Raw genomic sequence first — 72,089 nt, 5'->3', positions numbered from 1 at the left:
TGTTTTAACACATGATTTAACATCATTATACATTGATCTAATTATAGTTAATAGTTTTCCTGTGACACCGTATCCGATTAGTTTATACCAAAGACTATTTCTATTAATACTATCAAAGGCCTTTTTGTAATCAATGAAACAACAATATAAACGTTTTTTATGCGCTAAAGTGGATGATAGCAGACTATGTATGGAAAAAATTGCATCACAAGTTCCATAGCCAGGCTTAAATCCGAACTGGGCATCAGATATAATATTGTGATTACTGCTCCATTGTAGAAGTCTATTGTTAATAAGAGAAGTAAATATTTTGGATATAACACTTAATAAAGTTATACCTCTATAGTTGCCTACATCGTTAGGGTCGTTCTTTTTGTATAAGGGTAGGATGATCCCGTTTGACCAAGAATTGGGGAAATAACCACAATCAATAATGCTATTGAATAGCTTGCTTAAAACGGGTAATAAAATGTCTTTAAATTCTATGAAATATTCAGTTAAAAGAAGATCATGGCCAGGGGTTTTGTCTCGTTTAAGATTTGAAATAACATGTTCAATCTCAGCAGGTGTTATTATTTTATCCAATTCTTCAAAAACACTTTCATTATGGGTATTAACTGAGGTATCGTCAAATTCATCTATCATTTGGGTAATATTAACCTGTTCAACATGATCGGTGTTTGTTAAATTTTTAAAATGTATAAAAAAATCGTTGATTGTTAATGACGTATTAACTTGCTTACGTTTGTTCTTAAAACGCTTGAAGAATTGCTTTGGGTTATGTTTTTTCAAATAATGCAACAGGTTACCTTCCTGATATAAATACATTCGTTTTGCTTTACCTATATGCTGTTTATATGTTTTCTTTTTTACAGCTAAATTATACCTGTTCTCGAATGAAGAATGCTTGTTAAACAAACATAGAGCCTCCTTGTAACTGCGATATAACTCACGGCACTTATCATCAAACCATGGTTTGTCACGGACTGATTTTAGACAATGACCTCCAACAGTTTTACATTTAACAGTGTGGGAACAGTATTGTTTGGTCGAGTCATTTATCAGATGAGTTAAATCAGTAACTGATTTATCAATACTTTCTTTGGTGGGACAAATATTTTGAAAGAGAATCTGTAATTGTTCGGACTTTCCGCTTAAACTGTTTAAAATATCAACCTTGCATTCCTCATTCCAGATAGTTAAAGTCATATATAAAGGATTACCTTTATTAACTACAACTTTGTTAAAAAATTTCAATGAGCAAACAACCTCGATCAAACAGGGCGCGTGGTCAGAAAACATATTAAAATCGCACACTGTAAAGTCGCTAACGATATGAAGTATGTCGTTGGAGCATATAGCGTAGTCAATACAGCTTGATCCATTTCTATGATAAAAAGTAAAACGACCAATATTATCACCAGGTGATCTGCCATTCACAATACGGATACCAGTAGCTTTACACAAGCGTAACAAGTTACGACCCAAGTTATTTACAGTTTTGTCTTGAGACACTCTACAATTGTCTGTACTAGAAAGATAATTACCGATAGGTGCTAAATAAACAACATGATAAGCCGGCATATGATCTAGGCTTTATTCGTTCCACTTCCGAATTTATAATAACTTACTCTGTGACTGACGTGAAAGGGTCGATGAAAAATTTGTACATAAATAATTTTTAGTATTTCTTCGGACAGACTTAGTCGTTCGAGCTAAATATGTTTAATTTTACAGTTCGGACCAATAAACTGGTTCGAGAGAAAGCTTCTGTTCGACCCAAGGGGTATTCGACCAATCAGCACCAAAATAAAAGGGTTTAATAGAACAAAAAATCGGGACATTGTTCTCGGTTCGAGAATACCGGCAGGTTCGACCGTTGGGCGTTCAAGCCAATGAGATTCTACTGTATATATATATATATATATATATATATATATATATATATATATATATATATATATATATATATATATACACAGTCAAACGTCGGTATCTCGACCTCGGTAACCTCGAGTACCCAACATATCTCGAGGTCCATTGACGGTCCCGGCATTTTCCCTATGTAATGTTACCAAATCGAGCACTGTTATCTCTAGCACGCTAACCTCGAGTACCAGGCTTATGTCGAGCACATTTTGATGTCCCCAGGTACACTTTGTTGGTTTTTTCCTCGAAGTATAACAAAAATTACCTGCTTTGAGTATCGCTTTTATTTGCCATTTTTGTTCTTCCCTAAATTCTTCCCAAGTAATAAAGAGCACTGTATACATTGCATTAAACTGGAGCGGGTCCAGGCGTTTATGAAAGGGAGATGCCAGTTTGAAGGCGAACTATAAAGACTTAATTAAGTTACTGACGGTGCAGACAATAAAACAGGTAATGAAGTGTCATACAGGTATTGTCAACAACTGTTTTAACATGCCGCTGCAATTCATGTAGTGTTTACTTATCTACTACAGATAAATTAATCGCACATATAACAAAAAATATGCACCATTTATAAACGCAGTGCAAAGTTTAGCATTACTAAACAGCCGATGAATAAAGGTATTATTCACAATCTCAAAGTTCTTTACCGCAAGCTGGTAATTATGCGTCAACTGAAAGCCTATGATGAAAAACAAGACCTGAAGATAAGTGTGCTCGATGATTTACGCTTGGTCAATCAGACATGGGGAAATGTAACGCCGACCACAATTAAGAACTCTTTCCGACACGCAGAGTTTGCAAAACCCGATGGCCAGCCAGAATCAGACCGTAAAAATTACTCAGACGACGACATTCCATTAAGCAGACTGTATGTACCAATTGCCACTTACACCAGCTTGGACGACTATTTGGACACGTGTAAGACCGCGACCGATGACAACATTATTGACACAATAATCAGTGCAAGAAACACAACACCTGATGATGACGATGATGATGTTAGTGATAACGACGACACCACTACCCCTCCAAAACGACCTACTACGACGGAGACGTTATATGCACTTGATGTTGTGAGAAACAGGATTGAAACAACAGAAAAAACTGACCATCTACTAGCCGGGTTAGCCCAGATCACAAGTCAGGTTATGACAGAGGACTTTCTTTGAGTATTGATATTAAAACAAACCATAATGTGTTCTTTATAAAATCATGATTTTGTGTTGAATAAATGTAACAAATAACATTATTTTAGTTTTATTTTGTTTTAATATGCTAGGTATTGTTAAATATATAAAGGAATAACGTGTGCGACTCTCGTCCAACACAACCCTGTAATAACCGTTAAACTGATTACCTCTGATGTCCGGATTTATATTCCGATTCGACATTATTTGACAGGATATTGAACTTGGCTAGCTAGTATTGTCTACAAGCTTGGCAAAGTGATTGTTTGATGTTTGTATATTAGTATCTTTGGTATACTCATGGACATAGACTGGGGATGGGGATGGGGATGGGGATGGGAGGGGTGGGGGGGTGGGAGGGGGGGGGGGTCGAACGAAAAATGCAATATCAGGCTATTCACAAAAATGTCCAGAGAAAATATAGACAAAACAGTTCATATTCGAATCACCCCTGACTATATAGTTACTGTTGTTAAGTTTGCAAACACGCTTGGCATAATTTGTATCATCGACTATTATGTTTATCTCGAGCCACGAATATCTCGAGCTTGGTGGTTCGGTCCCTTCAACATCGAGATACCGAAGTTTGACTATATATATATATATATATATATATATAATTGATATATACTTTATTCTTGCATTTTGTCAACCAAGACATAATGTATAATCGTGTGACGCCAACATTTCTCACAATAACGTGGCAATTACTAGTATACTAGTATGCTTCAGCTATACATGGAAATGATCGGCCATCATCAAATGAACTTAGTGGCTAATTATTAACAGGATTAAAAGGATTGCAGCAGTTGTTGTAGCATTTGTCCCATGACAGCTACATTTTTCATTCAAAATGTATTGTTTTATTAAACGCTACACCGAATTAATTTCAGAGATGCTTCTTCTGATTTCTGTCCAAATGATAGAGCTACTAGCAAGAACTGCAATGGCCAACGGGGAAACAGCAATGAAAAAGGTTGCTTCTCATTTGATGACCCATGCCCTTCCAGGCTGTAACACTGCTGCTATAATATAAAAGGTTACAAAAGCAAGAGTTGTCAAAATTCTGCCTGAAACATTTAAACCTATTAAACCTGAGGACGTAGATGCTGATATGAAATAGTCACCAGAGAGGCTACATTTATATGGTACAGACGTTGATTGGTAAAAATAAGAAGCTTTAGATCACTTCCACCAGTAACTATTCCACATGGAGTATAACCATGCACCCTCTGAAATGGTCCGATTCAATGCAGCTCTTTAACCAAATGTCGCCAACTGGGTAATGTTGGTGTTCAAGGTGATGTATTTTATGTTTGTGCATTGTTATGCCACCTAAGATTGGGTGATGTATGTTCAAAATCAACCATTTTTGCTAGGCAGCAACCGTTTTGTTGATATTTGATATGGCAACTGCTTTTGGTAATATTATACGTATAACGGAATAACCGGATACATATACTAGAAAGTACAATGTTACGGCGAGAAACTTGATGTCGGACGAGTTTGTCGAAACAAATTGTCATGGTCAATGAAATGTAGTGATGAAGTACGTGTAATTACATATGTATGTATCCATTATCAAGAGACAGAAAATGGGAATGATAAAAAACTGATTCCACAGTCTTTACCAAAACATCAGTTAATGACTACGACTTGCCCATTTATCACAGCCAAATTGGCTTTATACACTTAGTCTATATGATTGTAACTTTTCTTCTAGATAGTCCAAACGTAGTTTGGCGCATAGAGGTCAGCAAAAGAATTATTATGTTAGATGACATTTTAGATAACTTTACTTGTAGATATACATGTATTTTTAATGGATTAAACACTCTCAAAATTTAGCAATTGGTTTCAAAAAGATTGTTTCAGGTGACACACCCTTTTTTCAGCGATTTTGTTAACCATCTTGAATTCTGGAAACGATAAAATTTCTCAGTAGAAAGTTAATGCAAGAATTGAATTTCTTGCCTCTATAAAACCCTGTATTTGAAGTAAAAATTATTGTTTAGGGTAAAATAGAATGCAAGATATAGCCAGTTTCTATTCCTAACAACCATTTTCGGGGCCATCTTGGATTTAAATGATGATGCAATATGTCAGTTAGCATATGTTGTAAATATATTCCTTGGTGAATAAAAAAACCTCAGTTCCTAACTTCACAAGCTTGCTATAGTTGATGTAAAATGAAATAAATGTCAATTTTCTTGTTCTGACTACTATTATGGTAGCCATCTTGAATGTAGATAATGTTGTAATGTCTTGATTAGCTGGGAGTAGTTCAATATGAATCATCTTATTACCTAAAACACCGTCATGAACATCAACAATTTCGAAATTATTGATAACGAATTGGAGATATTTTCAGTTCTATTTTGACAGCCAGCTTGGACGCCATCTTGAATATTAAAAAATTCTCAAGGATACTACATTACACCTCTCGGGTCCTTAATCAACACTTACGAAAGATACAAAAACCACAAAGAACATTGTGGGTACCGATCTACAAGGTTTATAAGTGCTTTAGTAAACTCTAAAACACGGATTTCTCAGATTGTTCGACAACCTGAATGATAAATGTTAAAAAGTGTGATAACTAGGTCAAGCTACGCTGTTGAAAAGTCCATCATCCATTTTTGTTTTGTCGTTCCCAGGGTGTACTAAAACAATTATAACAGTTTTGTTTGCTGCCCTCAGATGGTACCAATTTTCGGTCTGGCTCATGGACTAATAGCCTGTAATTAATAAATCAATGTGCTCTGGTGATGTCGTTAAACAAAACAAACTTTAACGTTAGCTTTAAAGGAAACAAACTTTAGAAGATGGAATGACTGCTACAAACGAGAACACGCCAGCGATTCGTCTGTAACACATCAGAACCAGCTACTCGCTGAGCTATAGGTTTCTTCCCGGATTCTCACCTGAGCTGACGAGGAAGAAAGATGGCGACCGACAGCTGGTTAGAAGTTTAACGAGTTCACTGGAGCGAGAATATCTCGCTGAGTAATATTTCAGAAGGTAAGCAGGTAAGAAACATGTTGTGTATGAAAGAGAGGAAAAAACATTGAAAGCAGGCGATATTGTGAAAAACAATTAAGGTTTGCTTTGGACGAAATCTATTTCCAGACGAGCTAAAAACAAAAAAAATTCCTGTTTGTAAAAATAGTGATTTTGTTAAAGGGAGAGTAAACTAAAACATACTAACACTTTAACAAATGAAAAACGCGTAATTTTAGTGTATATAAAAACACCGTGATTATTCCTGCTAACTGGGAGCAGACATTTTCTTTTCTTTTCGAGGCGTCCAATACTCTAGCTTGGGGCTGAAGAGAGTTCCGTGTCAAAGTTCGAGGTACATCAAATATTTACGGATTAAAAGCAGCTGTGGGTGTGATTGGTAGTAATATGTGACATTGATTATTTGTGCAAATACTATTATCCATTTATTTGTTATATAGTTGTTATGCAGTTTATACCAGAGGTTAAAACTGAAACGGAGTACCCCGAAAAATGGAACTGCAATTTTCAGCAAAAATGGCGGTTGCTATTAAAAACATTAATTAAATCTCTTAAATGGTATGTGACCACCCCCCCCCCCCCCCCCCCCCCACCAATTTTCTTGCAAGTAGATTAGATGTGAAGTGGCACACTTTTCATTGCTGTACTTCCTGGGTGTGTTGATACGCTGATTATATCAGTTTTACTAGTAAACGTTAACATTATCGGCAATAGAAATTGATTTGGTCTATTAGAACCTATATTGTCGATCTTGGCTAAACCACTCAAGCACGAATTGCTACGTCGTTTTGTAGGGTGAGAGCAACTGGTCGGGTAACAGTGCCGGAAACTAATTGAAACCGAAACTGAAAATACTTAGTTCGTATTCTCGACTAATATATCCGTCTAGATTTCAGTTATATTTCACGTTTCCCACACACCCAACAGCACCGAAAAAGGTACGTTTTCAGTGAATTGTAACAGAGTGTACAAAGTTCATTTTGTATCATGGTCATTTCGTACCAATCAATTAGAGTCCCTCCCACAAGAAACGCCTTTTTTCATACTATGAAATTTACTACAAGTTATTTATTTCTGAGCCGAAGGTAGTATTGTTTGGTTATTTTCAAGACACTTACTTTTCTTCTTACGTTAAACCAATCTGAAATTATTTACAAAAACAATTTTTATAGAATGATTGGACACTTACAATTATAATACTATCGTGAAAAGTCATTTCGTACCAAAGTCATTTCGCACCATAGTCATTTCGTACCATAATAATAATAATATATATTATAATTTATATATAAAGAAAAGTCCAACTTAAAAAACAAAACAAAAAAAACAAAAAAAAACAACAACAAAAGCCCCCAAACGAACAACAAAACCCCCCCCCCCCCCCCCCCCCCCCCCCCCCCCAAGAAACTTTATGATATAGATAATATAGATATACCAGGTTACACTGTATATACAAAGAACAGAAAACTAAGACCCGGTTTTAACTAGAAACTAATATACTGAACCGCTTTAAATACGCAAAGTTTTTGGGTTGCTATATTTTGTTCATAATTCATGTCTTAATGCTGTACTGCACATATACGTTGTGAATGATCAGTAGGCCTAAACGTGACCACTAATGTTCACCTGATTATCCAGTTGAGTGCACGGAATGCAGTTAGCCATAATAAGGCCCGTGCAAATGAAACGTGCACGGAATTTTATGATATGTTTTGGTGCTAAAGTGTTACCACACCAAAAACACACCAAACTTTTATGAAATTGTTTCAAAGAAAAAGCCTAGACTCAATGAAAATGAACGAAATCAAGCTCTTGGGATGTGTGCCAACATGTTCATGCGTCAGATAGCTAGACGCTTTCGGTGTCACGCATCTCCCGACCTGAATCCTACCGTGCACCTCTGGGATAAACTGGGACGTTGGGTCTATACAAGGAATCCCCAACAAGCTAACCTGCAACAACTGGAGCAGACCCTTATCCAAGAGTTGCAGCGCATACCCCAAGGAACGATCCGACGTGCTATTCAATCGAGGCGTAGATGTAACGTGTGCATCCAATCGCGTGGCGGCCACAACAATGTTTCACTCATGCATAAATCCTGAGACTTACCTTAAATCAACTTCAAAGTAAAAAGCACTAATGTGTGGTCTGTCATAAAATGTATATTGATTTAAAAAAAATTATTAAATGAAATATGACATGACTGATACAATAAATGTTGCGTTTTTAAAGCGGTTCAGTATATTATCATAGAAGTTGTATATATACAACAATAGTACCAGGGCCTATTTGGGTATCATGTATGCAAATGAGCTAGGTCACGTGACCTATCCTGCGCTCTGATTGGTTGACGGGTGCGTGGTCTAATGACGTGGCTGACCTCCCCAGATAGCTTAACTGCGTGTGTCCAGGATAGCGTGCTTAAACCTCAATGGATTATTGGATTAGTGTTAGACCGGAGAATCTCTCAAGCCTCCACTATCCCAACTGTCCTAAATAACCCCAGATAGCTTAACTGCGTGTGCTCAGGATAACGTGCTTAAACCTTAATGGATTATTGGACTAGTGTCATTATGTATATATATATATAACACATTAATAAAACGTGTGTTACGTAACGCTGTTCAATACACCAACCCATCCCTTGTAACGCTAGATCAGGCACGGCGGAAGCAAGTAGACATTGGGGTGGGTACTATTGGGGTGGGGAGCTAGCGTCTGACCGCATGCGGTTTTTGCAGACACGCATGACACCATCCAGTCTAGACGCTCCCACAGAAATTAAAGTATTTAGATTTTTTTTATTTTGCCACAAAATACTCACCATATCTGTATTTGAATATTTTACCAATGTCATTGCAGAAAATACAAATGGCCAACTTAAAACGCAAGATGACTGTTGAAATTGACCAGGAGTATCTCAGCTGCACCATCTGTCTGAGTATTTTCAAGAAGCCAAGAATTCTGCCCTGCCTCCACACGTTCTGTGGCAAGTGTCTTCAAGATTACATTGATCAACAACCCGATGCTTACGAGAAGAAAGGATTCAGCTGCCCAGTCTGTAGAGAGTTTGTGTCCATACCAAACCCAACTGGAGGTTGGGCAACTCAGATGAAAGTTGATTTCCGACTAGACGCCATGACCGATAGCATGAAACAAAATAAAAAGAAAGTTGGTGAGTAGTACTCATAGCAACATGTTTTGAATTCATCATGTTTGAATAATTTAAAACATTCAACATCAAGGCTGGAAATTTGACAGACAGGAATACATGTGCTCAGAATGTCTTCTGACAATCAATTTTACAAGCTACATTTGCTTTCCACATTATTTTCAGAATTCCTAATTTTCACGATTGATAATACAAATCATATATATATATATATATATATATATATATATATATATATATATATATATATATATATATATATATATATATATATATATACATATACTGAACAAAATAAGAAACTTCCGCTAACTTTGCTTGAACATAACTTGATGAAAACAAACCGGGGGAATAATTGTTATATATGCGTTTAAAGAGTGTTCCATGATGCATCGTTTGGTGCAAAAATCATGGCCATAGGTTAACAGAAACTGGGAGAAATTTTGACCAAGTGTGGTAGGGGTTAAAAATAAAAACACCCACTTAATAACGGGTATGACCACCTCTTGAATTGACCACTGCAGTGCATCGCAGGCGCATAGAATTGACTAAAGTGTTGATTTCTGTCTGTGGAATATTGTTCCATTCCTGAATGAGCGCTTGACGAAGTTCGTTGACGTTAACGGGTGGGTTGGGACGACGCCTCAATCGTCTGTCCAGACTATCCCAGACATGTTCGATGGGGTTGAGATCAGGACTTTTAGCGGGCCAGTCATCAATGAAATCAATGTTATTTGTCCTAAGAAAATCTACAGTCTCTCTAGCTGTATGAGAGGTGGCATTATCATGCTGAAAAATCGAGATGTTGGCGTTGTTATGGAACAGAGGAATGACTTGCTGAGCGAGAATGTCATCGCGGTAACGTTGAGCATTTAAATTGCCATCAATGACGACTAGTGGTGAACGATAACCATGGGCAATGGCTGCCCAGACCATGACACAACCCCCACCCCCGAAACGATCTCGTTCAAGAACACAACAATCAGCATAGCGTTCATTTCTCCTACGGTAGACGTGCACCCTGCCATCACCACGTTGTAAAGAAAATCTGGATTCATCCGAAAAAAGAACGGTATTCCAGCGTCGCCGTATCCAACGAGTGTGTACACGTGCCCAATTAAGACGATGACGTTGCGTTAAAACGCATCCGACGTAAGGACGTCGTGCATGTAAACCGTTCTCCCGCAGACGATTACGAACAGTTTGCCCACAGATTCGGTTATTATGAAGCCCAGGTGTGTTAGCAGCAGTAGCAGTGGCAGTTTGGAATCGATTGCGCAAATACGTGTTCATGATATAGCGGTCTTGACCACGCGTTGTAACACGCGGACGTCCACGACGTGGCAAGTCGTTGGTGCTTCCTGTCGTTCGAAATCTTACGCGAAGATTTCGTATCGCTCGACTAGAACTCCCAACATGCCTTGCAACATCTTCTGTCGACATGCCAGCATCAAGCATGCCAATCGCCCGTTCGCGTAAATTATTGGGTATTCTTGGCATACTAAAAATGCTACAATGTAAAAAACGTTAATTTTTTTACAAATTTTGAAGCGTTTTCGTTCACTTGACAACAATGTCAGTAAGACAAGTAAAACAAATTGACCGAATACTACACGGGACATGTCGAACCATGCATGCACGTGCAAATTGAATTTCACGTTGTCGACGATTAACAGTGCAAAAATAATCGATAAAATTCATGAATCCTGATAATACAGCTCAAGGCTAATACTACCTATATAATTTCATTACACAATGTATTCTTTAACACAACAAATACTATATGTACAAATCAGAAGTTTCTGGGTTTTTTTGTTCAGTATATATGTGTGTTTGTCTCACGTTCTACGCTTTTCTTTTGAAAGGATCCAGGTGCCCATCCTAAATTTTGCGAACGTTATTGTCCCTCACCCACCCAAATGGATTTTATGAATCCGCCACTGCTATATGTTTCATAATTTCCAAACTACTTTCAACAACTGCTTCTCTCAAATTAAAGTTTGAGAAGCGAACATTGTTTCCCCCTCCACAAAACACATTTAGATCCTTGCTACAGGCATTATTAATGGGTTACCGACCTCGGTGGCGTCGTGGTTAGGCCATCGGTCTACAGGCTGGTAGGTACTGGGTTCGGATCCCAGTCGAGGCATGGGATTTTTAATCCAGATACCGACTCCAAACCCTGAGTGAGTGCTCCGCAAGGCTCAATGGGTAGGTGTAAACCACTTGCACCGACCAGTGATCCATAACTGGTTCAACAAAGGCCATGGTTTGTGCTATCCTGCCTGTGGGAAGCGCAAATAAAAGATCCCTTGCTGCTAATTGGAAAGAGTAGCCCATGTAGTGGCGACAGCGGGTTTCCTCTCAAAATCTGTGTGGTCCTTAACCATATGTCTGACGCCATATAACCGTAAATAAAATGTGTTGAGTGCGTCGTTAAATAAAACATTTCTTTCATTCTTTTATTAATGGGTTGTTCAGAATTATCAACATTTTGTGATTTTACTAAATGTACACTAACACAACAACAAAAAACAACGTAATGGTGGTGGGTAGGGATGGGACGATTAATCGATGTTCATGAAAATCACGGTTTTAGGCCCATGGTTCGGTGCACCGTTTTCCTATTTCCCCTGCGCGAGCTGTAACCTCACCGTGGTGCAGGGGTGTAACATTCTCTTTGAGAATGGCCAATACAGCACAAAATTAAAATTGTTACTAAAAGTCCGTATCTATCTATGATATTTGTATTTTTGTACAGTTCTTTACACTGTTTTTGTTTAAATCTTTAATTTTTATATTGATGTTGATCATCACTTTGTTTCTTTGCATTACCATAGTTTGACACCCAATAGCCGATGTATTTTTCGTGCTGGGGTGTCGTTAAACATTCATTCATTCGTTTTCCGATTTGTGAAAATTTTTATAAATATTCCCGCACCTTGCTGGTCATACCAATGGCCAGTAAAGTATTTCAACCAATCACAGCAGTCGATTCCCTTAAGCTGGAATTCTATATAACTGACACCGACATGACCCCAAATTATGCATTCATGAAACGAAACGGCACGGCGGTATTCTGCCTTTTTTCCTGCTGTGTTTTGCAATGGCACCTAACCACTCAAAACCTATAGCGTATCAGCAGAGGTCATTGTTGTTGATTGTGCTGTTGATTAGATATCGAAAAAAGCAAAACAAATAATTAAGACATAGGTTTTGGGTACATCCGATATTAAAAGAGCGCCAAAGACAAGGCGCTTATCATACCTAGTGAGAGAGCTTCTGTTTGACGAGATGAAGTTTCAACAGTACTTTCGCCTAACAAGAGGACAATTTGCTCAGGTATTTTCAAAGGAGATCCGACAAAGCACCGCAGGAGTCGCGAAGTGATATGTCCACATCAGACACTTTCCAGATGCTTACTAGCTTAATAATATGCTTGATTACAGATTGTAGGAATACATCCAATATACTTATTATATTGATCTGGATTAGAAAATAATGCAAAAAAATAGATGTTCAGGTAATTCTGTCATTTAAAAACAGATTGTTTTTAGTATTGAATGAAAAATAAATGTGAAAGCTGGATTATAATTGCAAATATCACAAATATTTAAAACCTCCAACTATAGTTGGCTATAAATAAAATATAGGGAGGAATATTGGTGGCTGCCAATGGTCTTGATGGTCTATTATGAAAATTAGCATAGCCGGTGGACTTGAAATTCCCACACCTGGTGACTTGATGTTCAGGACATTAAGTCATTACTTCATACAGGTACAGCCACGTTGATGTTTCCTTCCTCCGACACTGTAGTTTGTTTAATAGTGATATTTCTTTGATGTGCCTGTTAAGTTCTTCATAATCTAGGGGTTAGTCAAGTACATGTGTTTCAGTGGAATTCTTAAAGTAGTTGAGGTACTCAGAATATCCATGTTGTCTCTCCATATATAGCTGAGCACACACACACAACACAAGTGACAGTGAATATCTTCAGGGATTTTATTTTAAAACATTTTATTTTGTATAATATAGCATATTGCATGCGTACAAAACTATACACTATACACTATATATATATATATATATATATATATATATATATATATATATATATATGTGTGTGTGTGTGTGTGTGTGTGTGTGTGTGTGTGTGTGTGTGTGTGTGTGTGTGTGTGTTGCACTGTAGAAACAACAGCTTCAGTGCAGTTGTCAATTTTTGTCAGAATACACCAGATCCTGGTTGTCATAAAAACACATAGTTGGACACTTTTTGAAAAATGTAAGGTATCAGTATAGGTAGTACTAAACCAAATAACGTCCGGCTGAGTAAACGTTCGAGGTGCACCGGACTTTTGATATAGAAGTTAACACCACAAGTCCTGTGATTGTGAGTGTGTTGGTTGTAAAAAAAAAAAGAGTTGCATCTGGGCAAAAAATGTATGCAATTTTATTTCATCTAGTACCACTGTGTCAAGTAGCCTTGTGCCTGAAAGATGTATGGGGTACCTGTATAAAGAGTACTCAAATTGTGTGCGGAGCTAGGGTAGTCATAGACGCTACCCGTTGTTTGAAATGAGCAGCTTGAACCCCAATATTTTTTCTGATTCACTTTAATGGTATGGGGTGGTAGTATTTATATCCGTTGTGTTTATGTCGATTGATACTGTGCAGGTATACTGTGAAAAATGTCACTGTTAAAACTACGGTAAAACCACTAGCAGCTGAGCTGCCAACTCTTTACCGTAGGTGGTACGGTATTGCCGTATATACGGTATTCCCGTCAAAGGTACGGAGTTTGATCGTAAAATGTGGAGATAGCACCAACGGCAAAATACCGTTAGTTTGAAAATCACACGGTATCATCCTGTTCCAGATTTCAAATTATTAACATACTTTTACCGTAGGGTGTAGATTGTATGCTGGTCCATCCAGACAAATATAACCATTTCTATTTTCCAATACAACTTCAGTCACCATGTTTACCAATATTGATGTGATGTTGTCATGATCAACAGTGTAAAGGTAAGTACCAAGCCCAAGAACATCATAATCAGTACCATATTTACTATACTATACGATGCAGGTAAAATTAAGAATATATTGAACACAAAAAGTCCAAAACTGTGCAAGTTGTTCAATTTAATAACTGTTTAATATTCGTCTTATAGTTATACTGAGCAGGCAGAAACAGAATTTTCCCATAATGTGAATATCTGTCTATAATTACCAGCACATGTGCATACGATTTTCAGATGCTTGTTTTATATAGGAGTTTTAGCCATATATGCTACTATTGTCGTCTGTGGGATTTGATTTGGTAGTATACACCCTACACCTATCTACTGAGTCATTAAACTCGCTCTGTGTGGGAGCCGATATCGGGAGACGGACCCAGTACCTATCAGCCTTGTGTCCGACGGTTTAACCACGACACCACCGAGACCGGTGCAGACTGATTACAACCGATGAATGATGATGGCAGCCAATTCCCAACAGTAGTGAACAGCGGCGCGCCTAAGACATGCATATATATTTTGATCTGCAGGATTTTTTTCTTTGCATGTATATAATTTATACTTTCAGAGAAAAACAGGGCTGAAGCGACTTTCCAGTATACCATAAACAGAATTAGTACGTTGACCAAGTCTGTAGCCAGTCCAGCCTACATAATTCGAAATTTACCATGGTAAGCAGTTTCTTGGAGATAGTTTTAATGATGTTGCATCTAAACATATGATGTAAATTAAAATATTCTAATCAGAACTAATTGCATCTTTTTCTTTTTCGTTTTGTATTTTACAATTTTTATTTAATTATTTGTTAATATTGTGTGCGTGCGTGTATGTGTGTGTGTACATACATTACCTGTAAGGTAATGGCTCATGGCCCTATCCCTGACATCACCAATGATCTCTGGGGAAATACAGTTTTGAATTAATCCACGACAAGAAGATGGGTTGAATAAACTTAAACTGGTTTCCCCCAACGTATTTTATTAATAAGTTACTTGGACCTATTATTGTATGGCGTATCTGGATAAAACATACTTTCAATCTTTTTTTTATTTTTATTTAAACCAATATTGATCAATAATGATCATATTATTACTTTGTTTTAATAAATTTCAGTTTTAAGTGAGATTAAACTCTTTGATATTTTTTCATGACGCTAATAAGCGTTCCATTTATATGTGCTTGAATTTATTAATTGGATCTGCCCATGAACATTCATGTTGTGTGTGTGTATATATATATGTATATATATATATATGTATATATATGTGTATATATATGTATATATATATATGTATATATATATATATATATATATATATGTATATATATATTAATTACATACCAGGTATATGTAGAAATGAAGATTCTAAGTACGAAATTACGTTAATGTACTTTTACTCCCACATATGTCGGAATCATTGACAAATGTCACATGACCGATGACAAATGTCACAAAGGTTTTAACCACAAATGTCGCAACGCTGATAATCAACAATTTTGATTCATTTATAGGTGCTACACATGTCACTTAGTGTACGGCATGACAAGTATTTCCAAACCTCTATTGTGTAAATACCTCAGCTGTGTAATGTTGCATATTATGATAAAAATCAATTGTTTAATGTTGCATATTATGATAAACAGTATAGTAAATAATCACTAATGAAAAAAACATTAAACATTATTTCGATATTTTTAGGAATATAATGGTGATGCCAAAGCTAGTGAAGGGAAAGAAAAGTCTTGGGTTTTATCTACAGTGCAATACTGAAAGTGATTCCGAGTAAGTAAATGTTTGATTATAGATTTTAAGCTGATGACTTAACCATTCAGTAACGGTGACCGTGAGTAGATATCGGACTACATGTCATAGATCTGTCACGTAAGTGCTTCTTTATCTTGTAACCAATAAATACCAGCAAGCCTTAGACTACGGGATACTTCTGGGAGAACTCCCAATTGTGATGGTGTTCATATCGAGGGCTGACAACCGGAGTTGGTTATGTACATAATCATGATTTTCACATTAACACGTTGTAGCATAAATAAAAAAAATATATATATTAAAAATCCTATATAAACCGAAGGCAATTTGATTTATTTATTCAAATTATATCGTTTTTCATCCTTGCTATTATATGTATTTTTATGAAATTAACTGCATTTAGAAAAGAAAAAAATTGCGAACTAGTGGACTACCGTCATTTTTGTAATGAGTTGAAACAACCAGTGGTTTTTTGTGTGTGTTTATATATATATATATATATATATATATATATATATATATATATATATATATATAGTGAAACTTCTCAAAACGAGACCATCTGTAAACCGGAATTCGCTCAAAACCGGACATTTTGCACGGTCTTTTTTTAAAAATCGGTACAAAACTTAACCTCTCTAAACTGGATACCTCTTAAAACCGTGCATGTTACTTGGTCCCGAAGGTTTCCGGTTTAGAGGGGTTTCACTATCCATCCATCCATCTATATATCTCTATCTCTATCTCTATCTCTATCTATATATATATACTCACATAAAAAGGTTCCTATGCAAGGTATATGGTTAACGGTAAACCGGCCTCGGTGGCGCCGTGGTTAGGCCATCGGTCTACAGGCTGGTAGGTACTGGGTTCGGATCCCAGTCGAGGCATGGGATATTTAATCCAGATACCGACTCCAAACCCTGAGTGAGTGCTCCGCAAGGCTCAATGGGTAGGTGTAAACCACTTGCACCGACCAGTGATTCATAACTGGTTCAACAAAGGCCATGGTTTGTGCTATCCTGCCTGTGGGAAGCGCAAATAAAAGATCCCTTGCTGCCTGTCGTAAAAGAGTAGCCTATGTGGCGACAGCGGGTTTCCTCTAAAAACAGTGTCAGAATGACCATATGTTTAACGTCCAATAGCCGATGATAAGATTAAAAAATCAGTGTGCTCTAGTGGCGTCGTTAAATAAAACAAAACTTTTTACTTTGGTTAACGGTAATGAAGTATAAATCAAATAATTTTCAAGAAATTATGTATTTGTCATTTGTAAACATTATGGGAACATTTGCCTAATTTCTGTTGTAACCGTGAGTCATCATCTTTGATAACCAAATTTCAACCATTTATCAACTTTGCACGTTGAAACCATTTTATGTGGGGTACAGGATGATTTTGTTTCCAGCGAATACATATGTTATTATAATACATGTAGGATAGAAGTTGGACCACCAAAAAATATTAGAAATTTGCTGAATTTCATCAGAATATGGACAGACAACTCGGATAGCTGAGATATGCACCTATATAAGTGTCATCCAAGTAAATCTTAAGTAATCATAAGAAATGGTAAACAATGCAATAACGTTTTATGCCGATCATGCTAAAGGCACTTTTACACTGATTAACAAGACAAACGACACACAATTGATCACCAGCAGATTTAACCATTGATTATTTGTTCAGAATGAGTAATATTCACGTGAATTTGTAATAGTGACATTCGTTTCAGATCGTGGTCATGTGAAGCCAGGGCGGAGTTAAAGATACTACCTCAGTGTTATGGAAGGACAGCATTTATTCGTAGTATGTAACATATTATGCCTAAAACCACTGTCCGTAGTTTACATAGTGCGTGCATTAACCGTTTTGCATAAAATGCATTTGGACATATAATAAAGACCAAGGCCACTGGAAACAAACTGAATGTGCCAAATTGTTATAGATACACGAGTGGCCGTTAGATAGTGTGGTGTCTTTTTGTGTGTGTGGTGTTTTTTTTAACAGCTAATTTGTTTAAAACAGACACGGATTTAGTATTCTATTTGTTACATACCCCCTCCCCCCCCCCCCCCCCCCCCAAACAACAACAACAATAAGGTTTTTAAAAATAAATTAAACGTCATTTTCGCAAACCATACATGTGCTGGTAAAGTGTCTTCCCATGTTTAAATACAAAGACACGGGTTGGGAGTTTTGAGAAAACCCCTTAATCAAAACGGATATATTTATTCATTTATGTACCATTTGAGAGATACTGTAGAGCGTAATATGCAAATTGAGTAAATGTATGAAATCGGGGGATCCTTCTAATCGATTGAAAAATGGCCCGCACAGAGCGTTTGTATGCATCTGGCATGTAGCTAAGCCACTAGGGAAGGGGAATTGAATTTTGATGCAACATGGGTGTGAAACAGACTGGATGGTCCATTCTAACTTTATATATATTTGGTTTTGCTCCATATTTTAGCCCTGGAGCAAAGAACGTTAACAAAACCATTACATTACATTACACATATTGAATTGTTGTGGAATTTAAAGTGGTTATAATTTTCATTTTGCACAACTTGAAGTGAAATGTTGTTTAATCTTTTGTTTTTAGGAACAGTGCACACGTATAGCTCACAAGAATATGACTGGGGATTCAGCAATTTTATCTCATGGGATGTAAGTATATTTTGTTTACCGTTCAGGGAAATTTCATGTATTTTGATTGGTCAATATCCAATTCATACCAAAAGTACACCGTGTGATTTACGGGAATATACATGATTTGCCAGGATGTATGAAATGTCACGTGATCTGCTTGAATGGAATGGGCCTTTATTTAAATACCATCTCTGATTATTCTTTCAATTAACCGACTTTCGTCATCACCTTCAGATATACAGTTCTCAGCGTGCTGCTTTGTGTATACTCAACAGTTATAGTTGAAACATTTTTGTTTTATTTAACGACGCCACTAGAGCACATTGATTTTTTTATCTTATCATCGGCTATTGGACGTCAAACATATGGTCATTCTGACACTGTTTTAGAGGAAACCCGCTGTCACCACATAGGCTACTCTTTTACGACAGGCAGCAAGGGATCTTTTATTTGCGCTTCCCACAGGCAGGATAGCACAAACCATGGCCTTTGTTGAACCAGTTATAGATCACTGGTCGGTGCAAGTGGTTTACACCTACCCACTGAGCCTTGCGGAGCACTCACTCAGGGTTTGGAGTCGGTATCTGGATTAAAAATCCCATGCCTCGACTGGGATCCGAACCCAATACCTACCAGCCTGTAGACCGATGGCCTAACCACGACGCCACCGAAGCAAGGTTATGTGAACAGTAATAAATTAATTGTTTTTAAAATGAAATGAAAGGAATATGTGTTCAACAACAATTACAAAATATTTGGCAACCAATAGCCGATGATTAAAATTAAGTATTGTGTTCTAGTGGTGTCGTAAAACACAACAAATTGTAATTGTACATTGAAAACCAAACTGTTCAATATCTGCTTTGTGTTGCGATTGCCATGCTATGCTGTTAACAGCCATGGTTTATAATGTGCTTGGGTGTCATTAAGCACGCTTTTCTTCTTTCATTTCCTACGAATTTAGCACTTTTTCTTGTGTTTGTTTTCTTTAGGACCTGTTAAATCCTGCTAAAGGGTATGTCAAAGATGATAATGTCCATCTTGAAGTTCACGTGGAAGCGGAGGAACCTCAAATGTAATGCTACATTTGGATGTTTTATTTGACGTATGAAATGTGAAATTAATAGCGTAAGTGTTCAAGTTACCAGTTTACCTAATAGCATCTCATAGGGTCAAAGGTTGAAGCAACCTGAACTTCAGAGAGATCCCTGAATACTGCCTTGCCTGCCATTGGTTATATATTTGACATACTTTGTTGGCAAACAGGTTTTGGTTTATCTCACTCGTATAATTGGACATTTCCCTTCTTATTCTGGTGATTTTGTCATCGTTATGCAAGCTTTATGGCCTTTATCCGGACTTCATATCAACTCTGTTGGTTTTAGATTGGAATATCTTACTTGTGGAGTGTTTTGAATGTATAGCCTTAGCAGGCCTCATGATTTCAAATTTTATTGAGAACACTTTGTTTTGTTTCCATACCCAGTGATCATCTGAACCCATCGAAAACTGTTTTAAAGTAATTAAAGTAATGGAGGATTATGTTACAATATAATTGGTAACGGAATTTCGGTTCCTAGACTTTCCAGACATTCTACAGGGAAATATATTTTCGTGAAATCCGGAAGCCTAACAGAGGTGCCCATGACAAGTGGTAGTATTATCAATATCAAACTGTGATACTGACTTGCCAGTCGCGAATCCAATAAAAAGTTGTGCTCCCTTCCCGTAAACATCAGACTGCCCTGAAACTTAATTTCAGTGGGTGAGATGTAATGTGGAAGGCTGAGCGTTTCTGGAGAACATTTCCGAATATTTAATGCATGTCAGTGACCATGTAAGAATCCTGCAGCCACCCTCAAAGATGAACAAGAACATTGTGATACAGATGTGTTACGTTTTATACGATCTTTGAGGGCTGGTATTATTCTAAAAAAAACGGCCTCGGTGGCGTCGTGGTTAGGCCATCGGTCTATAGGCTGATAGGTACTGGGTTCGGATCCCAGTCGAGGCATGAGATTTTTAATTCAGATACCGACTCCAAACCCTGAGTGAGTCTCCGCAAGGCTCAATGGGTAGGTGTAAACCACGTGCACCGACCAGTGATCCATACCTGGTTCAACAAAGGCCATGGTTTGTGCTATCCTGCCTGTGGGAAGCGCAAATAAAATATCCCTTGCTGACTGTCGTAAAAGAGTAGCCTATGTGGCGACAGCGGGTTTCCTCTAAAAAAAAAACAGTCTCAGAATGACCATATGTTTAACGTCCAATCGCCGATGATAAGATAAAAAAATCAATGTGCTCTAGTGGCGTCGTTAAATAAAACAAACTTTACTTTATTCTAAAAACGTATTTTATATTGTATTTGTTCATATCCATAATTGCAAAGTAACACGTGGCATCCCTATTTCATATGTATTCAGTTCACTGGTTGAAAATATGTAGAGATATATACTCTTCAAAAGAAGAAACGCAAAACCACATTGTCGTAACATTTGGAGAATTGATTTAATTATTGAATGGTGAGTCCGATAATTACCAAATGTTGCAGGATTGTTCACAATTCACTCTAGTCCATTGTGAGTAAGTGATAGGACACACCACCAAGGTCAAGGTCATCTGGAGTCAATACCGGGTGTGGCCTCCGCGTGTGTTGACAACTGCCTGGCACCGCCTGCCCATTGAAGCAACCAGAGTACGGATGACGTCCCGGGGGATGGTGGCCCACTCGGCCTGCAAGGCTGCTGCCAGCTCGGGCAGGGTCTGGGGCTGTGGTTGTCGCTGTCGGAGGCGTCGGTCCAACTCGTCCCATAGATGCTCAATTGGGTTCAAATCCGGTGATATCGATGGCCAAGGAAGGACATTAATGTTGTTGTTCTGTAGGAAAGCCGTTGTGAGACGTGCTGTGTGAGGCCTGGCGTTGTCATGTTGGAACACTGCGTTGGCGTTGGCCATAACTGGAACGATGTGTGGCAGGAGGATCTGGTCAATGTAGCCCTGTGCATTCAGGTTGCCCTGCACGTGGACCAGGTCAGTTCTGCCAGTGTGTGAGATGGCTGCCCACACCATGACACTACCTCCGCCGAATCTGTCCACTTCCTGCACGCAGTTTGCCGCATAACGTTCACCACGACGCCTATACACGCAACATCTTCCATCATGACGTCGGAGCAGAAATCGGGACTCGTCACTGAACCACACCTGTCTCCATTGCAGTTGAGGCCATTGTCGATGAATCTGGCACCACTGCAGTCGGAGTCGACGGTGTTGTGGTGTTAAGATGACACCTCGAACTGGACGTCTAGCACGAATTCCTACCTCACGTAGGCGGTTCCGTACGGTCTGGTCGGATATCCTGCGCAAACCTGGTATTGCTGCGGCTGTGGAGGTGGCAGTAGTCAATCGTTCCCGAAGGTGGCGTACCCGGATGTAGCGGTCCTGTCCGGGGGTAGTGACCCGTGGTCGACCGGATCTAGGGAGGTCACGTGTTGATCCATGTTGCTGGTAACGGTCCCACAGTCTGGAGATGGTGCTTGGGGACACATGGAATGCCCTGGCAACGGCCGTTCCGGATTCGCCTGCGTCTAGTCGGCCGATGGCATTGTTTCTCTGCGGTTCACTGAGACGTGGCATGTCCTGGATTGTCAACTGTCGGCCAGATACAGAGGCCAGGCAAGCGAACACCCTGCACTTTTATACTGTCGGTGTTCATGTTGCACGTGCAGACAACGCACGTGCAGTGGTGACATGGTTTGCACGTGGCTGCGTTTTTGCGAATATTCACATTTTGGAACTTTATTGTACAGTAGCTGCGTTTTATCGAATGTAACCGTGGGAATGTGTTTGGGACATGCAATGACCTTATATTCACAAAGCATGAACCGGTAGGAAACATAAAATCGGAGTTATAACCCATTTGTACCCTTTTGCGTTTCTTTTTTTGAAGAGTATATTATACAATTTTAATTATATTCCATAAATCTGGTATTAGATTTTTGAGAAGTGCTTCCTATAAACGTCCAATTTTTATTAGTTTAGACTGTGTGTCGATGAATATGGCATCAGTGTTAAGTAAATTTAGTTTAGACTGTGTGTCGATGAATATGGCATCACTGTTAAGTAAATTATAACTACGAAAAGTAGTAACATGCGATAGTCTATGAGGTGGGTGCTGGTGTGGGTACCAACTCCATAACAGCGTTCCAAAATGTCTTGAACATTCAGTGCTTAATGAATGTATATTGTTCAGTTGATTTTGTTGAGAGAGAGAGAGAGAGAGAGAGAGAGAGAGAGAGAGAGAGAGAGAGAGAGAGAGAGAGAGAGAGAGAGAGAGAGAGAGAGAGAGAGAGAGAGAGAGGGAGGGAGGATATAGCGAAGAAAGTAATCAATGTAGCTGCAGCAGGTTTCTTCTCGCTTCCTTCGACAATAACAGGTATTCGAAACACACAATTACTGCAGTTTAAAATGTGCTGGGATTTCATTAAGTATGCATTCCTTAGTTTTTCTTTCAATAGTAATTTATGTGTTCGTTGTTTTAAATGTTCCAGTCTTCCTTTTTTTTTTTGACAGGGACCAGAGAAATTTGGCTTTTTATCCGAGGCTGTTAGAATAACGTCATACCGGCTGGCCGTCTGATAACTGCAGTACGTTCTTCTTTGATGACTCCAAGTGATGAAAGAAATGTGGTAGTAAAAATCATCAGAATATTTGACCATATAATTAATTGTGAATAAACTTATACTGACGTGTGAAGATAACGACAACTTCAGTTACATATGCATTGGAAACGTGGGGAGGCCAGGGGAAAAGTTTGGAATCCAAAAGTTTATATCGTCCCGTTATCTCCAAGCTGGAAGGTAATTTAATATATCGGGTGATAAAAAAAAGTATGCAAATTAGAATATTGAAATTTAAACAAACTTGTTTGTTTATGCCAAGTAATCAGCCATAGTGGAGGAATTATCCAATTACAATTTAAATACGGTAACATATCAGGGCCGTAACTAGGATTTTTTGTGGGTTTTTTTTTTTGGGGGGGGGGGGGGGGGGGGAGGCATCTGAGTAGTTAATAGTCTAAAACTCCTTAAACAGTTAAGAAGAGAATTTTCTTTATGTTTCTATAACGATTTCCGGATTTTGGTTTGGGGGAGGGGGCATTTGCTAGCTACGGTCCTGCATATGAAGCACGAGTGCCAGAAGGAGAAATAACATTTAGAAGATTTAAAAGTATGAAGAACGGTAAGAGTCGTGACTCAGATTGATTTAATGCAGAATGTTTCAAATGTTTTGGGGGCAGATTTAGGACATTTTATAGTGGGGATAATACATTATAGTAAATATGAACACTATAAACTATAGTAAAATATGAACACTATAAACTACAGTAACTATGAACACTGTAAACTACAGTAACTATGAACACTGTAAACTACAGTAACTATGAACACTGTAAACGCCAGAATTAATCCACGGGTGTACGTTTCATTACACCTTTCTCGGACGGCATTCCAAGACTGTTTCGTCTGTCATTTACAGCACCGAGATGGAAAACGATAATGTTTGTTATTAATGTTTAACCATTCATCATTAGTAAACGCAAAGCGATTTGTTTTTATTTTGCACACAAAAATGGTAGTTTTTTGTTATTTCCAAAACACTTTTACTTTTCTTCTTACGTCAAACAAGACTGAAATTATTTACAAAAAAATATTTTTGTAGGAGGATGGGACGGACTATAACTTAAAACGTACATTCTTTTATACATGATTAATTATACCAAGAAAACATCAGAACGAACAACACTGATAAACGATTTAGAAGAAAATAACAATAGTGACACCGACTTGTCGCATACCATCGAATCATACTGTGTGAACACCTAAATCGGAACGACATTGTGTATACGATTAGAGTCGCTACAACAAATCGCATGCGAGAATTCGGTGCGACTAATTGGATAATGTAAACCCATAATACATCTTAATTTATATCACTCAACTCGTTTGGGTGACGTTCCTGTAAGGTTTTAGTGCGCCAATCGATGACGTCACGAAGTGTTACGTCCCATTTGGCGTTCTAGTGGGAGGTATCACTTCGATATGTACCATGATATGTTTAACGATAAGGGCGATAATACAGGTTACGACGTATCTGTACTTGTACATATTAGAATTGATCTGTGTTTGTGTAGAGATAATCTATCTGTTTGTACAGATTACAACTGGTCTGTATTTGTACAGATTACAACTGGTCTGTATTTGAATAAATTACTACTGGTCTGTATTGGAACAGATTACGACTGGTCTGTATCTGAACAGATTACTACTGGTCTGTATCTGAACAGATTACTACTGGTCTGCATTTGTACAGATTACGACTGGTTTTGCAAATTATACACTATGTCTATATTTGTATAGATTACGACAGGTCGGTCGTTTTACAGAGTACAACTAGACTATACTATATAGCTTACAACTGGGCTGTATTTTATATTACGTCTGATCTAGAGTTGTTCACATTATCACTGGTATGTACGTGTACATATTAAAACTGTATAGATTACAAGATGTCTGTATTTATAATTAACTACTCGGTATTTGTACATATTACAACTGGTCTGTTATTGTATTAAATACAGTTGGTCTTTATTTGTAATTTAAGACGGGCTATATTTGCACGACTGGCATGGGTTTGTACAGATTACATCTGTTCTGTATTTGTACATATTACAATAGTAGTCTGTCTTTGTATAAAGTACGGGGGCGGGGCGTAGCCCAGTGGTAAAGCGCTCGCTCGATGTGCAGTCTGTCTGGGATCGATCCCCGTCGGTGGGGCCATTGGGCAATTTCTCGTTCTAGCCAGTGCACCACGACTGGTATATCAAAGGCCGTGGTATGTACTACCTTGTCTGGGATGGTGTATATAAAAGATCCCTTGCTGCTAATCGAAAAGAGTAGCCCATGAAGTGTCGACAGCGGGTTTCCTCTCTCAATCTGTGTGGTCCTTAACCATATGTTTGACGCCATATAACCGTAAAATAAAATGTGTTGAGTGCGTCGTTAAATAAAACATTTCTTTCTTTTCTTTTCTATAAAGTACAACTGGTCTACACATGTATAGGTTACACCTTGTCTGCATATATATATTCTGCATGTGTACATTTTACAACTGGTCTGTATGTGTACAAATTACAACTGATCTGTATTTCTGTATAATTACAACTGGTCTGTGTTTGTAAATTATCAGTGATCTGTATTTCTTTATAATTACAAATGGTCTGTGTTTTTGTATAATTACAACTGGTCTGTATTTGTAAATATATGACTAGTAAATATTTGGAAATTACAACTGGTCTGTTTGTAAATTATGAATGGTCTGTATCTGTACAGATTACAACTGGTCTGTGTTTTGGTATAATCACAACTGGTCTGTGTTTGTAAATTACGACTGGTCTGTATCTATTGCTTATTTCATCGAGATCCAGATACCTTGCGGAAGCTGTCGTTTGCCCATATGTACAGTCTGCCCATGGTGTTGTCGTAGTATACATTTTGTACATCAACCTCTGTTAGAACATCTTTGACAAACTTTCATTCTGGTCACAGAACAATCACTTCCTGGTTTCTGGTGCCTGCAATAAACACATTGGAATGTCCATCACAGTGAAAGCCAGCTGGGTTCTCCATAGGGTAACCCCATAGAACATCACGATCTAGAGCGATACAAACTACACGTCCATCTAAACTGTCTGGCACGAGAATTAGACCAGAAGGAGTTGTGGCCAAATAGTTAGCTTCCCCTCCTTGTCTCGTACACGTATGCAGAGGTGTCACCGGGATCCTATAATACCCGTAACTGAATAAAACACGATTATCCAAATATCTCTCCTAACTGTATATCTATTAGATCTCTCTGTATCGAGCAGTTCAAAACCCGAGTGGCTCGGCTCTAGGTATATCAGAGATACGATCTTATATAAAGTATATGTAATATAGCACGTTTAGTTAACTAGAAAACACAACAAAACACAATACACTTTCGAATCTGTATTAATACTACGCTGACAAATGTACTGCCGCAGTAGTTAATTAACAACAACAAATAATAATAACAACCCAGAACTAATCACTTAATTAGTTAATCAGTAGGTGTCTAGTTTACACAATATTCTAATCACTTCACTGTGACACAACACCCACACGTGTGATAATTGAGAAACGCTTCCAGGGGAACTTAATTAATAAAGGAATTACAACTCTATTCCTAACTGGTTAATTTTTAATTAACCCGTAACTACTCATTCAGTAACCTTGTAATACAGACTTAATACTGGTACCTATCACAATAAAGACAATAACCTACAGTTTACCTAGGTCCTCTAGGATGACTGGCTAAGCTTTAATAATTTTAGCACAGTGAAGCCTACAATTTACTTCGTCAGATTACCGGAAACACTGTCTAAATAATATTGGTATAATACAGTATTAAAATATTTAGTCACATCAATCACATCAAGGTTATACAACAGAGCAGAAATAAAATATTTACCAGTCCGGACGGACAACGTTCCCCCTGGAAGCCTTCCTATGTTTCTCCCTGATATCTCTAAAACCCTAGCTATTTATTATAAAAACCCGAATATCGCCTGGGGGCACATCGCGGTACCGAATACCTACAAGTGATATTTCCACAGCGACCAAGACGGCAATTTTCTCTTAGATGGCCAGACTCACTGTCACCTAGTCGGTCGTAAAAACCGCACTCGCGGAGGGATTACGTAACTACTATCCACATGGCCTCCACACCTGGTCCGGGTGTGTATTAGAGGGTACGGTCGCGCGGAGGTATTACGTAACAAAGTGCCCATCTGGTCTAAGTGCATATTGGAACTGCACACGGCCCTCTAAAACAATTAATATCGCCACAGGCGAAAAGAATTAAGAGCATGTTCCGTCACAAGAGGAAATGTGCACAGAAATTACCCAATCGTGCACTTTTTGATGAAAGCATGATACTTGGCACACACATACTAGACATCATAGAGAATATTTTAAAGATTAGAGGCATTCGTAATATGGCCTGTGGTAGCCATGGCGACTACTTTCCATGATGGCCTCTATGAATATGTAATCGTTATACCCACACTTTACGAGGTGTATCGGTGAATATCCCCACAGTTTTGGTCATGGGTTTTCACGACTACAACTGTTGGGATATTCACCGATACACCGAGTAAGTGTGGGTATAAGTGACTTATACTCAACTTTAGGTAGAGTTAATATTTATATATTTGTTATATGGCAAATAAGATCAATAATTACAAAGAAGTAAATGATGAAATGATAATAACGTAGACCAGACGTCTTGATCCTTACATTTTGTTCTGGAGCAGTGAAACTGTCTGCTTCATTTGTTTATGTCGTATGTGCAAATGCAGTTTGATGTAGTTTTATCAGAGTGCGCTAGCACTACTGGTATTTCTTACATACCCGTTGGTTAGAACGCCATGTGTTATATACGATTACACATACTTGTCAACACATGCACGTGTGTTAACAATTTCACAACATACGACTGGCTGCTCCTAGGTATTTACCAGGTCGCCAATGTCATACGTCGAATAAAAAAACCCACCGCGATGGAACTCGATTAGACTGTGATGTATAGTTAACCTGACAACCATGTGTTTGTGACGCGTAAGTCAGCTACAAGTTCAACGGCTGTAAATAACTTTTAGTTGAAACAGATGTTAAAATTCGCTTAAAACCCTATTTTTCGTGTCAGTTAGATACATCACAACTCGTTGTTTAACAACGTATTAAACTCACTTTCGCTCGTTAGATACATTTTAAAACAACTCATTGTGAGATAAATGGTATCTATCGGCCACTCATTTATTATTCTTTATCAGAATATATTAAAACTTAGGGATATAGTTTATATTTCTCGGGATGGGAACAGTATGAAAATTAAATAGTAAAATGTCACTAGTGTAGAACTAGTAATAATATTTAATTATTTAATTAATTTTAATTTTTTTTTGGAGAATTTACTGGATAGATGGTAGTTGACACCCCTACCACGATAACTACAGCTCCGCATATTGCAGGATATTTAACAGATGTATCGTGCTGTAAATCTCTCAAGAGAACTGTTGTGAATAAGTGTGCATGTGTACTTAGATAGAGCCGGCTTAAGGATCCGGGTGGCCTGTAGTACAAATAACAGTGGGGCGCTCCCTTCCCAGGATATATATTTTGCAACCCCTTCGGGGAGAGGAGACGAATGCCCTGGGGAAAATAAATGTACACATCATCGCGGGGCCCGTAGCACGTGCTACATGTGCCGCTAGGATAAACCGGCTCTGAATTAGATCTAAGATCTAAGATGGCATTTCCTATTGGTTGAAATATTATGAAAACATAATTGGAACTTTGGTATATGCAAATGAAACGAAAGGAAATGTTTCATTTAACGACGCACTCAACACATTTTATTTACGGTTATATGGCGTCGAACATATTGTTAAGGACCACACAGATATTGAGAGGAAACCCGCTGTCGCCACTTCATGGGCTACTCTTTTCGATTAGCAGCAAGGGATCTTTTATATGCACCATCCCACAGACAGGATAGAATATACCACTGCCTTTGATATACCAGTCGTGTGCATTGGCTGGAACGAGAAATAACCCAATGGGCCCACCGACGGGGATCGATCCCAGACAGACTATGCAAATGATGTCACCCAGTAAACTAAATTTTGTATATGGCTTTTTTCCCTTTATTTTTTGGTTTAACAACACTACCTGAGCATATTAATTTATTAATAATCGGCTATTGGATTTTTGTCATAGAGAGGAAATCCGCTACATTTTTTCATTACCGCTAGTAGCAAGGGATCTTTTATATGCATCATCCCATAGACAGAATAGTACATACCACGGCCGTTGGTATACCAGTCCTGGTGCACAGGCAGTAATGAGAAATAGCCCAATGGGCCCACCAACGGGGATCGATCCCAAACCGACCGCGCATCAAGCGAGCGCTTTACCAATGTGTAGATTCCTTGTTCTATTGGTCAACATATTACGAACACATAATTTGAACTATTTATATGCAAATGCTCAGTGTCGCCAAGCAAAGGCATTTTTGTCTTATGTTGTAACGGCGAATTGTGAAAGATGGTCGTGGGTGTGAAAATTAGCCAGCGAGAGAGAAAAAAGGACTTTGAAGACCAGAATGGAGATTTTTTTTTTGGTTTAGTTAAATTGACTACTTTTTCTGTGCAGTTTAATTTGGACGACGCACTCAACACATTTTATTTTACCGTTATATGTCTGGACTTTATTACAGTCTAGACTTTAAGTTTATAAGCACGGGCCTTTTTCTCTTCAGAATATCGGGTTCATGACGTCATTAACTTGTTACTGTCTACGCGTTTATAACGCAAGCATAGCGTCATATACATTTCAACATAGTGAGTTTTAATTTCGACAGACTGGAGGCAATCATGGCTTTTTTAGCATATAATTTCTCTCTGCCTCACGGTGGAAACATTTGCATTGGACACCTCATTGTACCTACTAGACAACGTACACCGGTCACCATGATCACAAGCTCTCACAGCATATAGGAAAACAAAAGGAGAAGAATTGAAGTAGTGTTTCTATCGTTTACCACACGTAACACAGGACATCATCAACCACAATGACCAACGCCATGGAAAGTAATTTCACGGATCTCACTCTCAAATTGGAACAACTCAACGATAAAGCCACGTTCACTCTCCTTCCAGCAGTAGTATTCCTCATCGTCGTTGGCTTGGTTAGCTTTTACGGCAATATCCTTGTGTGTTATATTTTCATATTCCAGATGAAAAGGGGAACTCAGAACTTTCTAGTATCAACTCTGGGTGTCCTGAGTCTAATCAGCACTCTGGTGGGTATACCTGCGTCCATATACAGCGGGACACATCGCTACACGTTCTACTCATTAATCGGCTGTAGGTGGGGACACTTTCTCAATTTGCTCTTTCTTATGGCCACCATGTTCGTCCTGCTGATCATAGCCCTAGACAGATACCTGAAGATTTGCCGTCCATTCAAATGTCAACTCAAACTAAGACAGACACGGATTGCCGTGGCAGTTGCGCTCTGTTTAGCGACTGCGTTCAGCCTGCCCAGGTATTTCATGTACGAGATAAAGAGTGTAAAGATGATGGAACCCGGAGTGATGGGAACATACTGCTTGCACATCGAGGACCTCACAATCGTCGCCTTGTACCACGCGGGGAAAATCGTCATCTTCCTATCCCTCATAATCGCCATGACCTTCCTGTACGCTCGCATTGCGTGGACATCGAGGAATCGCAAGAATATTATCAATTCTTTCGACGACATAAATCGATCGGCGGCTTGCAAGCTACAAGAGCAAAAAGAGCTACGACCGTCGAATTCTTTGCGACTACTAGCCGACAGGGCGACCGTCATAGGGCTGATAGTGACGGTCGTGTTCGTGGTCAGCTTCCTGCCCTACATTGCCATCAGAATAGTGATCACTGTTGACGTGCACTTCCCAGTTTCCTTGACAGGGACGTCCCTTGTGGTGTATGACCTATTCGATTGCACGTACTTTATAAACACAGCTGCGAACCCCATCATATATGGAGTGTTGAACACTCACTTCCGCCAGGAGGTCCTCAAACTGATGTCCAGGTGCAGGGGTCAAACTGAACGGGTAGGTCAGTACTCTCCAGGCAGCAGTGACTAGTCTAGAGGTCACCCCGAACGGGTAGGTCAGTACTCTCCAGGCAGCAGTGACTAGGTCTAGGGGTCACACCGAACAGGTAGGTCAGTAATCTTCGGGCAGCAGTGACCAGCATTGACTGTTGCGGGACCTTTCGTTCGAAAAACAGTAAGAATAACACAGAGTTGAAGGTCTCCGGCGCAAAAGACGATAAATGGCTATCTCAATAAAAACGTATTGTGGAAACGTTAACAAGCATTGGCTTACAATGTCATATTTAGAACTATTAGTTGTGTGTGTGTTTACTTTTTATTTGTTTTACGTATGTATGTACGCATGTATGTATGTATGTATGCATGTATGTAGGCCTATGTATGTATGTATGTATTTATGTATTATTTAAAGTGCAATCAATTATATAAAAGTTGTGTGCCACCGAAGTTGTAATTTCATTGCAAAAATAAGAACATTAGGACCCCACAAAACACGCACACACGCAAACATCGTAAGTTTACGTTTAATGTTGGCCATAATAGTTTAATGTGATAATTTGGAATCTTATTATACGCAGACACTTACGCCATTACGAAGCACAGATCATAGTTAGGACGAAAGAAAATAATTTGTATTTTAAAAATGTATTATCTGTACTGTTTCTACTTACATAATTAGCTTTTCTATCGGAAATTTAAGTTTACTTGCAAACCTAGACTTACGACGTTTTGTGAAATTGGTCCCAGATCTTCCACAAAAGTCGCTATGCGCTTTCACCAGTGACCAGGGACCGCTCATTTTGGGCTGCAAATTTTGACAAAATGACTTGACCCACACGAAAAAACTTTTATTACAACTTGTATTCCACCACCAGGAGCAAATGCATGGTCATTTGCAGGGGTGGGTGTGTGTGTGGTTGTGGGTGTGTTCTAGACTGGCGAGCGAAGTTTGTGTGTGTGTGTGTGTGGGCGGGGGGGGGGGGTCCGAATCATGCTCTCCCGAAAAGTATTTAAAAAGAAAAATGTATGCCGACAAGGTTCTGGAAGACGTAGCTATTACTTTGCTCGCCTGAGGGGCAATGGTGCATGTAGAACACTATCACACATAGTGCCCCACAACTGGTACGTAAAAGTCCGTGGTATGTGCTGTTCTGTCGGTAACAAAACTATATAAAAGACACATTGCTTTTTTCACTGTCATATATGATAGCAGCAGGATCTATAATGATTTGTAAATTTGACAAATTTTGAAAAAGAACAAACAAAAAAGTCTTGTGGAGGCTTTTGAACAAAAAATAAAATCAGATAATTAAAACAAATAATAAAAATAATACGACATCGTTCAAATGCGCGTGCGTTTGTCATTCTGTTTAACACATAAACCTTTCATTTATTAAAAGGGAGGGGAGGGGGTGGGGGAGATTGTGGATCTAGCTCAGTCGATAGAGCACTCGACTGAGGTGTCTGTCATAGAATCGAATTACCTCAGTGTACCCATCTTCATAGATTTTCCACTTCCCATGCAGTACCCAGCGATCGTATATCAAAGGTCAATGTATGTGCTGTCCTGAATTTAGTACGCCCAGGCCGTATTCTACGGCATATGAGGACACGTGTTCAATGATAAGACATGATTTACAACACCATACAGCATATTGATTTAACGATTATAATTTATCATGTGACACTATTCACAAAGAGGTTTTGGTCTGGGTGTGTTGCCTGGGGCAGCTCTATTGACTAAGAAAAAATCCCCAAGGAACATTAAAACAATCATTTGAGCCGGATCCAATAAAAATAGAGACCCATATAGAAACGCAAAGGTAGACCGGGAAGGAGAGAGCATACTGAGAGACGAACGCGAGAATGACAGTCGCAGTGTCAACTCCATCATTCCCCTAAGAGGTTAGACAATATATATTTTATCTGTATCATCATGTTGTTAACTTATTAATCATGTTTTATGTCGGAAAGTGAAATACAAGAACCTACATCATCAACTTGTGACTTCTGTTCATTCATTAACATTAAAAACAACAACGATTCCTGTCAAAGGTGTAGATTCGGAATATCTCTACGTTTTTATTATTCAATTAAATAATAGGAAAACGAATTACATTTCATTGATTATATAACACACGAGTTGCAAGAGTTAACCATATTTAATTTGACAAATGGATAATGGATAAAAATGAATAACATCAAATAAACCAAAACCAAACAAGAAACCAACAAACGATAAAAAATCCAGTTCCACAAATATTGTTTTAAAAATAAAAACAAAAGAACCCAAACAAAACAATAACAAAAATGCAAGAGCAATAGTAACAAAAAAAGAGAGAGAGAGAGAGAGAGAGAGAGAGAGAGAGAGAGAGAGAGAGAGAGAGAGAGAGAGAGAGAGAGAGAGAGAGAGCGAGCGAGCGTCAAATGGAGAAGGATTGACTAAATTAAACGAAACTCGTGTGGAGGAAAAGCCCGACGAGCCGAGCGTGGAATGTTTTAGGGGACCATGCCTGCATTAACAAAAACGCGTTATTCTAATAGTGAAAAATAAACTGTAGTGTTTAAAACGAGTGTCTGTTAGTGTAAACCGAACGGATCTTCTCCACGATAATGTCAGTGATAAATGTAAATAGGGACCAAGTGAATGGAATGTTATTCAGCTCCACACTATGGGATCATTGCGTGATTACAAGCAACTACGGTCAGACAGGCGGCGTAATATCATTATGGTATTGGTTTGACATTAAACATTCCTTTCCTTTGCAATCAAAGCCGAGAGTACCGACGAGTACAATTTAAGACCAAGTTGTCTTGTAGTCGTTTTTACAGGAAAATAACAATAAAAAAAACCCCACCAAGCGAAAACATGGCTACCACCAAAGCCGAGACTCTGCAAGTAGACAAAGAAAACTTCAGCTGTGCTATTAGCTGTACCATCGGTCTGAGGGTTTTCAAGGACCCAAGGACTCTCGTCTGTCTACTCACATTCTGTAGTGAATGTGTCCAGGACTACATTGATCAGTAAGCCGACTCTTACGAGAAGAAAGGATTTAGCTCTCCAGTCTGTAGAGAGTTTGTATCCATACCAAACCCGACGGTTGGATGGGTATCTCAGTTGAAACATGATTTCCGAATAGAATCCATGACGGAGGCGACTAAACAGAACGAAGAAGATGCATTATCAGAAGGTGATAAACAAAGTAAGCAGTAACATGCATTTAATTTAATACTAATAAGGTATTGTATAATCTATGAACAAGGTCACGGTAAAACGCTGATATGATTTTTGCGAACACCCGATAACCCTGCAGACTGTGAGCCAAGTCCCCAAACTGGCTATTGGTATCATAATAGAGGTAATAAATATACACACGCCTAGATTAAAAAATAAATGTTACATAAAATTGTAACAGCTGTTTGCTTTTAGTGTTGTATTACCCTTTGTATAGTCCTACCCTAAATCAAACTAGGGCCTACATATTTTTAAAGATGTTCTTAAATAGTGTGCAGAATATTTATCTGATTCATGACCAAAATAATGATTATCTTATTTAGTTACATGAACTTGAACGAAATGTATTACAAATTAGATTAATAAAATGTATTTCATGTAATAAGTATGCTTGTATTTTAAAACAATGTAAACATTGTTAGCCCTTCTCCCCCCCCCCCCCTTTTTTTAAAGGGGTGGGTGGAGGGATTTGTTTGTTTCCAGAAAATAGTACCAAAACGCTTAGATAATTTACAGGTAATATATAAGGTGACATGATATCGTATGTATTTCATGCCATACTGAAGTAATCGCAGGTGGCATAGTCCAAGCCGCTGATAATACAGTGGTCAGTTTGAAGAGGTGTTTGATCTCTACACTATCCTTTCTCTTTCTTTAAGCACTAACCACTATCATGGATATGTTGACACTGATAAAAAAACAAATAAGGGAAGACATGATATTTTAGATTTAATAAAATTTTATTACTAGCGTAGTTACGTCTGTATACAATATATATATATATATATATATATATATATATATATATATATATATATATATATATATATATATATATATAAAGATAGAATTTCACAACGTTTAATGGAATAAGCGCCTTTCACCCGTAACAGGTTCATCAGTTCCACATACATGACGTCATCTACAGCGGGAGGTAATTTCGATGATAATATTATAATTATAGTGCATATTTGACATTAAACGAGATAAAAACAACATACGCTAACCCATACTGTGGTCACTACACTACACTCCAACATAGTTTGAAACTTTGTTGTACAATATATCTACTGTTAGAACATTTGACTCTTATATGCTTGTTTACATGTATTACAATGTAACAATAGCAATGTTAATATGACAGCTATATACCGTCACTATAATTATAATTATTATCTCGTTTAATGTCAAATATGCAATTTATTCGTGGTATGCATTTTGTATTGTTACAATTGTCGTAACGTCATCGAAACTACCTCCCGCTGTAGATGACGTCATGTATATGGAATTGATGAACCCGTTACGGGTGAAAGGCGTTTATTCCATTAAAACGTTGTGAAATTCTATCTTTTTATTTATTCATCCGATACACTTCATTCTAATAACCTTTCTATATATATATATATATATATATATATATATATATATATATATATATATATATATATATATATATATATATATATAGTAATAATATATAGTGAATACTAAAAATTTAGTATATATATATATATATATATATATATATACATATATATAGATAGATAGATAGATAGATATAGATACACACACACACACACACACACACATATATATAAGGAAGGAAGGAAATGTTTTATTTAACGACGCACTCAACACATTTTATTTACGGTTACATGGCGTCGGACATATGGTTAAGGACCACACAGATATTGAGCGAGGAAACCCGCTGTCGCCACTTCATGGGCTTCTCTTTTCGATTAGCAGCAAGGGATCTTTTATATGCACCATCCCATAGACAGGATAGCACATATTACAGCCTTTGATGTACTAGTCGTGGTGCACTGGCTGGAGCGAGAAATAGCCAAATGGGCCTTCTGACGGGGATCGATCCCAAACCGACCGCGCATGAAGCGAACGTTGTACCACTAAGTTACATCCCTATAATAAACGAGTTACCAGTTATTATCAAATTTATGTCCCGAGTGAAATAATTTTCAGTTGTCTACTCGCCAAAAGAATATAAACTAATAAAGTTTAAGTTTGTTTTGTTTATCAACACCACTAGAGCACATTGAAATTTTCATCGTCGGCTGTTTGATTTCATCCATTGGGTAATGTAGTCGTAGACGAAATTCGCTAAATTTTTCCATTAGCAGCAAGGGATCTTTTATATGTACTTCCCAAAGAAAGTAAAGTACATACCACGGCTTTTGATAAATCACTGGTTGGGATGGGGAAAATTGGACCCAGTCAGAGAATGAGTCCACTCAGGGGTTTGATCCTGCAAGCAAAGCACCTCAGGCAAGCACTCTACCGACTGAGCTAGATCACAACCGTATAAAATAATAAATGCCGCAAAATACATAATAGGTTTACAAATATGACATTAATATATTATTCAAGATTGATTGCAAAACAATTTATAATGTAGTAATAAGAGTATCCCGCCATGCTTTATGCCAGTGACAGACTACCACGTCAGCGGCGCGTAACTTCAACGTAGCAAGGCGTAGCTCGGCTGCAATTTAAGCTGGTTGGTGATGATACAGACGATGAGGAAGAAATGTTGTTACTTGCGTTGATAATGGCAGAAAATAGTCGTCGTCGTTGGTGGGTACACCCCATTATTGATAATTATTGATGTACAGAACCAGCGTAGTGTGGCGTAGAGCGTAAAAATCGCTCGTAAAGTGATCAGAACGTGCATCCTAGCCACGTCATGCCTCGCTTATGTCATAGTCTGTCACTGCCAATGTATATACATAATAACCGAATACTGGCTACATACGCGCCGCGACTGCTACGCGTCGCTGACGTGATGGTCTTTCACCGGCATTACTGTTGGGTACTTTGCCCACAAAGGAGAGCTGGTATATGGTTCTCACTCCGTGTGTAGAAGGCCTTCCACATCACAGCACGTGATTAGAGGCGCCAATAACCTTTCTGTGATTACATAGTCTGTAATAAAAAGGACGTCTCTTTACGCAGACTGGTGTGAATAAAATAACAAATGAATCAAGGAAATGGAAGTATTTTACAGAAATGTTTCTCAAAATACATGTCTGGGTTTTTTTAGGATGAAGCACCATTAATAACAGCCACTATTTTCCCTTCCACAAGTCTTGAGCCCGAACCATCATCAGAGTTGTCGAGCTTGGAAAATCCAGACGGAAGTGTTTGGGTTCGTGTGACGGGATATTTACAAAGGTTTACTTGGTAACAGAACACAAATTATCAACATTTTCACGGGCCTTCAAACTATGCGTGCTGATTATTAAAAAAAACCCACATAATTTTTATGTACTCTTTTAGGAGAGTGGAAGAGAGGTACAAAAAAGATTTTTAAAAAAAGGGAGCAGGGCCGTACCTATATGAGGTACAACAGGGACAGGCAGGTTAACCCCCAAGAAAAATACAAATTAATGCCACGTTAGAAAACCAAAGTGGTGCTATTATTATTTCAACAAATCTTTTTTGTTGTTGTTGTTGTTGTTGTTTTGTTCTTATTTCTTTTTTAAATTTTGTTTTACCCCCACTATCCCTGTCCGTTATCTCCTTTGATTTGCATGTGATTTGTTCTCGAAATAAAATCTCTTATCATTCAACCTTCACATCCCAGACATTGTCTCTCCATTATTTCAAATAATCGACAGTTTTGTATGGTGATTAATAGTTAACATATACTCATGTCATATTTGGATCGTATGATCAAACTTCCTTGGTGGACTTATTATCTGATTTGCTTTTTCCCGTTGCCAACCAGTGCTTTTATTTAAAAAACCCAAACAATTAGTTTTAAAATTTGATTTTATTAAGTATCCATGCTTTGTTCGAGAGGTCTTTCACAACATGAACAGCCATTGCTTGTCACCAGAGCCCTCCGTAATCATCAAATAAATGCAACTTAGCTACAAGAGCAACTAGAACACGAATCAGAGTCTGCACATAAATAGTTTTTAACCGCTGCTGTGTTACGCATCCGTAAACCATACATTCATGTACCTGCAAGATATCGCCAAACTCGGATGGAATGCTGTTGGCTGTTATCTGCGATGGACAAAAGCTCGTTGGTCAAATGTCATGTTTAGTGACGAATCCAGGTTTAATGTGGACTTCAGTGACGGCTGTTTTAAGGTTTTGTGCAGGCTAGGTGAACGCTGCCAAGAGACTGCTATGGTACCTCATGTTCGGTTTGGGAGTAGGTCAATTATGGGGTGTGGTGACATTATGATGACACGCAGAACAAATCTTCACATGTGCCAAAGGAGAGTCACAGGTCTGCATATTAGAAATAACAATCATCAGTCATCATGTTCTATCAATTTCTCATCGTCATGGCACAGGATTTGTGTTCTAGGATGACAATGCAAGAACTCACTGTGCACGTGTTGTCACAGAACATCTACAGAGGCATCAAATCTAGACCTTGCCATGGCCAGCAATATTCCTTGACATTTCGCCCATAGAACATGTGTGAAATATCCTTGGTAGACGTACTGAGCAACTTCAATAACCACCAGTGCTTATAAAACCTTTAGAGTCCAGACTCAATCTCAAATGACGTGACATGCATGCAATGTGTATGACGTTTTCATGATGTTAGCTATCAGACTCTAAAACTAGCGTCTTGAGTCTAGACTCTTAACAGTTTAATAAGCACCAGACCTGGTAAAAATGACGATATGCTGCCTTATAAGAACCATGCGACAAAGGTGTAATGCATGCATGCATTGACGCTAAAAGAGGTCGAACACGATATTAACATCTTGTGAATTACATGACTTCACCACTGACTGGCACTACATTTATTATGGGACTTAAAACATACATATGTCATGTTGTTAAAACTAACGAAATCCGGTGCACATGTAAGCTATGTATATGATAATGTTGAAATAAACGTTTTATAGAGTTTTGTTAATATTGGGAAATATCCCCTACGTTTTGTGAAGCAGTATATATTCAATTGCTGTTGTATTCAGGTTAATGCATGCATATGAAACAGGTCAAACTACGACATTTATAACGAGTTTATTATGATTATTATTATTTGGAAATGATTTTTTAGATTTGAAAAAAAAATGTATAACAGTGAAATACTTCACTAAGTTTAAAACTGGAATACTGCAAAAATATAATTGATGTTCTAAATTACTAACAACAGAAGTTCAAACGATTATGTTTATGTATAGGTACGCATAGGTAATTTTAGTTGATGACGCATACTGCTGGTTTGCTAAATGTGTTGACATCATTAGCAGAGTCATGTCTGCCGTGTCAGATAGAGGAGTTTGTGTAAAATAACAATTTTCATCACCCTCAGGTTTCACTCAGACGGAGGAACTAGATCAACAGCTCGTTGATATTTCACCAGACACCATTGATTCGCTAACCAGATCAACTATTCATGACGTAGTTGTTCTCAACCAGAATGATACAGATGGTATTGTCATCGTGTATGGATGCAATTTTAAATCTCTCTGGCGTGACGTCATTAATGATATTGACAGAAGTAGTACATCTAATGTATGGACTGATACTTGTCTAAGAATGGCAGCAATTATCGAAAAGGAAGTAGCTGCTACGTTAGCTTATTTACGTGAAATGAATCTATTATCTGTCAACATAATTACATGTGTACTTTAATAAATGTTAAACCACATTTAAACCTAATAAAAAAACATGTGGTTTATCTGCTAGACAAATGACTCGAGGTATCACGACTGTCAGATCCAAGAAAAAGTCTGAAACCGCGGCCAGACTAGTGGTTGATAAAGCAGATAATCTGGCTATAACTGATTTGAACGCAAATGAATTAAAGATCATAACAGTCGACAGAACCGGAAACAGAATTGTCAAACACACGCACTACCTGGCTACATCCCCTAGTGGTCACATCATTGTGTCTGACAAGAGCAGCAACTACGTGATGTACATAACATTAAGACATGACGTCCTGTGGAGATACCCACTGGCCAACCCACAGAGTGTGGACTGTTACGCCGAGTCCAACGTCTACGTTGTTGATGAAAATAACAAGAACGTCATTCTCCTCGCTCCTGACGGACAGTTCCTCAGGGATGTTATGACAGAGGCTGACCACCTGAAAGAACCGAAAGCCGCGTACTACGACAGAGGCAAGTGAAGACAGTTCGTATCTGATAAAGATCTGATCAAAATTTACAAAAACAACATGACAAAATCTGATAACGAGTAACAGATACAAATGTTATCAGAGTTTACGACACATCCAAGCGAAGACTGTTCGTGTCTGATAAAGATCTGACCAGGGTTTACGAACAACAAGTCTGATAAAAAAAAATCTGATTGAAGTTTACGTAAGGTCCACGCACTGCCCCCAACTCTGAACACAATACATTGTCCCCTCTTCTTGGGCCACTGGATGGCAAATTAATATATTGCTGACATCTTTTGACGCGTTTGAAGCGAAGACTGATTGTATCTGATAAGAATCTGATCAAGATGTCCGAACACAACCTTCTAAACATGAGTGACTGATACAAAACCTATTTTACTATAGTTTACGACAGATACAAGTAAATACTGTTCTTGCCTGACAAAAATCTTAGAATATACTGAAACAACCCTCCCAAGCCTGATAATGAGTAACTGTGATAACGTTGTCAATATGAAGTCGATAGACGTTCACATATTCTCTTGTATCGCCGTGCGTTCGCGCTTCAAATAGATTCGATCGAGGTGTACGAACACAACCTTCCCAAACCTGAGTATCAGTAACTAATACGAATCCTCTCAGGGTTATCACAGATCCAAGCAATGATTTCATGGCCCTTCCTAGTGGGTATGCGAGGGTGACAGCGAGGGGGCAATTACCCGCTCTGAAAAACGATAACTATTCATACTTTATGGTTTTCTTGGAGAAGTCCCTGTATTATTGTGTCCTCATTCTTTTGTACTGACGTCCCACTTACTGAAATATGTTAAGAATAAGCAACCAATTGCCGCTTTGAAACTAAATATATTTTAGTTAAGTTCAGTATTGAAATTAGTATGCATTGTTAAACTGTATGCGTCTTGTTTTGAAACACCGGTGCGGAACTTATTTTAGATAACATTAACGTTATCATCATAACGGTATCTGGGGCAATACAGATCTCTAAAATCTTATTTTTCTTGATGGTTACTTATAATGATTCTTGTGTGTTTTTTGTTTCACACATATAGCAAGACATTGTAGATAAAATATTTTCAGGGCATTTTGACCATTTTCAAGATTTCAAGATTTCACGATTTATTAAACAACTTTCAGACACATCACAATATATAACAAGAGGACATTTTCAAATACATAATTAACATACATGACTAGAACAGGCGTTAACAGAACACAAGATATGCAAACAAAAATAGCTAAAATATGTGGAGAAACGTCAGTTCACAAGACAAGATAATCTTTTAATAAATATAGCTAGGTTTATTTTAATAATGGTGCATTACATAATGACAGCATACCTTTCATTTTAAAAACGCTAGGATTAATTCTATAATATTGTTTTATATATTTTTTTATAATGTTTTCAATATTATAATTTTTACAATTAAATAAATAATGGTATTCATCTCCATTATCGGTATTACAAAGTTTGCATATTCTATTTTCTCTAGGAACGTTAAACCATCTGCCAGTTTCGATTGGTAATCATAAATTTGACGTACGCAATTTAGTTATCCAGCATCTATTTTGGTATGATAATCTCGACAAATAGGTTTCGAAATAAAATTCTGTTTTAAATAATGGATAAAATTGACCCCTAGACGAGTTTGTAATTTCCGAGAACCACTGTTGTATAAATTGATCACAGAGGTTTTGTTTTAATTCTTGTTTATACGATTGGTATAGATGTACCCCATTCCCGAGTTATCGAAAATACTTTTTATGAATTTCAACCATTTAAATTGATTTCCTTCACCACTGTTTAGAGAGAACATTAATTTATATAAAATACTACTAAGTTTATGTTCGTCTTTAACCAGTTTACTCCAAAATTACACCATTCGTAACTTTACTTGTATTTCTAAAGGGAACCTTCCTAATTCTCCATATACCATACAATTTGGGGTACTTTTTTTACCTTCAAAATCCGTTTGCAAAACTGGAGATGAATTTTTTTCTATTATTTGTAAATTTTCATAACCCAAAATTTCTGATCCATATAATAAAATCGGTTCAACCATTGAATCAAAAAGTTTTAATTGTATATGAACTGGTATGCTATTGTTCCATATTTTTTTTAGCTTAGTCTACAAGATGTTGCTTTGCATTAGAAAAATTCCCATTATATTTAAAACAAATTCCTAAATAACAGTAATAATCAACAATTTCCAATCGTTCATCTTGCAGCATAAATTCAACATTAGACCTCGACTTTCTCTTGCTAAAAATCACAACTTTTGTTTTACTCACATTAATGCTAAGTTACAATAGTCATCAAATATATCTAAAGCATGTCGCATACCTTCAGGAGTTTCGGAGAACATTACAGTATCATCTGCATATAATAGTACGAAAATTTCAATAAATATATGTAGTTTGTTTTGGCAATTTTGTTTAATTATTTCCAGAGGAGATCCTTGAAGCATTTAAAAAAAATCTTCAAGATCATTTAGAAATATTGAAAATAAAAATGGTGATACATTTTCCCCCTGCCTTACGCCTGTTAGACAAAGGGGGAAAAAATCAGATTTCTTATTATTAATTTCAACGCATGATTTAATGTTTCTATACGAATTAAAAATTATTTTGAAACATTTACCTTTAATCTGACATTTTTGTAATTTTCTCCATAGCCCCGTACGCCAGACAGAGTCAAAAGCCTTTCGAAAATCAACAAAAGTACAGTATAATTTTTTACCAAACGACAGATATATCGACAGTAAAACATACATACAATATATGTTATCGCTCGTTGAATGACCTTTGCGAAATCCAGCCTGATTCCTGTTTATTAAGTTTACTTCAGTAGCAAAAAGGTTTAGTCTGTTATTAATAATGGCAGTAAACAGTTTACCAACACAACTGATTAGAGTTATAGCTCTATAGTTGTCGGGATCCTGTAGGTTATATATTAAGTATTCCATCAGCACCTGGAGCTGTGTTATTTTTTAACTTTAAAATTGTTTCAGATATTTCATTTTCAGTTATAACACCATTAAGAATATTGTCAAACAAGGGATTTTCACACAATTCTTTTATGTTTATATCGTCCGTTATATCATCTATATGAACATGCATATCTGCATTTAACGTTTTATAATATTCATGTAATGTATTTATTGGAATATCATGGTTTTTACGCTTATTATTTGAAAATTTATTCAAAGTATTTCAAAAGGCTTTTAGGTTAGATTTTGATAATGAATCAAGTTCTTTAGCACATTTTTCTTGATGTTTTTTATAATTTAAATTAAGCTCTTTCTTGTATTCTTTGGATCTTTTTTCAATAACATTATGACATAATTAGACTTGTCTTGAGTACCTGTCTTTTACTTCATGAAATGCATCTCTCTTTATTTTACACTCCTTGTTAAACCATGGCTTCGAATTACCAGAATTATATCTATGTTTTGATAAACCAAACACACTGGTTGCTGAATTGACAAATAAACTACCTAGATCGGTTACAATATGATTTACCTGTTCATTTGTAACACTATCACTATCAATAAGGCTATCCAAAGCTCCATTAACTTTTACTAACAAATCATCGTCAGTAAGTGCCTGTTTAAATTCGTCTGCTTTATTTTCATCCCATCTTATATGGTTATGGTGTATGTCAGGGTTATCTGCATAAAGTTGGGCACAGTGTAACTGCCTGTGTATATCGGAGAACATCGGGTTAAAATCAAGGATTTCAAATTCAGCAAGTAATTTAAAGGCGTCTGGTGCAAGTATTAAATAATCAACTAGACTAGACTCTTTACACGTCATACGTCCAAACTTTTGATCTTTAAATAACCGACCATTGGCAATAAACAAAGCACAACGTTTACACATTTCTATCAATTTTATACCATAGTTATTGTGTCTTGTACTATCCTCACTGGTTCTTTCTTAAGGAATATTTAAATCAACATGTTTTTGAAATGAAAACATATTTTCCAAAAGTAACTCATCACGAACTACTTCTAACATTTCTATTAAGTGTTCATCAGGCATCGAAGTGACTGAGTTTTTATAATTGTACTGTTGTCCTTCGTATGTACAAGCTTGTGTACCAGTATAAATTAACTCGTATAACCCATACTTACGCAGTTTGTCGCAATGACAGTACCGAATCATCTCTCAGGGTCGTGAGTAGTGTAGTATTTTATTTTATATATAATTATCTCTCGTTCATATTAATTTTATCAATAGTCTAATAATTTCTGTAATCAATGGCTTGTTAGTTGGTCTGTTAGGTTTCTTTTTTTCCTTTTAGTGTTTCTAAAACCATCGACTTACTAGAGCTTTTAAAACAAAATATATTGATTGTAATACGATTGATTAAAATAGTTACCATCACCAATTCTATTTAATCCAGTCATTTTCGTCATCTTTGTTTTATTTTCTCGGTTTGTTATATTTGCTTGTGTGTTTGCATTCTTGTAAAATTATTGTGTGTGTATGCGTGTGTGCGTGTGCACGCGCGCTTATTGTTGGTTCTTTCTCAGATAGCACACCATAGTTGGCCCAACGTTGGCCTAACGTAAACCGACCGTTGGCCCAACGTAGCCTGCCGACATTAGCACATGGTCATTTTGACCGTTGGCCCAACGTAGACTGCCGATGTTAGCACATGGTCATTTTGACCGTTGGCCCAACGTAGACTGCCGATGTTAGCACATGGTCATTTTGACCGTTGGCCCAACTTAGACTGCCGACGTTAGCACATGGTCATTTTGACCGTTGGCCCAACGTAGACTGCCGACGTTAGCACATGGTCGTTTTGACCGTTGACCAAACGTAGACTGCCGATGTTAGCACATGGTCATTTTGACCGTTGGCCCAACCTAGACTGCCGACGTTAGCACATGGTCATTTTGACCGTTGGCCCAACTTAGACTGCCGACGTTAGCACATGGTAATTTTGACCGTTGGGCCAACGTTGGCTCACTGTTGCTAATTCCACGACATGTTCATACCACGTTATATAGTTGGCCCTACGTAGTGACAACATTGGGCCAGTGTAATTAAGAATAACAAAAGGTCATTTGTAACATTTATTATCGAACTACATATCAATCTTGTTCATCATCTTTTTCGGCTTCCGGCGACGTCTCCATGGCTACTGACCTCGCATGTTGTCTCTCCTCCTCAAGTGCTGCAATGATAAATGCAGAAAATACAGATGTCATACTAAAAGGATTTCAACACCTTAGTCTTAAATACAGGGGCGTAGGCTAGGGGGTTCGGGGGGTTCGGACGAAACCACCCCACCCCACCCCCGCTGAAGCAAATGGCCCGCTTTCAGAACTAAAACATACAGGTTTATACATATGGAGTTTCTGGTGGTGCAAAAACAAAATAGAAATTCTGTTTTGTTTTTGTTTTTGTTTTATTTTTGTTCTTGTTTGTTTGTTCGTTGTTCCTGCGTTCGAGAAATAACAGTTATCGAATTGCGTTTTAGTCTATTTTTAAGGGTATTGTTGCACTCTGTTGTATCCAAATTAGTTGCGGGTTTGTAAATTAACCAAACTTAGTATCCATTTTTACGGGTTAAACTTAGGGTCTAGGTGAAAAATATGCCTTAGCGTTTAAAAATCAGGGGCTGTCCCTTTAAATGACCTATTTTTGCAAACACGATGTGTTGGTGGTTCTACTGGTGTTAAATAGTAGATCAACATTATTTTCATTTGAAACAGTAAAGATACTGTTAGCTTAATTAATAATTAATAAATAAATAAATAAATTAGTTAATTAATAATTAACCATTTCTTAGCAAGCACAAAACGTTTGAAATTATCAATATGTCACATTGAAAATGACAAACTGTTGTACGAGTCCGTAATATTATATTCCCATTCGGAACACGTCGACAGTTTACGTGTCAGATTATAAATAGACAAAGCTTGAATCGCTCAATCGATGTGCTCCGTTGGTCATGGTTGTGAATTTCTCAGTTAATATTCTATATATATATGTTGTTTGTTAACAATGTCCTTAAACATAGCATCAGCGTCTTCGATGACTAAAATGAATTTTGTTTTTAACTAAACAGTAATATGTTCAAATGAAAACGAGACTGAAACAAAATATAGTGAGGACGTGGCTTGGGGGGAAATCCCCTTTGTGGAAATTCCACTTGTGAAATAACCAAGTTACTGTCTGTGTGTGTTCAGTCACAGTAGATTTAAAAATAAAAATAGATTTATAAAATACTAGGTTCTTTTCAGTAGTCGCAGAAAAGTATTAGGATCAAGGCAATCGATGTAAGTACTGACTAGTATATAATACATATATACAGTATCAGTAGGTGTAAATCATTTAGTTCATTTATTTAGAAGTATGAGCAGTGGCGTAACGAGAGAGAGAGAGCGAGAGAGAGAGAGAGAGAGAGAGAGAGAGAGAGAGAGAGAGAGAGAGAGAGAGAGAGAGAGAGAGAGAGAGAGGGGGGGGGTGGTGGTGCACAGGGCCATATCCCCCATTACCCCCCCCCCCCCCCCCCCATAAAATCGTGGTTACACCAGTGAGTGAGTACTGTTTCATTTATTGATGTGTAGACCGGCCTCGGTGGCGTCGTGGTTAGGCCATCGGTCTACAGGCTGATAGGTACTGGGTTCGGATCCCAGTCGAGGCATGGAAATTTTAATCCAGATGCCGACTCCAAACCCTGAGTGAGTGCCCCGCAAGGCTCAATGGGTAGGTGTAAACCACTTGCACCGACCAGTGATCCATAACTGGTTCAAAAAAGGCCATGGTTTGTGCTATCCTGCCTATGGGAAGCGCAAATAAAAGATCCCTTGCTGCAAATCGGAAAGAGTAGCCCATATAGTGGCGACAGCGGGTTTCCTCTCAAAATCTGTGTGGTCCTTAACCATATGTCTGACGCCATATAACCGTAAATAAAATGTGTTGAGTGTGTCGTTAAATAAAACATTTCTTTCTTTCTTTTTATTGATGTGTAGATGCATGTCAGTTACTAATACTAGTAAACCTTCAAATTCTTCCTGGAAGGTATATTTATCAACGTGAAATAACCAACGAGAAGTTAACTTTTAAATGTTTAGGGTAGTTCGGGCGCGTGTACAGGTATTTTAATGTGTGTGTGTGGGGGGGGGGGGGGGGGGGTCTAGACGGTGGCGAGTGAAGTTTATAGGGGGTCGAGTCAAGCTCCTCCGGAATATATATTGAAAAAAAAAGAACCGATGAATGGGTGTCTAACTTTATAATGAATAAAGTTAAATTTTTTTTTATTGTTTTAAACCCATACCAACTCAAATAAAAAAAAAATGAATTTTTTTTTTGATCGATATGTGTCAATTTCATTTACCCTTAAACAAACTTTTAATTTAAAACTGCATGTTAACTGAGTATTTTGAATTGCAGCATAAATGATTAATTATGACCAGCATATTTAGTGAACATAAATTCAATATAAGTACATTAGAAATGTACATAAACTTGCAACCACTTAAATGTGCTATATCATAGTTATATGTGAGCATCTGTTTGTGATAACGATTCTTGAGCTAATTATCACGAAAATATTTTAAGTAATAACTTGACATGCTTTTTACAGGTTTTACAAGTTAGTACAACCAGACAAATATGTTTGTTCGGCTGCGGGTGTTGAAATGTATTTGTTTTTTCGATACGATTACAGAATAATTATAAACGTTTAAAACACACAACATAACAAGGCGACATGAGTTGTTCCCCTTTGTTTATATATCGTCTGCTTTTGAAAGAATGTTGACTCTTTGATACCCAAGCAGCTAACAAAAAGCTGACCTTGCATAGTTATTTGTTAGAAGAAAAAAAACCCCAACAAAAGCAATACATTTTGAGGAATTTGATGACATGTTATGTTATTAAAATATATTGCAACTCAAAATGTGTGTAGGCCTACTTAAGGCTACTTGTTAACGTTTAAAGGTTTACTGTTACTTTAATTTGTTTTTAATTATAAAAACAGATCTGAAAGGTAATAAATTTGTTACGTGGTTTTTTGACAGGACATACGGGATTGTACGCCCTGTCAAAAAAACAAACAAAACAAAACAAAACAACAACACGTAACTAACAGTAGAACCTGTAAAATGCATGTCAAGTTATTTCTTAAAATATTTTCGTGATAATTAGCCCTAGTTCTAATACGATTACGCAATGCTATATTCTTGCATTAGCTTTCAATACGCGAAAACCTAAAATCCATCAAATTTTTGGGCCAAACGTGCACAAGAAATCTTCAAATAAAAAGTAAAAATAAAATTTACCGAGTTGTGGTATTCCCATTCGTAATGAATTCAAGAATTCATTTTAACAAATTTAATCATTGAGGCGTGTTGGAGAAAATATGATCGGTCTCATCCGCAGTTTGTATTTTCGTACAACCAGTCAATCAAATCACGTGACATTTCGTGCACCCGTGCAAATTCTGTATTTTCGCGCAAATCCTGTATTTTTCCGCAAATGACACGGTGTACTTGTATGAATTAGCTATTGACCAATAAAAACGCATAAAATTGATCTAAAAGGTAATATATATTGTCACGGGGATCCTATAATACCAGTAACTGAATAAAACACAATTATCCAAATATCTCTCCTAGCTGTATATCTATTAGATCTCTCTGTATCAGGCAGTTTAAAACCCGAGTGGCTCGTCTCTAGGTATGATCAGAGATACGATCTTAAATAAAGTATATGTAATATAGCACGTTTAGTTCACTAGAAACACAACAAAAATACAATACACTTTGGAATCTGTATTAATCTACACTGACAAATGTACTGCCGCAATAGTTAATTAACAACAACAAATAGTAACAACCCAGAACTGATCACTTAATTAGTTAATCACTAGGTGTCTAGTTTATACAATTTTCTAATCTCTTCACCGTGACACAACACCCACACGTGTGATAATTGAGAAACGCTTCCAGGGGAACTTAATTAATAAAGGAATTACAACTCTATTCCTAACTGGTTAATTGTTAATTAACCCTTATCTACTCATTCAGTAACCTTGTAATACAGAATTAATACTGGTACCTATCACAATAAAGACAATAACCTACAGTTTACCTAGGTCCTCTAGGATGACTGGTTAAGCTTTATATATATTAGAACAGTGAGCCTACAGTCTACTGCGTCAGATTACCGGCAGCACCGTCTAAATAATATTGGTATAATACAGTATTAAAATATTTAAAGTCACATCAATCACATCAAGGTTATACAACAAAGCAGAAATAATATTTACCAAGTCCAAACAGACGCGTTCAATGGAAGCCTTCCAATATGTTTCTCCATGATATCTCTAAAACCCTAGCTATTTATTATAAAACCCCAATATCGCCTGGGGGTACATCGCGGCACCGAATACCTACAAGTGATATTTCCACAGCGACCAAGACGACAATTTTCCTTAGATGGCCAGACTTGATGACGCCTAGTCGCCAAAATCACAATCGTAAAACCGCACTCGCGGAGGTATTACGTAACTACTGGCCACATGGCCTCCGCACCTGGGCTGGGTGTGTAATATGCACAGCTCGACCACGGTCGCGCGGAGGTATTACGTAACAAGGTGCCCACCTGCATTTAAGTGCATATTGGAACTGCACACGGCCCTCTAAAACAATTAATATCGCCACAGGCGAAAACAAAATTAAGGGCATGTTCCGTCCCCCCCCCCCCCCCACACACACACACACACCTCAAAAAGGATATTTCCTCTACTCTAGGAATAGGGAAATATACTACATTAAAACAAACAGTGCGTTAACCGACGCATCCGGGCATTTATAACACATAGTAATAAGGTGACTACCAGTAATCACACTGATCTCTGAGTCCCTGGTATACAAATAAAATATATAAAAACAAAACAGAAATCAAGAATGTCAACACATTATCACAAAGTTCAACTTCTGGACAAGGCATCAGCGATTACATTGGATGTGCCCTTGATATGTTCAATGGTAATTGGGAATTCCTGCAGAAGAAGACTCCATCTCAAAACTCTCTGGTTGTTGGCTTTCATTCTGTGAATGAAGGTAAGCGGATTATGATCAGTAAAGACCACCACTTGATGCACTGTCGATTTCACGTAGATCTGAAAATGTTTCAGAGCTTGTACCATGGCCAAAGCTTCCTTCTCTATAGTGGAATAATTCACCTGGTGTTTGTCAAACTTTTTGGAGAAGAAACTTACAGGATGGTCCAGTCCATTTTCGTCTTCCTGGAACAGCACAGCTCCAGCTCCCACGTCACTGGCATCCACAGCTAGCTTGAACGGCATTCGGTAGTCTGGTGCTGCCATCACGGCAGACGAGGAGAGCATCTGCTTGAGACGGTTCAATGACTTCTCACATTCATCTGACCACTGGAACTTCGTCTCCTTCTTTAGCAGCGATGTGATGGGGGCAGCTACCGTCGCAAATTTAGCACAGAAACGACGATAATAACCGGCCATACTAAGAAACCGGCGAACTTCACGACGGTTGGTCGATACAGGATACTGGCTGATCCTTAGTGTCTTGGCCTGCAGTGGGGCGACGCAACCATGTCCGACAGTATGACCTAAGTAGGTCACTGAAGCTTTCACGAATTCACATTTGCCCAGGTTCACAGCTTTCTGTAGGTGACTGAATATTTGCTGTAACCCGGTTAAATGTTCATCCCAAGTGTCGGTGGCTAACATTACATCGTCCAGATACACACTGACGTTTTCTAGGTCTGATAACACCTGGTTAATCACCCTTTGAAAGGCAGCAGGGGCAGTCTTCAAACCAAACGGCATCACTCGGAATTGGAAGAGGCCGTCAGGTGTGATGGTCGCCAGAATATCCTTAGCTTCCTTCGTTAACGGAATGGCATAAACACCCTTCAGTAGGTCCAATTTGGTGATGTATTGCGCGTGTCCAACTCGGTCGATGCAATCATCAAGGCGGGGTAGAGGGTAGGCATCTGCCTTGATGAGTTGATTCATGCGACGTAGGTCAGCACACACCCGGAAACTGTTATCTCCCTTTTGAATCAGAATAACAGATGATGCCCACTGACTGTTTGATGGTTCCAGAATGTCGTGTTCCAACATGTAATCTATCTCCTTTTTCAGTGCCGCACGTTTTACCGGATTTATCCGATAGGCATGCTGTCGAATCGGTGTAGCGTTGGGTTCCAAGCGCACATCCTGGATTAAGGTATTGGTAACCGTTGGAAAGTCCTGACAAATGGAAACATTGTCTTGTATGAACGTAGTCAACTTTGCTCGCTGGGTGCTGTCAAGGTGCTGTAGATAAGAACTCAAGTCTGCTAGAATCTGGCTGTTGGTTATCTTGATCTCTGCAGTCTTGACGTCATCACAGGAAGTTGAGTGACTCTCAATTTGGACAGGCAACACTGGAACTATCGGCAGTCTGTCAAAATAACCTTTTAGCAAATTGATGTGACAATACCTACTTTTCCTAACCCTATCAGGAGTGTTTATCACATACCCTGTCTCATTAACCCGTTTGTGCACAACATAGGGCCCGAAATACCTGTTCTGTAATGAACCCCGTTTAATGGGAAGGTACAGCAGCACTTTATCCCCTGGTTTAAATTCCCGACTCCTAGTCTTCCTATCAAACTCTGATTTTATTTTGCTCTGAGCATGGCTCAGTTGCTTCCTAGCCTTCCTATCTCTAACTCTCTTATTCATTAATACTCCCTTGTCCTCAGTTAACAATGTAGTGCGAGCTGCCAACAAATTTGGATCAGCCCCCTGCTCTAGAATTAACTCTTGTCTATTACAAGGTAAGTCCCCTCTATCAAACACAACTGGTTCATTTACCCTTTGCGGGAGGTCAACAGGTTCCACCACATTTAGTTCGTCAGTTGACTTATCTACCATTTTACTGATAACCTCATCCACTCCAATTTCATGGCTCACACACGTATCAGACAAATCACAAATATCCTCTGCGTCTCGTTTTACCCTTCTGGCCATAGCCCTAGTCTTTACACACGCAGGATAACTAATCTCATCAACCTCACTCTCTCGTACTGGTAAAGGGCTGTCTTTAATTAACAACTGGTCACATTTCGGCTGACAACACTGACTAGTCAAATCGTTACCCAACAAAACTCCTATGTTTTCAACAGGCAAGTCCTTCACAACACCCATAACGACTGGTCCCATCACAAACTTCGAACACAAGAAAACGTTATGTAACCGGACAACCATTTTTAACGGAGGTTAAGGCCAAACTACGTCCTGTATTTGAATTCTTAATACCAGCTAAACACTCTTGCGTTATCAGTGACTGACTACACCCGGTATCTCGATAGATTGATATTGCCTTAGGACTCAATTCTTGTTTCACACCACAAACCATACCAGTGGACACATACGGATTTACTATCTCTGCCATGGGACTAACCATTAACTCTCTCGCTAACGGAGCTGACCTCACTAAACCGACCACTTGCGCATTATCGCGTTTCCTTTTAAAACAGTCTCCGACAAGATGGTTATCCTTTTTACAGTAACTGCAATGTGGACGAAAAGTTCGTGCATTGGCTGATAATGCAGGCCTATCCTTACTTTGCCCTCCAGGTGCATTCCTTGCCTGACTAGCTGACCAACTAGGAGACTCTCCCCGATAGTTACTTTCCCGGGAAAAACCTGGCTGAAATTTCTTCTTATCACACTGTTGTGAAGAGCTACCCTGTACTGCCTGAGTTTTGTGTATTAACACGTAATCATCTGCCACTATGCCTGCCTCCTCTATCTTTTTGACATCACGATCCTCTAAATGAATACATAAGCTAACAGGTAATCCATTTTTAATGTCCTGTAAGATCAACAACTCTCGTAACTCGGTATTTGACTCTACCACAAACTCACTATAAGACTGACCCTGCGTTTTTCTCAACTCGCTATACCGTAAACGATAATCCTCAGGTCGTAATTCATAAGCCCTCAACACCGCAGACTTAACTAGGTCGTACTGACTTGCTCGCTCATCACTCATTGAATTATAAGCTACACTAGCCTTCCCCTTAAACTTAGACACGGCTAACAATGTCCACTTAGACAGCGGGCAATTTAGCTACTTGGCGGCCCGTTCAAAAAGTTGGAAGAACATATCTACCTCCTGTTCGTCAAATACAGGCACTGATCTATAAGCCTCCGACATGTTAAACCCATTTCCTACTTCACGCCTAACTTCTTCAGTATTCAACTTTAACTCATGTTCCACTTTTAATTTTTCTAACTGGAATTCTCTCTCCCTCTCTTCTCTCTCCCTCCCTCCCTCCCTCCCTCCCTCTCCTCTCTCTCTCTCTCTCTCTCTCTCTCTCTCTCTCTCTCTCTCTCTCTCTCTCTCTCTCTCTCTCTCTCTCTCTCTCTCTCTCTCTCTCTCTCTCTCTCTCTCATGCACGTTCTTCTCTTTCGTACTCAAGTGTTTTAAAAGCTAATTGTTGTTCCACACTTAACTCATTTATCTCTATCTCTGGAACAATCTCACTGTCTTCCACAACAGGCCTATTACCAAAAACTTCCTGGATAATAATTGTCTTTATATCACCTAAGGTTTTAGCTGATGTTAAATCAATTTCAACTAATTCGGCCTTACGTGCTCGCTTAATCTCCACTACACTGAGCGTAGGCCTATCCAGCAAATTCCTATCGATGTTTAGATATAACGCACTTATTATTAATTAATTTTCTAGTGAACAACGTTGCTACTGCTGGTTAATTTGTAAAAATAATTTATAAAGCCCCCATTTACAAACAATACTTTTTTAAATACGCATGTCCCGTTTCAGATCCTGGACAAGCCCCCAATTTTCATTCCTGTCACGGGGATCCTATAATACCCGTAACTGAATAAAACACGATTATCCAAGTATCTCTCCTAACTGTATATCTATTAGATCTCTCTGTATCAGGCAGTTTAAAACCCGAGTGGCTCGTCTCTAGGTATGATAAGAGATACGATCTTAAATAAAGTATATGTAATATAGCACGTTTAGTTCACTAGAAAACACAACAAAAATACAATACACTTTGGAATCTGTATTAATCTACGCTGACAAATGTACTGCCGCAGTAGTTAATTAACAACAACAAATAGTAACAACCCAGAACGGATCACTTAATTAGTTAATCACTAGGTGTCTAGTTTATACAATATTCTAATCACTTCACCGTGACACAACACCCACACGTGTGATAATTGAGAAACGCTTCCAGGGGAACTTAATTAATAAATGAATTACAACTCTGTTTCTAACTGGTTAATTAACCCTTATCTACTCATTCAGTAACCTTGTAATACAGAATTAATACTGGTACCTATCACAATAAAGACAATAACCTACAGTTTACGTAGGTCCTCTAGGATGACTGGTTAAGATTTATATATATTAGAGCAGTGAGCCTACAGTCTACTGCGTCAGATTACCGGCATCACCGTCTAAATAATATTGGTATAATACAGTATTAAAATATTTAAAGTCACATCAATCACATCAAGGTTATACAACAGAGCAGAAATAATATTTACAAAGTCCAAACGGACGCGTTCCCTGGAAGCCTTCCAATATGTTTCTCCCTGATATCTCTAAAACCCTAGCTATTTATTATAAAATCCCAGTATCGCCTGGGGGTACATCGCGGCACCGAATACCTACAAGTGATATTTCCACAGCGACCAAGACGACAATTTTCTTTAGATGGCCAGACTTGCTGACGCCTAGTCGCCAAAATGACGGTCGTAAAAACCGCACTCGCGGAGGTATTACGTAACTACTGGCCACATGGTCTCCGCACTTGGGCTGGGTGTGTATTAGGCACAGCTCGACCACGGTCGCGCAGAGGTATTACGTAACAAGGTGCCCATCTGGGTTTAAGTGCATGTTGGAACTGCACACGGCCCTCTAAAACAATTAATATCGCCACAGGCGAAAACAAAATTAAGAGCATGTTCCGTCACATATATATATATATATATATATATATATAATGCTCACTGTGAAAATGTTCTATTAAAATATACTAATGACGTATTTCTCAATTATATGTGTTTTAAATCAAAACAACAACTATGATCATTACTCTGTTGATAAACATGACTTGTTAATTTCGACATATTGATTTAAACTCCCCTATTAAGAACAACACTTACCACGATCTTTGTTATATCTAGGAGTTCTTGATGACTCACACGGACGTTACATAAAGCACATGAATTGTCGTATAATCAGATTGCTTTTGTTCTCGTTTATTTCTAATAGGTATGGTGTGGACTAAAGATTTAGAAGAATATCTGTGCACTTCCGTCTCCATAGACAGCGTATCATACTAACTGATGCTCTCTGAATATCTATTCAATTGACTGGTGCCCCTGGACTCTGTAGTATCTGTGGAAATTGTGTTTTAAATATCTGCAGTAAACAGGACCTGCCTAATTAATATCGCGGATAGGTTGAATAAACAGTATCCGCGCAACTGATGCACCAGATACGTTGGACACGCAGACAATACGTTAGTAACTGATGTCCTGAATACATTGGACATCATTCGTCTAACTGGTGTCCTAAATTCATGGAATAGACAGTGTCCGCCTAACTGGTGTCCTGAATACAATAATTGGATATCATTCGTCTAACAGGTGTTCTACATTTGTTGAATAAACAGTATCCGCCTAACTGGTGTCCTGAATACGATTATATATCATGTGCCTAACTGGAGACCTAATTTTTGTGAATACATTATCCGCCTAACTGTTGGATAGACAAACAGTACCGGCTAAATGACGTTGCTAAATACGTTGAATATACATATAAAATATTATGTCGTGTCTTCTGGATTTATGAAGTAAGCACACGTCTCTAACTAGTTTTCCCTAAACATATAGAAGAGGCAGTGGATCCACTGAATATGTTAAATAGATGGACAGCTTCTAAATGGTATTATCTGAATGTGTTGAATAGACAGACAGCGTCTTAGTAGTATCCACTGAATATGGCGAATAGATAGACAGCGTCTTAGTGGTATCCACAGAATATGTCAAATAGACAGCGTTGTAGTGGTATCCACTGAATATGTTGAATAGATAGACAGCGTCTTATTGGTATCCACAGACTATGTCAAATAGACAGACAGCGTCTTATTGGTATCCACAAAATATGTCAAATACCGGTAGACAGCGTTTTAGTGGTATCCACTGAATATGTTGAATAGATAGACAGCGTCTTATTGGTATCCACTGAATATGTTGAATAGATAGACAGCGTCTTAGTGGTATCCACTGAATATGTTTAATAGATAGACAGCGTTTTAGTGGTATTCACTGAATATGTTGAATAGATAGACAGCGTTTTAGTGGTATCCACTGAATATGTTGAATAGACAGACAGCGTCTTAGTGGTATCCACTAAATATGTTGAATAGACAGACAGCGTCTTATTGGTATTCACAGAATATGTCAAATAGACAGACAGCGTCTTAGTTGTATCCACCGAATACGTCAAATAGACAGCGTTTTAGTTGTATCCACTGAATATGTCAAATAGACAGACAGCATCTTAGTGGTATCCACAGAATATGTTGAATAGACAGACATCGTCTTAGTGGTATCCACTGAATATGTCAAATAGACAGACAGCGTCTTAGTGGTATCCACAGAATATGTCAAATAGACAGACCGCGTCTTAGTGGTATCCACTGAATATGTCAAATAGACAGACAGCGTCTTAGTGGTATCCACAGAATATGTTGAATAGACAGCGTCTTAGTGGTATCCACAGAATATGTTGAATAGACAGCGTCTTAGTGGTATCCACAGAATATGTTGAATAGATAGACAGCGTCTTATTGGTATCCACAGAATATGTCGAATAGACAGACAGCGTCTTATTGGTATCCACTGAATATATAAAATACACAATCTAGGCAGTGGTTTATCACTCCCCTCAATTATTCAAAGTCATTGTTTGATACAGGATATAGGGACATTGAATTTTCCGTTGACCAGCGCAAACTTAAAATGGATTCGAGACAAGACCTGGGGAGCAGTTTTGACTTTTATCCAGATGATTCGGATTTCTATTCAAGTGAGTCAGACACCAACGAGGATCCTGACAACGACCACCAGGAATGGAAAGATAAACCAATCGTATTAAATGGAAGTCAACATGTAGGTCAATCAGATAGATCTGTTACACATGAAGGTCGTAAAGACAGAAAACCACCAAATCACGATTCTTTGATGGATTCGGATGTATCAAGTGACTCAGATGAGTGGTATTCTTGCTTGTTCTAGTGGGGCAGAGATGGACACCGGAGAGGATAAAGAGAAACACACTCCATCAAAGAAGAGAAGGTTAATCGTTTATTTATTAATATAAAACAACAACAACAAAGATTAACCTTCTATCTCCATAAAAACAGAAGGTTAATCGTTTATTTATTAATATAAAAAACAACAAAACAAAAACAACAACAAAGAAACAAAACAAAAGCCAACTGTAGCACTTGCTAGTCACAACATATAATTTATCAAGCACGTGAAAGTTGAGGACTGGTTGCAAATCCAGTACCTACCGGCTACGAGCCCATGGCTTAACCAATTAATCCCTGAAACCATTAGCAGGTATCTTTTATATGAACTTTTCAACACTTGTTTTCTCAACACTTAAAAAACGTGTTGTTTTGTTTTCTTTCAGAATTGCCACATTTGCACCTGAAGTCACCAAAGGCACAGATGAAAGTAGGTTTTTAAATATTATTATTATTATTATTATTATTTTACTGTTACATCCTATTGTTTTTTGTACTGTTACATGTTACATCCTATTGTTAACGAATAACTGGATATCTCATGTGTCATAGTTGTGATTTATGTAAAAATATTTTTGAAATACATACTGTTTGCACAAGTAAATTCCAAGGAATTACAGAAACATCTACAGAAATAGCTGCCATTTCATTATAGGTGGATATTGTGTGCAAAATAATGCATTTAACGTTTCGGTCGCTCTTAGAGGCTCTATAGACTTACCTATTGATACATTTTGTCAGTAAATCAAATTGTAAAACAAAATATATTTTGTGGGTTTTTTCCTTTTGTTGTATCCCACTGTCCCCTTTCCTTTCTCTCCTTTGAATTCCATCTAATTTGTAGATGATCTGGCAGCGCTTCCTATCTTCCAACTTATTTTGCTTTCCAACCCACATCCCAGTCCTTGTCTCTGCAATCGCGACAGCTGTAGTTCATGATTTAATCTTTATATTTCAAAACAAAAAAGTAATAAATTGTTTGGGGTTTTAATCGGGAATCCTACATTAATCAACTTTTGTTATGTCATATTCAGCTGACTTCCATAAAACAGCTTCTGCAATGATGGACTTTGCTCGACCCTGTGTTGAATAAAAGTATTCTTTGCATATATATTCAGGTATTGTTCACAATATGTTTGCTTTGAGACTGAGTCCAGGGGCATTTCGACGTAGTTGTGACATCATATTTTATCTTGAATCCATGACAACCATTAATGATGAAGACAGCCGATTGTGAATACTCCTACATGTATGAAAACAAAAGAAAGACGAAATCAGCACCAGCCATCGTTGTATTTTGTTTACAAATTGCGAACAACTGAACCAAAATTAAAATTTCACATTCTTAAAGAATAATAAAGTATTAAAAAAACCGACTCTAGCACGAACAAAAAGGTAGCAATCCTAATGTTTTTAATATGTAGGTGAAAAGAATAAAAAATAATTTTTAAAACGCGACCTACGCTGCATATTGTTTCCCCGGCACGTTCAAAAAACATATTTTTAAAGTTAAAACTGGTTGTGGTTAAGAACACCACTAGAGAACATTGATTTATTGACCATCGGGTAGTGGGTGTCAAACATTTCCATTAGTAGTATATTCACCTTCCCACAGACAGAATAGCACATAGTAGGGGTGTATATGCCAGTCGTGGTGTACTAATGATCCAATTAACTGGGATCGATTCCAGACCGACTACATGAGTCGCGCTCTTTACCATTGATCCACCCCCACCATACCCCCCCCCCCACGCACCCCCTCCCGCCCCCCCCCCCCGTCCCCCTTTACGACCTTGAAACACGCGTGCTACAAACTAGTGCAGCACCCGACCATCAGCAGCGAGGCAGACCATGTGTGACATGTGCCATATCCACTCACTTCATCTATGAGATCGTTTTATGACGGAAACTGCAACAGAGAATGAATCTTTTAGATGTCGGACATCTGCTGCCAAATCTATTAGAAACCTCCTGCATGCTACGCATCATTTTGGCATAGCTGCCATTCACATTGCTAATTTTGACGCCCTTACAACGTCATGTTATTACATCAGCATATTTACAAATTCATTATTTCGGTTTCGTTTTTATTCATTATACATGTGGAGTTTTTACATGCAAGTACATGCAATTGTGCAATATTAAATATCTATATTTATTCTTCGTCAGAGTATATGCCTATTTTATTTGTTTTGTAGGTTTTGGGAACAGTTTACTGAAAAATGTAAAACGTGAGTATATTAAAAGTTTGATATTCAAATCAGGTTACTGGACTGTGCTGTTTTAGGAATCCCATCTCTCTCTCTCTCTCTCTCTCTCTCTCTCTCTCTCTCTCTCTCTCTCTCTCTCTCTCTCTCTCTCTCTCTCTCTCTCTCTCTCTCTCTGTGTGTGTGTGTGTTTGTGTGCTTCCACTACTGTGCATGTATATATGTTAACTTTAAACTTTTGTCTATGCTATTTCCAGTATCAACTAGCAGTATGATGTGCGACTTCAGCCCAAGTACATTCGTCGTAACTGCTGCCACAAGAGAAGCAATGAGAATAATAGAACGCCATGGTGTGGTGACCGTGACCGGGCAGAGTGGATCTGGAAAGACACAAATTGCACATTACCTCCTGACTGAACTTTCCAAGACTGGCTATGTGCCGCTGATCCTAAATGATGCATCTCAGTGGGACCTCATTCCACACAATAAGAGATATGTCATTCTAATCGACGACATCCTGGGAAAGACGAACCTCTCATCTGTTCTTAAAGATTTATGGAGTCAGAAGTTTCCTGCAATGCATAGCCGGGTTTCAACTGGAAATCTCCGCCTTGTAATGACATTTCGGTCGAATATATATGCAAACTGTTCTGATGCACTTGAAGTTGAATTTGAATTATTTGGGAGAGGGAAACATATTTCTTTCTCTGATGACAAGCACAAGCTGTCTGCAGATGAAAAGGAACATATTATGTTTTCTATTCTTAGGAGTTCACTTGGCTGCACGGTAAAATTATCTAAATCAGATATCAAGAGAGTAGCAGCTCAGTGTGAAATTGGGATTGGTTTCCCTCAGTGCTGTGCATTTTTTGCATCCAGTGAAGCAGCACAAAAACGAAAGATGAAATACTTCGAAAAGCCTTTGGAATTCTTGAATTCTCAATTAAAGGTCATGCAGTGTACAGACCCATTGGCTTATCTCGCGTTGTTACTTCTTATGTTCAAGAACGGAGCCGTTAAAACAAGCCTATTGAATCCAAACGAGAAACATGCTGAAGTGGCCGACATTATTCGAAACTGCTCAGAAACGCTTGATATCCACGAACGTGTTACTATAGGAAACATGCACGACAAACTGGACATGATGAATGGTGTGTATGTAACATACAGAAAAGACACAGCATCCTTTCACTTCTCGCACCAGTCAATCGCAGACGTTGTATTTATTAGGTTTTGTGAACGGTACATAAAAACCGGATTGCAGCTTTGTACTTTAGAACAACTTAACGAATATGTTAGAAGTAAGGTTGATTCTACCAACGAGTCCTTGTTTGTACATGTGGAACATGCTAGCTTTGAATTCCTGGCAAAACGACTAACAGAGGAAATGCTAAACGGAAACATGAATTCTATTCTTTGTCATCCTTCATTTAAGGATGCCATTTTTGTTAAGTATTTGCTCCATGAAAGTTGGCATAAAAAGACCGTTTTACAAATACTTTGTTTTGACAATGGCTGCAGAGTTATTACAGCAAAACTTATATTTAGCAAAATTATGCAATACTACATCGCCAGGAAAGTCCAAAAGGGGCAATATTCATTTTCCCTAGAACCCATTGACCTGCATTTTGTGTATGCTAATTTTATCTGTCATTTGATAATGAAGGGTTTGGATTGTTTGGCAATGGGATTAATTGGTAAAGCAAAACAATTAAAAAAAAAATCCAAGTACATTAAGCTGATGTGCAAAGCTTTGGAATGCAGTGTATTTTTGGGAAACGAAAACTTAATAGCGTTCTGTGTAGATAATGATGATTCCTTTGTTACAGAAAAGTGTCTGGAACTTTCTTGTTATTCATTGCTCGAAAACGTAAAAATAACGGAATTTGTCCACAATTGTATAGATTCGAAACTGCTAAAACTAGACATGCTTGATACACTATTGCGTGTTTGTTTACAAAAGGGAAAACTGGAAACTGCTTCGTTTCTGATATCAGCTACAGCCAAATTCCATGGACGGTTGAGAGTACTGCACTGGGCCGTTACTCAGATTTTACTCCAACACCATCACCCATTTCTGCAATTCGCAGAAGAGCAGCTTAAATTCGATATCATTTCATCTGATAAAGCTATGTTTCTGCCTATTCTCTCTCGTCTTCTTCAGGAGATATCACACTGCTTTGAAGAGGATAATGAAAAACCTTTCTGGGGGCCAGAAATTATAGCTTTATTGTTAACAAGCGGTTATTCTTCTGCCTGGGACAGAATGTTTAAGTTATGGTTTTCTGATTCACTCTACATTGGAATGATTTTGGTTTCTGACATTTACAAGGTCACAGATGGCATAAGACAATCGAAAACGTGTGTACGTCAGTACTTAAAAGATATCAAACACTCTAACCTGGTTAATAAAAATGTGTTCTGCTTGAGTGTTGAAACACTCCTACAGTATGTACTGGAGACAAACCCTGCAATTAAAACTCTTTATGAGCTTCCACTTCCATTAACTGTTGTTGCCAACATGTCCACAAAAGAATATCTTTTAGAGAAGAGGGTATATGAATCCCTTTTAGAATTATGTGGAACAGAATTAGCAGACTGTTCGATGCAGTTCGTTTACATCGAGCATATTCGTAATTCCAGAGAAATTACAATATCGAAAAAACAACTTTTAATTGGTTGTATGTTTCTTGTGTGTTTTGGATTTGTGAAGTTCAAGACATACTATCTGGAATATTAAACTATGAAAGTAGCATTATTAGAAATTAAACTAATAATAAATGTATTATGACTAATCTGTTTTCAACCAGGATCCTTCCACTGTATGATCCACGTAGAAGGTTATACAAAACTGCACATCGTTCCTTCGGTTCATACTTATGTACATAGGTCTCACTACACAGATGTCATCTGCCATTGAAACCCATGTTAGTTAAATTACCCAATTTCAAATAAAGAGTACCAATAGAACGGGTTCTCGTTGGCGCTAACAACATACACCATTGCGAACATACATTATATAAACATTTATTTTCACTCCAAAATTGAGAACATTTCCGTCTGAGTTTTTTGCTATATGACCGCATCTGGCAGTAGTACCGGTTATATGCAGAGAGAATTAGAATACGTATTTGCTGACGGGTTTCTTCCTGCAGTGTGTGTATTAGTGATTAATATGTGAAAAACTAATTATTAGGAAGCTCGAAAATTACTTGTTGTATTAAATGGGATAAATTAATGCTTGAAGTCCGTGTTCCGGCCTTGCGGTCTTTGACTGGTATTTAATTCCCAGGTTCCCGTGCATATCAAAAATATCACATAAGCCACCCCCCCCCCCCCCCCCCCCCAAAAAAAAAAAGAAAAAAAAAAAGGACCAAAGTTCCAGAATTTATACGGCGATGCGGCGGCTTTTAAAAAAAAAAAAAAAAAAAGAAGAAAAAAAAGATTTCACAGAAAATGTGGGTATATTTGATGCCGACATAAGGGGCATATTTAAATTTAAATCAGAATGCACGTCCTGGTTCATGCACGATGACATTTTGGTTCCAAATGCGGTTTTACGTCATCTAGCCCGACAAAAATGGATATCATGCCGCGGGAAATTAAAAACAAAATAATCGACGCGCGCGCTGACCGGAGACCAGAAACCAGAAGTTTATTTGGTTCGGCCTAACATTGACGTCAGTACACTTTTCTTGATCCAGTAGCAGCAGCGTTGGTTTACATATATTGTAGCGTGTGTGTGTGTGTGTGTGTGTGTGTGTGTGTGTGTGTGTGTGTGTGTGTGTCACTCCGACAACTTCCTACACCCCTGCAATTTTATAACACAATGGAAACACCTGCACCCAGGACAGGCGTGCGCTACAACAACATATTCTGAATGTGCACGCAAAACCCCATGACATGACATGACATGACATGACATGGACAGTCTCGGTGGTGTCGTGGTTAAGCAATCGGGCATAAGGCTGGTAGGTACAGGTAGCCCGGTACCGGCTCCCACACAGAGCGAGTTTTAACGACTCAATGGATAGGTGTAAGACCACTACACCATCTTCTCTCTCTCTAACAACTAACCCACTGCCCTGGATAGACATCCCAGATACCTGAGGTGTGTGCCCAGGACAGCATGCTTCGACCTTAATTGGATATAAGCACGAAACTAAGTTGAAATGAATTAAATTAACCTGCCTCGGTGGTGTTGTGATTAAACATAAGACTGGTAGGTACAGGTTTTGCAGCCCGATACCGGCTCCCACCCAATGCGAGTTTTAACGACTCAATGGGTAGGTGTAAGTCACTACACCCTCTTCTCTCTCACTAACCACTAACAACTAACCTACTGTCCTGGACAGATAGCTGAGGTGTGTGCCCAGGACAGCGTGCTTGAACATTAATTGAATATAAGCACGAAAATAAGTTGAAAGAAAGGACGGCGTCAGTGGTATCGTGGTTACCCCCATCAGACATAAGACTGTTAGGTACAGGGTTCGCAGCCCGGTACCGGCTCCCACACAGAGCGAGTTTTAACGACTCAGTGGGTAGGTGTAAGACCACTACACCCTTTTCTCTCTCACTAACCACTAACAACTAATCCACCACTAACAACTAATCCACTGTCCTGGCCAGACAGCCCAGATAGCTGAGGTGTGTGCCCATGACAGCGTGCTTGAACCTTAATCGGATATAAGCACAAAAATAAGTTCAAATGAAATTAAATGGACGTCAGCAGAGCTACTTTCGGCAAACTAAGTTCAAAGTAACAATAGCTCCCCCCCTCTTTTCTCTTTCAATGAACTGTTCCAAAACTCGCCAAAATTACTTCAAGATATTTGCGAAATATTTTTCCGATGATTCATAAATCAGTGTGCTCTAGTGGTGTCGTTAAACAAAACATTTTAAAATTATTATTTTGATCATACGGGATATTCAATAGCACCAAAATTGCTCCAGCCCGCAACCGATTCCGGTCGGGCGCCTGGTGTTCTCTTGCACTCTCCCACACCAAACCCTTTTCCTGTCCTGGACGAAGGAGCCGACACCTGCGCCCATGACAGGCGTGCGCTACAACAGCTTGTTCTGAATGTGCAAGTAAAACCCTATAACTTGGCCTCACCGAACCGGACGTCAACAAGAGCTAAATTCCGGCCAACTAAGTCGATCAAATCAATGAAATAGCTCCAATTGAATTTTGATGAACCGTTCCAAATTATGCCTCAGAATTACCTCACGAAATTACGCAACCCATTTCATTTTGCACCCAATCCTACGGAACATTTGTAAATACAAGAGCACCAAAACCACCCCACCCGCTACCGACCCTGGTGGGGTGATTGTGCTCCCTTTCGCATGCCAGCGTGGGCGATCCCCTCTCCCGCTCCTGTAAAACCCTCTGACCTGACCTGGACGTCAACTTTCTTTCGCTCGATCGCGGTCTGATACTCAAACGTTAAATGTTGGTCCAACTTGTATTACATTACATACATTTAAATTGACACTAGAATAATTTTAACTTGTATTTTTAATGCAAATTGTACTATTTTATATATATATATATGTAGTAATGTTGGTATAAAGTGCTCCTACTGGCAGTAGCTAGTGGGAATTTCCCTATTAGCTCAGTTGGTAGAGCGCTGGACTATCGTACTGAGAGTCCGTGGTTCAAATCCCCTCAGTGGAGGTTGATTTTTCTGTTACATTTGGAGCCGACGTAGGGACGATCTCATCAGCGACTGCAACTGCGCCCGTGTTGTCAACAGGACCTGTGAGCGAGTTTGTTTTCTCGATCGTGTTTGTTGCCAGATATGTGACTTTTGACTGTCCTTTACCGTGACCAACATGTTTCTGGTGCTCAGTGTTTTCTCGATCGTGTTTGTTGCCAGATATGTGACTTTTGACTGTCCTTTACCGTGACCAACATGTTTCTGGTGCTCAGTGTTTTCTCGACCGTGTTTGTTGCCAGATATGTGACTTTTGACTGTCCTTTACCGTGACCAACATGTTTCTGGTGCTCAGTGTTTTCTCGACCGTGTTTGTTGCCAGATATGTGACTTTTGACTGTCCTTTACCGTGACCAACATGTTTCTGGTGCTCAGTGTTTTCTCGACCGTGTTTGTTGCCAGATATGTGACTTTTGACTGTCCTTTACCGTGACCAACATGTTTCTGGTGCTCAGTGTTTTCTCGACCGTGTTTGTTGCCAGATATGTGACTTTTGACTGTCCTTTACCGTGACCAACATGTTTCTGGTGCTCAGTGTTTTCTCGATCGTGTTTGTTGCCAGATATGTGACTTTTGACTGTCCTTTACCGTGACCAACATGTTTCTGGTGCTCAGTGTTTTCTCGACCGTGTTTGTTGCCAGATATGTGACTTTTGACTGTCCTTTACCGTGACCAACATGTTTCTGGTGCTCAGTGTTTTCTCGACCGTGTTTGTTGCCAGATATGTGACTTTTGACTGTCCTTTACCGTGACCAACATGTTTCTGGTGCTCAGTGTTTTCTCGACCGTGTTTGTTGCCAGATATGTGACTTTTGACTGTCCTTTACCGTGACCAACATGTTTCTGGTGCTCAGTGTTTTCTCGACCGTGTTTGTTGCCAGATATGTGACTTTTGACTGTCCTTTACCGTGACCAACATGTTTCTGGTGCTCAGTGTTTTCTCGACCGTGTTTGTTGCCAGATATGTGACTTTTGACTGTCCTTTACCGTGACCAACATGTTTCTGGTGCTCAGTGTTTTCTCGACCGTGTTTGTTGCCAGATATGTGACTTTTGACTGTCCTTTACCGTGACCAACATGTTTCTGGTGCTCAGTGTTTTCTCGACCGTGTTTGTTGCCAGATATGTGACTTTTGACTGTCCTTTACCGTGACCAACATGTTTCTGGTGCTCAGTGTTTTCTCGACCGTGTTTGTTGCCAGATATGTGACTTTTGACTGTCCTTTACCGTGACCAACATGTTTCTGGTGCTCAGTGTTTTCTCGACCGTGTTTGTTGCCAGATATGTGACTTTTGACTGTCCTTTACCGTGACCAACATGTTTCTGGTGCTCAGTGTTTTCTCGACCGTGTTTGTTGCCAGATATGTGACTTTTGACTGTCCTTTACCGTGACCAACATGTTTCTGGTGCTCAGTGTTTTCTCGACCGTGTTTGTTGCCAGATATGTGACTTTTGACTGTCCTTTACCGTGACCAACATGTTTCTGGTGCTCAGTGTTTTCTCGACCGTGTTTGTTGCCAGATATGTGACTTTTGACTGTCCTTTACCGTGACCAACATGTTTCTGGTGCTCAGTGTTTTCTCGACCGTGTTTGTTGCCAGATATGTGACTTTTGACTGTCCTTTACCGTGACCAACATGTTTCTGGTGCTCAGTGTTTTCTCGACCGTGTTTGTTGCCAGATATGTGACTTTTGACTGTCCTTTACCGTGACCAACATGTTTCTGGTGCTCAGTGTTTTCTCGACCGTGTTTGTTGCCAGATATGTGACTTTTGACTGTCCTTTACCGTGACCAACATGTTTCTGGTGCTCAGTGTTTTCTCGACCGTGTTTGTTGCCAGATATGTGACTTTTGACTGTCCTTTACCGTGACCAACATGTTTCTGGTGCTCAGTGTTTTCTCGACCGTGTTTGTTGCCAGATATGTGACTTTTGACTGTCCTTTACCGTGACCAACATGTTTCTGGTGCTCAGTGTTTTCTCGACCGTGTTTGTTGCCAGATATGTGACTTTTGACTGTCCTTTACCGTGACCAACATGTTTCTGGTGCTCAGTGTTTTCTCGACCGTGTTTGTTGCCAGATATGTGACTTTTGACTGTCCTTTACCGTGACCAACATGTTTCTGGTGCTCAGTGTTTTCTCGACCGTGTTTGTTGCCAGATATGTGACTTTTGACTGTCCTTTACCGTGACCAACATGTTTCTGGTGCTCAGTGTTTTCTCGACCGTGTTTGTTGCCAGATATGTGACTTTTGACTGTCCTTTACCGTGACCAACATGTTTCTGGTGCTCAGTGTTTTCTCGACCGTGTTTGTTGCCAGATATGTGACTTTTGACTGTCCTTTACCGTGACCAACATGTTTCTGGTGCTCAGTGTTTTCTCGACCGTGTTTGTTGCCAGATATGTGACTTTTGACTGTCCTTTACCGTGACCAACATGTTTCTGGTGCTCAGTGTTTTCTCGACCGTGTTTGTTGCCAGATATGTGACTTTTGACTGTCCTTTACCGTGACCAACATGTTTCTGGTGCTCAGTGTTTTCTCGATCGTGTTTGTTGCCAGATATGTGACTTTTGACTGTCCTTTACCGTGACCAACATGTTTCTGGTGCTCAGTGTTTTCTCGATCGTGTTTGTTGCCAGATATGTGACTTTTGACTGTCCTTTACCGTGACCAACATGTTTCTGGTGCTCAGTGTTTTCTCGATCGTGTTTGTTGCCAGATATGTGACTTTTGACTGTCCTTTACCGTGACCAACATGTTTCTGGTGCTCAGTGTTTTCTCGACCGTGTTTGTTGCCAGATATGTGACTTTTGACTGTCTTTTACCTTGACCAACATGTTTCTGGTGCTCAGTGTTTTCTCGACCGTGTTTGTTGCCAGATATGTGACTTTTGACTGTCTTTTACCTTGACCAACATGTTTCTGGTGCTCAGTGTTTTCTCGACCGTGTTTGTTGCCAGATATGTGACTTTTGACTGTCCTTTACCGTGACCAACATGTTTCTGGTGCTCAGTGTTTTCTCGACCGTGTTTGTTGCCAGATATGTGACTTTTGACTGTCCTTTACCGTGACCAACATGTTTCTGGTGCTCAGTGTTTTCTCGACCGTGTTTGTTGCCAGATATGTGACTTTTGACTGTCCTTTACCGTGACCAACATGTTTCTGGTGCTCAGTGTTTTCTCGACCGTGTTTGTTGCCAGATATGTGACTTTTGACTGTCCTTTACCGTGACCAACATGTTTCTGGTGCTCAGTGTTTTCTCGACCGTGTTTGTTGCCAGATATGTGACTTTTGACTGTCCTTTACCGTGACCAACATGTTTCTGGTGCTCAGTGTTTTCTCGACCGTGTTTGTTGCCAGATATGTGACTTTTGACTGTCTTTTACCTTGACCAACATGTTTCTGGTGCTCAGTGTTTTCTCGACCGTGTTTGTTGCCAGATATGTGACTTTTGACTGTCTTTTACCTTGACCAACATGTTTCTGGTGCTCAGTGTTTTCTCGACCGTGTTTGTTGCCAGATATGTGACTTTTGACTGTCTTTTACCTTGACCAACATGTTTCTGGTGCTCAGTGTTTTCTCGACCGTGTTTGTTGCCAGATATGTGACTTTTGACTGTCTTTTACCTTGACCAACATGTTTCTGGTGCTCAGTGTTTTCTCGATCGTGTTTGTTGCCAGATATGTGACTTTTGACTGTCTTTTACCTTGACCAACATGTTTCTGGTGCTCAGTGTTTTCTCGACCGTGTTTGTTGCCAGATATGTGACTTTTGACTGTCTTTTACCTTGACCAACATGTTTCTGGTGCTCAGTGTTTTCTCGATCGTGTTTGTTGCCAGATATGTGACTTTTGACTGTCCTTTACCGTGACCAACATGTTTCTGGTGCTCAGTGTTTTCCGTATGTTTTTGAGATTTTCGAGGAGCTCCGCCGACGATCATTAACCGGTATCTCTAAATTTGTGCACATAGACATTTAAGACAATTTCAGTTTAATCCTATATTACATTGTATTTTGATTCTGTGATTGTATTTTGGGGGGACGTCACAAGTTTGCCGGCTTAATTATTGTAAACAGTTTATAAGTGAATTTTTCAATTTATTTTTTTGTAAACCATTTTTCTTTTGTTTTTTTCTTTTGACCTTGTGTATGAAGTTCACAGCTTAATTTTTTTTATTGTATTTTTTGGTGCTGTGAATAGTAAGTGGCCATATCAATGTGTGATTAGGTTGTAATATTTTTAATATGTAGTTATGGTATTTGCCAGCTCATACTTAACCACATGGTGTACTTATTTTTTTTATATGGTTGATAAGTCAAATTAGTTTTAATTGTTAGCATTAACAAATTAAAGTTAAAATAATTAATTAGTATTAAACCGTTAAAATGATAAATTCATAACTTAAATTAGATATAAATTAAATTATTAAATAATATATTTGGACAACAGGACTGACATGACTTTAGACTGCATTTCATTTGGTAACTAACACTGCATTTCATGTTTACTTTTCCTAGCTTCCGCTTCCTGTTTGAACTTCCTGTTCACTTTTATGCTTATTCATCCTACATGATTACAATGTGATTTCCCTTCAGTGGTTCATTCATTGAATTGACTTTGCTTTTGTTATTTATTTTCAGGACTGCAATTCTTTATAGTTAGTATTATTTTATATTGTATCTTGATAGTTGATAGTTTATATTTGATAATTATTTTATTTCAGATATTGAATTATCAAACTTGTAATTAATTACTTTATTTCAGACATTGACTTAGTCTGTACCATACACCCTTGGTGCTTATAAAGTTTTATCAATTGTTGTTAGTTGTCATATCTCATACTCTGTTTATTTTAGGATGTTTATTTGAAAATATTTCATAGTTATCCATTCCTTCCAGTGGTTATATGAAGTTAGGTTACTTAGTTGTACTTATCAGTTGCAGTTATCACTTGAGTAATTGGTTATTTAGTTATTTGGTTAATGTGGGATTTGACTTAGTCATTTAGATCATAATTTACAGTTGTTTTATAAGCTTGAGGTAGTTTGTCTACAAAGCCATTTTCGTTGATTGGTGTTAGATACTTTTCTGCTGTTTGGACTTAGTTATTTTCAGGATAGTTTTAAGAATAGTTCATTTCACTATAGTCATGTGTGCACATTTGCTTTATATAAGTTGCTGAGGTACATGCAGTGGCTATTCGTCCCAATACAGTTAGTAAGGAGTTCTTTTTAACTTGGCATTTTACTTCATTGCACAATAGTAGATTGTATTCATTCTACTGTTGATATTTGAAGGACTTTGTTAAATTTTGTTTCACTTTGTCCAATTTGGTATTGAGTTTATGTCATTACATAACCATTTTGTTTCATGATGGAGTTGAGTGAAGAAGAGGTGGGTGAAATGGTTAAGATTGTTTAGGAAAATGGGGATGTCTCCAAATGTTGATAGTCCTGATGATTTCAAAGAGTGGATATCTCAGTCAGCCGGGCAACAGGAGCCCATTGCAAAACAGTGTTCGAGATTAACGGTATCCCGATATCCCGGGGATACCAGAATTTAATTTTGGATACCAGACTTCATGAACCCAGTATCCCACTGGGATGCCATATAATACTAAATTCTCATGTGGGATACCAGATTGTGAAATGTTAGTATCCATTTGGGATACTGGCCAAGAAATTTAATCTCGAACACTGCAAAACCAGAATTAACTAGCTTTAAGAGATCGTTCGATTCTTCGATATATCCTTCAACTCCTGTTGCATACCAGACTTTTCCAAGACTTCCATTCCAGGGAAAGATGCTGAATACGATATTTGGAGATTCGAGATAGATTACCTTCTTGATTCGAAGACATATAATCCTGAGCAGGGCATCCAAGCAATCAGGAAATCCTTGAAAGGAGAAGCCGCGATGATCGCTATGAAACTT

General features: G+C 38.4%; 3 protein-coding genes across 6 annotated transcripts; all 3 read left to right on the top strand.

Moving 5' to 3' along the window:
* The first annotated feature begins 6,941 nt into the window (after window positions 1–6,941).
* LOC121389016 (ubiquitin carboxyl-terminal hydrolase 7-like) lies at window positions 6,942–23,795 on the top strand. Of its 3 annotated transcripts, none has more exons than XM_041520608.1 (8): window positions 6,942–7,078; window positions 9,003–9,315; window positions 14,900–15,002; window positions 16,031–16,114; window positions 17,832–17,905; window positions 18,702–18,766; window positions 19,741–19,823; window positions 23,318–23,795. In XM_041520608.1, exons 2-8 carry the CDS (start codon window positions 9,012–9,014, stop codon window positions 23,358–23,360), a joined length of 756 nt encoding a protein of 251 aa, XP_041376542.1. In that variant the 5' UTR covers window positions 6,942–7,078; window positions 9,003–9,011; the 3' UTR covers window positions 23,361–23,795. The 3 variants fall into 3 exon arrangements, with proteins under 3 accessions (XP_041376542.1, XP_041376543.1, XP_041376544.1); XM_041520609.1 differs by having other exon boundaries at window positions 19,741–19,876; XM_041520610.1 differs by lacking the exon at window positions 19,741–19,823.
* Window positions 23,796–29,969: 6,174 nt separating this feature from the next.
* Window positions 29,970–32,413, top strand: LOC121388798 (probable G-protein coupled receptor 83). Its single transcript, XM_041520300.1, has one exon. The coding sequence runs from the start codon at window positions 30,458–30,460 to the stop codon at window positions 31,517–31,519; it is 1,062 nt and encodes a 353-aa protein (XP_041376234.1). The 5' UTR covers window positions 29,970–30,457; the 3' UTR covers window positions 31,520–32,413.
* Window positions 32,414–46,819: 14,406 nt separating this feature from the next.
* Window positions 46,820–64,224, top strand: LOC121388725. Of its 2 annotated transcripts, XM_041520197.1 has the most exons (5): window positions 46,820–47,155; window positions 56,178–58,267; window positions 58,611–58,654; window positions 60,423–60,455; window positions 60,689–64,224. In XM_041520197.1, the coding sequence occupies exons 2-5, from the start codon at window positions 58,164–58,166 to the stop codon at window positions 63,169–63,171; spliced, it is 2,664 nt and encodes an 887-aa protein (XP_041376131.1). In that variant the 5' UTR covers window positions 46,820–47,155; window positions 56,178–58,163; the 3' UTR covers window positions 63,172–64,224. The 2 variants fall into 2 exon arrangements, with proteins under 2 accessions (XP_041376131.1, XP_041376132.1); XM_041520198.1 differs by lacking the exon at window positions 58,611–58,654 and having other exon boundaries at window positions 46,821–47,155.
* The last annotated feature ends 7,865 nt before the right edge of the window (window positions 64,225–72,089 follow it).

Source organism: Gigantopelta aegis, chromosome 14 (genome assembly GCF_016097555.1).
Source record: "Gigantopelta aegis isolate Gae_Host chromosome 14, Gae_host_genome, whole genome shotgun sequence".
NCBI lineage: Eukaryota > Metazoa > Mollusca > Gastropoda > Neomphalida > Peltospiridae > Gigantopelta > Gigantopelta aegis.
This window is presented reverse-complemented; position numbering and strand designations above follow the sequence as displayed.

Bases quoted from the DNA above. Each gene is read 5' to 3' on its own strand.
- LOC121389016 (XM_041520608.1), top strand. From the start codon at position 9,012: ATGGCCAACTTAAAACGCAAGATGACTGTTGAAATTGACCAGGAGTAT. The intron at 9,316-14,899 runs GTGAGTAGTACT...TTATACTTTCAG, and splicing joins ACAAAATAAAAAGAAAGTTG to AGAAAAACAGGGCTGAAGCG. The intron at 16,115-17,831 runs GTAAGTAAATGT...CATTCGTTTCAG, and splicing joins AATACTGAAAGTGATTCCGA to ATCGTGGTCATGTGAAGCCA.
- LOC121388798 (XM_041520300.1), top strand. From the start codon at position 30,458: ATGACCAACGCCATGGAAAGTAATTTCACGGATCTCACTCTCAAATTG.
- LOC121388725 (XM_041520197.1), top strand. From the start codon at position 58,164: ATGTATCAAGTGACTCAGATGAGTGGTATTCTTGCTTGTTCTAGTGGG. The intron at 58,268-58,610 runs GTTAATCGTTTA...GTTTTCTTTCAG, and splicing joins ACTCCATCAAAGAAGAGAAG to AATTGCCACATTTGCACCTG. The intron at 58,655-60,422 runs GTAGGTTTTTAA...TTTGTTTTGTAG, and splicing joins CACCAAAGGCACAGATGAAA to GTTTTGGGAACAGTTTACTG.